The 72,089-nt window shown below is 32.3% G+C and overlaps 2 protein-coding genes and 1 long non-coding RNA gene across 4 annotated transcripts in view; all 3 read left to right on the top strand.

Annotated features, from left to right (window-relative positions):
* LOC122270828 (N-acetyltaurine hydrolase) overlaps positions 1-14,341 on the top strand; it is a 16,059-nt gene extending 1,718 nt beyond the window's left edge. Inside the window, exons 1-8 of one of the 2 annotated variants that reach the window (XM_087153614.1) lie at positions 250-430; positions 4,887-4,938; positions 5,543-5,711; positions 7,729-7,919; positions 9,017-9,172; positions 11,833-11,997; positions 13,108-13,325; positions 14,121-14,341. In XM_087153614.1, the coding sequence (XP_087009740.1) occupies positions 4,917-4,938; positions 5,543-5,711; positions 7,729-7,919; positions 9,017-9,172; positions 11,833-11,997; positions 13,108-13,325; positions 14,121-14,255 (1,056 nt within the window). In that variant the 5' untranslated portion in view covers positions 250-430; positions 4,887-4,916 and the 3' untranslated portion in view covers positions 14,256-14,341. Of the gene's footprint in view, positions 1-249; positions 431-4,886; positions 4,939-5,542; positions 5,712-7,728; positions 7,920-9,016; positions 9,173-11,832; positions 11,998-13,107; positions 13,326-14,120 lie in introns of those variants that run through there. The other variant, XM_087153615.1, reaches the window with a different exon arrangement.
* A 10,901-nt stretch (positions 14,342-25,242) lies between these two features.
* LOC107447593 (hexokinase-2) lies at positions 25,243-52,312 on the top strand. The gene is made up of 10 exons (XM_043049763.3): positions 25,243-25,402; positions 30,113-30,281; positions 31,586-31,725; positions 34,332-34,547; positions 38,463-38,562; positions 40,254-40,446; positions 42,159-42,314; positions 45,360-45,499; positions 46,270-46,406; positions 49,612-52,312. The coding sequence occupies exons 1-10, from the start codon at positions 25,382-25,384 to the stop codon at positions 49,690-49,692; spliced, it is 1,353 nt and encodes a 450-aa protein (XP_042905697.1). The 5' UTR covers positions 25,243-25,381; the 3' UTR covers positions 49,693-52,312.
* An 8,025-nt stretch (positions 52,313-60,337) lies between these two features.
* Positions 60,338-71,188, top strand: LOC147802139 (uncharacterized). The gene is made up of 2 exons (XR_015429997.1): positions 60,338-61,341; positions 70,917-71,188. It is a non-coding gene; the product is annotated as an uncharacterized LOC147802139 (long non-coding RNA).
* Positions 71,189-72,089: the final 901 nt, after the last annotated feature.

The following is a 72,089-nucleotide window of genomic DNA, read 5'->3' as shown; positions in this document are numbered from 1 at the left end:
CTTTTCTTTCAGCTATCATTTCAGAGAAAGCTCTATTTCGACTTATTTTATTCGTTTTCAGCTTGATTGAAAATTATTAAAAATGAAACAATGGAAAACGTTTATTCCTCTTATTAAAATTATTTCGCCGATCCTAAGTCTGAAAATAAATATCTGAATAAATACAATAAATCAAAGAATCGCTGCTCTGGGCAGTAGCAGCTGTTTCTCTTTTCGTTTCTTGCTAATCTTTATAAATAAATTTCTTTATCAAATCGAGAGAGATAGAGACGGGAAAAAAAGGGAAAGAAACGAAAAGTAGAAAAAAAAAGAAAAAAAAAGAAATGACGCTCATCTAGGACTTAAGTTCTAAGTTCACTGTGAGTAAAAAGTTTCTTTGGTTTAGAAGAATTGCTAGTCAAACGTGAAAGAAAGAGTGACATACAGACAGGTAAGAAAATGTAAATATTTTTGTTCTATCGTCTGACGCAAGAGAAGGTTTCAAACGATACTTTTTTTTTTTTCTTTCCAAAGAATGCATCTCTCCTTTTGACCTTGTGAGAAACAAGTTCGTTTAACCTAGATTTTGAGGGCAACTGTTGTAACCTTGATAGTTATTAGTCTAATTCCAGATTTTATTCCCAAACGCTTTGATTAGCTTTAAAAACTGCTTCAAATATCTTTTGAAAATATTAGAACCGGTACCGGTTGCATTTTTTTAAGAAAAAAAAATAGTAATATGGAAATGCAAGGAAAACTTTTCGTTAAATGTTAATATTCTTTTAAAGAATTTTCCTAGTTTAAATTTGAGATTAAAATTTCTTGGATTATTATTATTATTTATTTATTTACATTTTTAAATATCTCTATTTAAATAACCGGTACCAGCTGAATCTCATCACTGCATGTAATCATAGTAACCACCCAGCGCAGAATTCTTATCACAAATTTAAATGTTTGAAGGCGGTTTTTATAGGAAATGAATAGGGTACTTGCATTTGCAAGAAGAAGATCACAAATACCCACACATGTGACCTATAACGTCAGCGCCAGCTGATCGTTTATAAACAACATGGCGTGTTAAAGTTGAGCTAAGTTTCACCTCATAAGTTAGAATGTTAATTAAGATGAAGTTAATTAAATATAGAGTAGTATCGCACGTCAAAATATGATTCTTTCTCATCTACATCTTTTACTTAACTTGGATTTATTATTTGTTTATGACTTTTATTGTAATCATGATTCATGTTTGCTTTATGTGCTTGGTAATTTCGATGCATAATTAGTTTGTTTATGTTCTGCATAGCTTAGTGCCTGTTTTTGTGTTAAGGAAGAAATATATAGTGAAAGAATTGAAATCATTGTGAAGGAATATAGAATGAGTACCTTAAGTGAATTGATGCTTTTCGAGTTTGGCTTACTCGAAATAGAGTGGAAAGAACAGTTGCTTACGCAAACAAATGCCATATTTCAACAACCAATCAGTATCGCGATACCCACACTACGTCACTCGCAAGTATCCCATTGCAAGATCTCGAATTTCTTATCACAACGTAACACCTTCTTTTAATAGGAAAAAAATCAATTTATACCTCAATCAATCAATTTATCAATCAATTATCACAGTATACCATTAATGTGTGTATTTTTAAGCATTTTTTTTTTTTAAATTTCTACATATTTTAAGTAAGCAGAGCTCGAAAACTCGCTTAACTTGAAATAAATCTTAGAAAATATTTATCCGAAGAAACAAGATAAAAACTGATCATAAAACTTTATATTTTTAATGTCAGTGCTGATATGAAGTTTGTCTAAAATAGGTGATAGAATAATATCGCATGGGACACTTGCCCTCTTAAGCTGAAAATAATTGAGCGTCCATCATTTTCAGGGACTTCAAATGATGTTATAAAAAATTCTTAATTTCCTTTATTTCTGAATAAATTTTTTATTTTGCTGTTTTCAATATTTCAGTGATTGTCTTACTGAAATTTATACCTTACTGTTTAATCATAAGGCTTTGAAAATAAATCTCAAGTCATGCTTTTTTTTTTCAAATATTTTTTTTTTTTAAATTTGAAGAAACTTTAAATTTATTCGAGATCGACATAAAAAGTTCCGACTGTCTCATTATCAGACGCTTGTTCCATGTATATAAAGGGTTGCAAAAATCATCTAAAATCGGTTTATCATCAACTGCCCTACGGTCAACATTTAATCAGTGGTAGATGTACTTCGCCAAAAGCAGAGAGCGTCATATCAACAACTGACGGAGTTCGTACGAGGCCGTGTCATACTCGTCAGTATGGGTGTGGGTGAATTTTCGTATCGAGAAATCGCAGATCGTACGCTGTGTAATGCCTCAACAATGTTAATGTGCAATGCGCTGTGCAATGTTAACTCCCTAGCCTTGTAATTTTGAACCCAATCCAGAAGACAAATAAACTCCTGGATCAGTACCCCCAGAGATCTGATTTGTTATGGGAACATAGAGGACTTTGAGACTTGACCGATTTAACCCTGCATCAGTCACCATTTACTATACGGGGAGTCATCAGCCGGCGGGGATCGAACCCACGAACTCTTAGACATGGGCCCAGTGTTAGAACAATCTTGGAGCACCGAGCCGTGATGGCTCAGGTGATAGAGCCTTCGAATGAGGGGAGCCGGGTTCGAATCCCAGCAATGGCTAGTCGGTACGAATTCCGCATCCGTCTTGCACCGATGACAGTGTTGACGTAAAATATCCTCAGTAGTAGGTGGACCATGTGTAAGAGTCCCCTTGCCGTGAGGCTAACCGTGAGAAGTTTTCGTGGTTTTCCTCTGACGAATCTTGCTGCAATCTGGAGTACAATGATGGTTGAGTACGCGTCAGGCGTTACAGATAGGCTCCTGCAGTGTATTATCCAGCATCATACTGCGTCTGGCATTATAGTGTGTGGAGTATAATCCCATTTAGTATAATCCCATTTATGGTACCCGGCACCTCCACTGTATTAAGGGCCGAGATAGCCTGGTCGGTAGGGCGCTGGGCCCATATCCAAGAGGTCGTGGGTTCGATCCTCGCCGGCCGAAGACTCCCCGTGTAGTAAATGGTGACTGATGCACGTTAAATCTGTCGAGTCTCAAAGTCCTCCATGTTCCCACAACAAATCAATACCTCTGGGGGTACTGATCCAGGAGTTTCCTTGTCTTCTGGATTGGTTCAAAATTACAAGGCTACAGAGTTGAACGTAAGTAGTCGTAAACCCATGAAATTGGGTTGGCTGTTCAACGACGGTTATAAAATAAAATAAAAATCCCATTTATGGTGTGTGGAGTATAATCCTATTAAGTATAATCCCATTTAGTGCAAATATGTATACACTCTTCTGCCTGAGCAATTGGAACCTTAATTTTCGGGGGGCAGCTACATTTTATGAATCAAGCATTCAAATCCGCACAACTCGTTAGTAAGTCAAAAGGAAAAAAAAGGAACAAATAATTGTAAAAATGTTTTTATTATTACACTGAATTATCTTTAGATAAACTAGTTATACTTTCACGAGCAAAACTGTTTTGATTCGCTTTCTAAAGGACCCAAATTTTTGACTACTCTTCTGTCTGAGCAATTGAATTCTGAGTAAAAACAAATTTTTGTAAAAAAAATTTTTTTACATTGAATGAAGATTATTTTTTGTTTTCTTTTACATGAGAGTTTTCGACAGATCTTAGTGACTCTTCTATCGCTGATCCGCAATCAGTTTCTTTCTCCTAGTTACAGTTTTTCTTTTAAATGACATTTCAAGTCAGTTTTTTGCCGTTTGTACGAGTGTAAAAACGTTATATATAAACAGAGGTTACGTAAATGTTGCGACAAACCTCTGAGAGAGTTAGGGCAAATCATCAGAATTATAATTGCATGGGACTTATGTTTTATTTTATTTTACAACCGTCGTTGAACAGCCAACCCAATTTTTTGGGTTTATGACTGTTTAACTCCCTAGCCTTGTAATTTTGAACGCAATCCAGAGGAAACTCCTGTATCAAGTATTGGGAGAAATTTGTCTTAGTGAAGGACTTTTTGATGGAACTAACCCGCATTTGCGTTACATGGTGATGAAAAACTCCCACGGTTAGTATGACGGCAAGAGGACTCTAATCCATGATCCGTCTATCATTGAGGATATTTTACGTCAGCACTGGGGTCGATGTGAGCCGGGAGTGGAATTCGTTTAGAAATGTCGTCATACGCCGTTAGGAGTGCTTCCCTGTTATGATCCATTTCTTCGTATGATTCTGAACAGGTCATAATAGAGAAACGCCCTTATCAGCTTAACTCCCATTTACCCTATATTTTGTTATATATAACGTTTTTGAACTTGCACATTTTGACAAAAAAAAAATAGACTAAAAATGTCATTTAAGAAATTTTTATATTTAAGAACAAAGCTAATTTCAGATTTTGAAATCTCCACACCCGAATTAAGCGATATCAAGTATTTGTACAAAAAATGTGTTCCCCAGTGTTATCTTTCGATAAACTAGTTTTATAATTGTTGTGCGAAGATGTTTTTAATTCGTTTTATAAGGGCCCCAACTTTTGACCAATCAATTTCTTTAACAATTGGGACCCTATTTTTCGAGATTGTCCACGTTCTGAGGTTCAATGATCAATTTCGTTCTGATAATTTAAAGAAATTGCGTTGCCAGATTTCGTAACTTAAAATATCGTCTGCATTCAATCATTCTTATTTATAAGCTTAGAACCATTGAAATTGAGTTCTACAACTTGAAAACACAACCATTAGATCAAAGGTTTTTTTTTTCGCACTGTATATACCACATCAGGTAAGTTTATCCTGTTATTTTAATGAATGTTCGAAATTTCAATCAAAATAATATAACTGAAAGATTTTCTACTGCAGGTCACTTCAAGCTGAAAGGAAATTGAAATTATGCAGGGAAAAGCTGTTACAGGTAAATATTTTTTTCTACATCAAAGTAGTAGAGCAGTAGAGCTGGTTCTTACAAATACACTGGTGAAAGGAATTAAGAGAATTTGCAGAGTTGGACAATTATCTCTAGAACTACTGGACCGATTTTGATGAAATTTGATAATTACATACATTGATACAATAGAAACCAAATAATCATTCAACATACGTCATACATACGCATTATCGTGCGTAAACACTCGTTGGAGTCGGAAGGTATGAAATTGTCCCAGGAAATGATAAACTGCCTTATTTCAAGCATGAAATCAAGCTGCCATTTCTGCAAGAGGAGATCATACCCTATATTAACCCATTTTTTTCTGCAACCGCTGTTTCATACCTTCCGGCTCCAAAGAGTGTAACGCACGATCATGAGTGTGTATAACAATTGTTGAATGATTATTTGGTTTCTATTGTATCAATGTATGTACAGATCAAATTTCATTAAAATCGATCCAGTAGTTCTAGAAATAATCGACCAAGTCTGCAAATTCTCTTAATTTTTTACACCAGTCTATTTTTCTTTCTATTGAATAGGATGCGTCTTTTCATTGCTCATGTTTTGAACTATGCATTTATATTTTCAGTGCTGGGTCCAGTCAAACCCGAGAGCTTGGGTTTAACGTTAACCCACGAACATTTACTCCATGATTTGAAATTATCTGTGTTCAAGCAACCAGTACCTAATCGTATAGAACATGCTACAAACATTTCCTTGTTCAGCCTGGAGAATTTAGGCTATATCCGACAATATCCGTGAGTATTTAAGTATACAAGTGAGTATTTTTTTATTATTAAATACTACAATACTATTCCACTGCTTTGAATGACCATGCTAAAAATTAGGCCATGCTAAAAATTAGAAAATCCCTTCATTTTGTCAACACCAACCTTCATGTTGAACTTTTAACCTCTGCAAGTGTCTTCTTCAATCCCCAAAAAGCTTCGGACATCTTATTTTGTTATTAGTAGCAATGAAGACACAGCTCGTTTTATTCTATTTAATCTGGACAAAGCTCAAATCGGACCCAGCAAAAAGAAAAAAAGCGCCTTTTCAATGTTCAACCCAAAATTAATAATCAAACGAGGAATTCCGTATTCATTTTTATTTACATTTTTAAACACTATGCATAATCATTACTTGGCAAAGCGCAGAACGCACCTTTCTAAATCAGACATCATTTGGCGCTCTTAACCACAATCAAATATCGTCAATTAACAATAGCCCCTACCTCTCTCTCCTTCTCCAGCAATCCCATTTTTGAGCAATTTGATTCTTATATAGTTCTTTCACTAGGAGTTAGCACTTGGCTCCATCTCCTCGGACACATAGTTCATTTCAGCGCGGGAGTAAAGAAGAGAAACATCTCCACGCTTGAAATTGAAACAACCCTTAATACGCGAAAAGCGCAGTGGCTTATTTTTCAGTCACTTACTTCGCTTTCTCATCTGCTATTATATCTTTAGTTTCTCAAGCTAATTAAATATATTTTAAATTTAAAAACTGCTGTTTTCCCAGCAAAATGTCTCAAAAAGGACAAACTATTTACTCAAAAGAGAGAAATATCATAAAAAAATGGCGCGAAATATCATCAAATTCATGAAATATTTCATGTTAAAAAAATGCAGAGTTTACGAAATAAATATTTTTGCCATAGGATCGCCAAATAGCAACCTTTTTCAGGATTGCTCACAACCTTCTCACAAAAAAAGCGAAATAGTATCGTCGGATGCCACGTGCGATGAAGGTGGAGCCAAGTGCCAACTCTTGGCGAACGAGCTATACTTAACCTTGATCGTGTTCATGAGTTTTGATTTAAATATATTCAGTTATGAATGGGAGACGCAAAAAAATGAATGAAAATCTCAATGGAAAAAGTTGATCAGATATCAATCACATCTTTATAAAACAAGGTATTTCATCAGTTACAACAAAAAGAGTTTCTATTTGAAATTATATAACTACAGACATCGTAGCGTTACTCAATGGACTTATTCTACTTAAAAATAAATAGAATGGGTTTCCTTTCTATTTTAAATATACCATTGGACATTTCTTTGAGGGAAAGATAGAGAGAAGAGTCTTCAAATTTGGTATTTGTTTAGATTTTGAACTGATTTGTGTCAAATATTTACAAATCAGCTTTAAGTTCATTCGTATTCATATTTTGTTGCGTTACTAGTCATTCATTGAATTCGTTTATTCGTGATCGCAACGCTCGAATGCGCCATCTGGGTAGAAGACCGGTTCCATGGCTTGACCATCCCCTTTTCCATCGCCTCCTCTTCTCAGTTGTATAGGAATATACTACGATATTTTTCCCTTTCTTAACATTTTTTTTCATATTTAATTGTCAGAAACATTTTTAAAAATTTCCAAGACAATTTCTTTTTGATCTATGTTCAATGCAGTTTTCAGTTCCATGTAGTTTTTTAACTTAAAAGTTTTTATTCTATTTCAAAATCAAGACAGAAACTACCATACTTCCTTCACCTATGACTCTCCACACGCTAATGCTGAAAGCACGCGAAGTGTTGCCTTAGGTAGAGAGTCTTGCTCTACGCCACATATAGCTCATTTCGATCACCAATAGATAGATGAAGGCGCAACATGGGCAGCATTACTTTGAAAGTTTTTACAGAACTTACAGGCAATAAACAAGGTTGATTAATAGTGGATAAAGTATGGCATATAAACTTGATGTAACCCACTATTTAACCCTTTTTTTAATGAGTATTATAGTTGAACACTATATGTTGAATGTCATTCCAGTTATTGCTACGACTTTAACATCGAATTCAACAGCGTTGGTGACGCCATCAAAGAGGAGATGGACTACTTCAAGTGCAATGGAGGGGGCACAATTGTCGACAATTGTTCCATCGGATTGAGGGCAAATGGTCAGGCAGATTATTTGGAAGAACTGTCTCAATCGACTGGGGTCAAGATTGTAGCTGGATCAGGTGATCGTTACCTTTATAGTTTTTAGATTAAATTTTAGCTATTTAAATTTTTAATTATGAACTATCTATTCATATTATTAACAAGTTGAATGCCATGGAGGTCACCGGTGACCGGCGATGGCAAGATTATTAGAAACACATAATTCGAGTAAATTTTTAATATTATTATCGTTACTAAAATGGTTTGAAGAAATTAATGCAATGTAGAACACACAAAAATAGTTTTATTTATATATACAGAATGCCAACTTGCTCCGTATAGCGAATAAATATTTTCAAGTGGTAGTTTGTGATTCAACTGTCAATTGTGATTCTGTTTAATAAATTCAATTTAGTATATTTTTATTCACCACTATTTCTAAACAATTCGTAAACCACTTTTTTCTGATATTTCATGCTAAACCTTTTAAAAACTAGCAAAATATGTCTAATATTTGCAAAATTAATTTGTAGTTGTTTTTTGGCCAGACGGGCAAGCCATGTAAAATTAGCATAGCATTCAACGTGTGAATCGAAAATGAGACTTATTTAAATTAAACTTATCTTCAGCAGGTTTTTATTTATTTTATTTAATACTTAACTGGGCAACACACCCAGATGCATGTTAAAAAAAAAAAAAAAAAAAAAAAAAAAAAAAAAAAACTAACTTTTTTAATCTTTTACCCAATCAAATATGGAAAAAAGATCTGGGACTCGTTAGCGCCATCTACATAAATTTATAGTTAATTTAATATAGTAAAAGTATTTTTAAATATTTTTTGTTTCATATTTATTATTTTATTTTCGAAAGATGGAATAGAAAGAAACGTTTGATTTTAATTTACAAAAGTTAAAGTTTAAAATTTTTTCGTTCTACTTCGTAAAAAAAAAATTTACATTTTCCTACTATTTTTAATAAATAATTTAAGCATTAATTTGATCGAAAAATATTTTCCATATTATATAATTTTAATAAGTTAATTTAAATTAAATGAAAGTAAAAATAATTGTTAATTACATATTTTTTTATTACCCTTAAAAACATACCCTTAAGGTATGTTTTTAAGGCCATTTTTATGCCGTCAACATCCCGGATGATAATTTTTTCGGTTGTATAGGTTTCTATGTGTCTAGTTCCCAGTCTCAGTCCACTCTTCATATGAGTGTCGAGACCTTGTGCGAGAAATTGAGGCAAGATCTGCTGGTGGGGATGGACGGGACAGACATTAAATGCGGCTGCATCGGGGAGGTTGGATGTTCATGGCCCATCACAGGTATTCCTCTTTTAACAATTAATCATGGATGGTTGACCGTCTTAGCAACCCGGAAGTCTTACGACGAATTTTAACCCCTAGCGCCATCTAGGGGTTAAAATTCGTCGTAAGATTTCCGGGTTGCTACTTGTAGCGTATCTACCACTACAAAAATACAATTCCAATTCACTAGTATATATGCTAGTGAATGTTATTTCTATTCTATGTCGGGGTATCTTCTCATGGATGACATTGTCGATAACTTCCTTTCCCACATTGGTGACCCGGACGTGATCTCCCGCTTCAATCTGAACATCACTACTTTGATGAATGGTCCACAGCCTTTTGTGCAGCTTTAGTGCGACGTAAATGAGCTACAACAACAAAATTATATTTAAAAAAACTTTGCTGTTGTTGTTGTAGTTCATTTACGTCACACTAGACCTGCACAAAAGGCTATTGGCGGTGATCTGGGAAACATCCCTGAGGATGCTCCGAAAACATGCCACCACAAGTTTGATCCTCTGCAGAGGGCACCCTCACTTCGATAGCCCGACGACATGCATGCGAATTCACGGACTTTACGATAGAACAGTTTAACGAGTACCCATACCGCACACCCACGGTCACTACGCAGACTGATCCAAGTGGTTACCCACCCGCACACTGACTGACGCCAGTAATGCTTAACTTCAGTGATCTTCTGGGAAACGTGTCTTAACGACCAGTCCACTGCGGGACATAATAATATACTTCTCTTTTTCAAAAGAAAGTAACGGTGCAAATTAACAGAACACACCGAAGTATGTCCCGGCGGGCGAGTCCATCCCTGCATGTTTTATTTGTCCCATAGTGGACAGTTCGTAAGACACGGTTCCCAGTAGGTCACCGAGATCATGCATTTCTGGCAGCGGTTAGTGAGAGGGCGGGTGACAACTTTGATCAGCCCGTGCAGGGACCGAGGGTGTGCCGTATCGGTCCTCGTTGAACTGTTGTACCGTAAAGTACTCAACTGCAACAGGTTAAAAGATGTTTTTCCAAACTTATGGATAATTTAAGTATTTTCTTAACAATCCCACAATCAGTATTGAACGTTTTTTTTAACAAAATGAAAACAAAGAAAACCTGTCTACCTGATCTACAAAGACACAAGTTGTTGTTGTAGTTCCTTTACGTCGCACTAGAGCTGCACAATGAGCTATGGGCGACGGTCTGGGAAACATACTTGAGAATGATCCGAAGACATGCCATCACAATTTTGATCCTCTGCAGAGGGGGTGGCACCCCCGCTTCGGTGGCCCATCGACCTGCACGCGAAGTCGGGCACTTTACGGTAGAACAGTTTAACGAGGACCCATATCGCACACCCTCGATCCCTACGCAGACTGATCCAAGTGGTCTCCCACCCGCACACTGATCGCAGCCAGTGATGCTTGACTTCGGTGATCTTCTGGGAACCGTGTCTTAACGATCAGTCCGCTGCGGGACTACAAAGACACAAAGAGATAGTTCTTTAGCACTAATTTCTATTGAAAATAAAACAGCAGAAGCAATTGATTATGAAGAGTGTGTAAAACTGTTTGCGCACGTTTTTATACACTCTTAGAAAAAAAAACATTTTAATGTTCATGCTTATCAATGTCATAAAATATTACATTCATTAAAAATATTACTTTTAACAGATATGTATATTTAGATAATTGAAGTGGTAATCTCATTAATTATACTGGCGGCTTTTAGTCTGATCATCTCGAAAATGCTTTTATTCTATTCAGCGTAAAACAATACATTGTTAACAATACCTTACATTCCTGTCGGGAAAAAAAATCGCCCCCTCCCTCAAATCACTCCCGTTTCCCTCAAAAAGGAAGAAGCTTGCATCATTCATAATAAGATAACAAAATTTTTTATGAAACATTATCTCGGGTATTAATTTTTCCGAAGATATAGTCTCCTTTTACTGGAATATAAACGAAATGATAATGAAAATTATATATTGAGTCGGACATATAGTTTGTCTAAAGTAAGAACTCCCTTAGCCATTCGTCTGGACCCAGGGCGGTGAGTATGGTAACGAAGTATAACTATTTCAAGTAGGGGTGTGGGGTCACTGTTTAGGGGTTTTTTGACTCGGGTCGGCTAGATAAAGGGAATTTGCTTTCTTCGGTCTTTTGTGTTAGCCCTAAAGCAGTGTTTCCTAAAATTATGACTTTTGTGTCCCCTTTCTAAATTTTTCGTAACGCTGTGTAATAAAAAAAATGAATGTATTTTTTTTAAAAGTATGTTTATTTTTACAATAAAAAAAATTGTACCAAAGTTAAAAATTACAACTGGCTGTTGACACTACTAATTATTAACTGTTAACTCTGCAAAAAATAACCAATAGAAAAATACGCAATCATAAATTTCCACGACTAACTTTGTTTTTAAATAAAAATTTTTGAAATTTTCGTTTGTTGCAAAGCTACTTCGCATAAGAGCGCGTACCCCCGCTAAACTGTTCCCCTACCCCTGGGGGTACGCGTACCTTACTTTGGGAAACACTGCTCTAGAGTGAAGAGAAGCAGCCCTCCTTGAAATGCGCTATTTTTGTTTCCATAGCAACAGGCGGCCTCAGACTTCGCGGCGGGGGGAGGGGAGTTCTTACCGTAGACAAACTGTACATGCATTCTATATTTCAGATTTCGAGAAAAAGTCGTTAGTGTCTACGGCAATTGTACAAGAGGAAACCGGAGCCCCCGTCATCATACATCCCGGAAGAGATTCTCGTTGTCCGGAAGAGATTTTCCGCGTATTTCAAGAGGCTGGCGGAAGAGTTTCTAACACAGTCATGTCACACCTAGACCGTGAGTCACTCTTATTTGTTTATGAATAAAATCAATAAATATCTTTTCTTTTTCTTTGCTCTGAGAAATGTATTTCTAGGGAAGTAAAGGGATACCATTCATACATTATCGAATGGAAACAGGAAAAATAAAAAGTAATGCTTTCCATTAAAAACATTGAAACGTACCATTTACTAACACAATTAAAACGATTATTTATTGGAAATAAGATTCCGATTAAAATATATTTGAATAATCCTCATGTGATGAAAACGAAACATGTATTTTTTAAGACCAAACAAAATATACACACATATGAATATTTGTTTAAAACATAAAAATACCTTATGACATCTAACCTTGGCAAACTAATGCACACATGTTAAATATTTTGACTATAATTTTTTTTTCTGCTTTAAGCTTAATTGTTTTAATGTTTGAGTATTTTAATGGATGGCTTTTGTTAAACATTGTTTATTCTTAATAATTAATAATGTCTTATTTTTATGTAAAACTAATATGTGACCATAAGTAATAATCCCAGATAGCGAAATAAGGTTTATTTTTACTCAGCCAAAACCTTTTAATGTAAACCTAAATAGGTTTTTTTGCGGTTTACGTGTAAACCTTCTAACCTTAAAACGAGATCTGTGGCAGTCTGCTCTATTCTACGCACATCGCCCTAATCTGAAAAGTTAGAAAACAACCTTCTATATAAAAACCTTAAATCGAGGTTGACTTGGGGGTTTTCAGGCGTGAAAAGAATCCTTTAATAAAGCTAACCTCAACGTGAAAATAATCTTAAATCTAGGTAATTATATGGTTCTTTTCGCAAAGTCTTGCATGCTCAGCAAAAATCCACCTTGTCACGAAATTTTAATGGACAATGCCATTTGATCCTTTGAGTGTGACGTCAGATAAAACATCATTATGGACCTAAATGAAAAAATTAATTTAGAAAACCTCCAAAAAATAATTTTTAACTTTTAGGATGAAGGGTTTGAAACTGCAACATTTTTGCTTTATTGAAAAAAGGTTTTCAGTACAAACATTTTGGTGAGAGTTAAAAGAAAGGTTGCCATGAGGTTATATACTTTCTGGGTAGTAATAGAAAGGTGTGTTTCCATACAGGTACCCTTTTAACGAAGGAGAGTCTTTTGGAGTTTGCATCTCTCGGAAGCTATTGTGAATTCGATCTCTTTGGAATTGAAGTGTCTCTCTATCAACTGGACGAACTCATCCCCATGCCCAGTGATGCCCAGCGGATGGAGTCACTGAGATGCCTCATTCAGGAAGGTTACGGAGACAAAATAGTTGTCGCTCATGACATACACACAAAACACAGATTGGTAAGTCACGCCGTTTAGAATCAAGTCTATGGTGATAGAGTGCTTTTTTACTTTATTACCCATTGGCAAAATGGGTGTTGTTTTGAGTTTGATGGCTTGCGCACCTTATTTGGACGTCATCACACTTTTCAACTGTCTTCAAGAGTTATAGTAAACAGTGCGCATGCGTCGTCGTCATTGCATGCGTTGCTATGGCGACCCCTGCTATTTTTTTTCTTCACTAGCGGCCATTTTTAATGTATTTACATGATAACAATTTAAAGTATTTTTATATTCTTTTTATTATTAACGTATAATTGCTGGCATGACTGTGATTTTAATATAAATACGAATGATGAAGAAAGAAAAGTATTTTGTGAAACACGTACATAGAACATGAAAATCAATCCGACGACAAACATCCATTGAGACAGTTTTTGCAACCCATGATTTGAAATGTTTAGGCGTTTAGTGGAAAAAGCATTTGACCAATGTGAAACTAGTGATCGTAATAAAGCGATCACAACTTTTTTTTACATATTTTTTTATTTTTGAACTGAATATGCAAATAATTACAAGTTATATCAGAGAAGTTCGGTGTATGGAAACATGAAATAGGGAAACAATAAATGTTTTGTTTAAATTTTCACACGTACAAAACCGCCTTGGCACCTTGGTTAATTTAATTGACATGAACCGACATGGAAATATCTCCCATCTGTGTATAAATTTTCAGTAAAAAGTACATTTTGTAATTATGTGTTCGATGGTGTTAAGATACGAATAATGACAGTTTTTTTTTAAATTTTATTTCAGATGAAATATGGTGGTCATGGATACTCTCACATCCTCCTCAATATTGTTCCCATAATGGAGAGCCGGGGGTTCCATCCAGAGGACATCCGCAAAATTCTTTACACGAACCCAGCTTCCTGGCTGACTTTCCACTAGACTTTCCACTCTTTAGTGGAAAGCGTCCTTCTCTAATAATTGTTTGACTCAGTACAAAATAAACAATGATCGAAAGTCTCTTAAAACTTCATATTAAAAAATCGTGAGATGGCTCCCAAAAACCGTTTTCATGTACCAATTGTGTGCTGCATGTCTCAAGAAGCCCTATAAAACGTCGGTGCTGGTATTACACTTTTGTCGAGGTAACTGGGCTATCACTTTCCCGATTGGCTGATCTAGAGTTCGCTGACACCACATTATTTCATTCAACACATGAGAAGTTTTAATTCTCCCCAGATAGCAAAATAAGGTTTATTTTCACTCAGCAAAAGCCTTTTAATGGAGACCTTAAAATGTTTGTAATGCGGTTTATGTGTAAAGCGTCTTACCTTAAAACGAAATCTGTGACAATCAGCTCTATTCTACGTACATTACCCTAATACAAAGCCTTGGAAAACAACCTTCTATATAAAAAAGAACCTTAAATTGAGATTGACTTAGGGCTTTCAAGAGTGAAAAAATCCTTGAATGAAGCTAGTCTCAAATTGAAAATAATCTTAAATCTAGGTAATTATAAGTCTTGTATGCTCAGCTAAAATCCACCTTGTCTTGCAATTTTAATGGACAACGCAGTTTGATCCTATCGTTAAGGTCTGGTTTCTTAGGACAAGCGCCTTATCTGGGCGTCAGCGGGACGTCAACATTCCGCTGACGCCAACAAAACACTGGTTTGTTAGCTCAAGGCCTGGTTTCTTAGAACTAGCGCCTTATCTGGGCGTCAGCGGAAAGTTGACGTAGAGCTGACGCCAAAAAAATACTTTTTTGTTAGCTCAGCGTGAGCAATTGGTCCAACGCAGACATATCTCTCATTGCGCATGCGTTAAATAACGTAAACAAATATTTATTTTGAATTTGTATTGATTTTGTGATTGTCGACCAGTGTTTTAGAGAACAAATAATGACTTTGTCCAAGAAAAAACACATTATAGCTGAGCTAAATGAAGAGTGCTATGTTAAATGAAGAAGCAATGTTTAATGTCAAAATCTTGGCTGATTTCAATGTGCTGTTGGATGTTGTCCGCCTTTGCTTCAGTGCTTAACGTCACGTTGTAATCCAACTGCAGTTAAGTTATACGGCAATTGTAGTTCAAGATGAGCGTTCGATGACGTATACTGTCAAACTCACAAATGGACCAATCAGAGGTTAGCGCTGATTTCCAGCTGACGGCGTCCTGTCCTAAGAAACCAGGCCTTAAGTGTGACGTCAGCTAAAACGTCATTATGAACCTAAGTGACATGCTTTTTTAAAAAAGCTTTAAAAATTAGTTTTTTAATCCTTTGAGAATGACAGGCTGAAACTGCAATTTTTTTTGCTTTAATAAAAAAAGGTTTTTAGTACAAACATTTTCGCGACAATGAAAAGAACATTCCGACACAAGATAGCCGTCAGGTTATATGCTTTCTGGAACAACTCTACTCAACACGTCTGTGTCACCAATTTTGATGATATTGGACACTCTGCTTGCATTGATTTTTTTCAACGGCGGGCACTCAACTACTTGTTCATTGCGTCGGAAGATGCCGGAGCTGTTGCTCATTTAACGTTACCCAGTGGGCACTTGTGAACCTAAATCATGGAGGCGAGCAACATTACCATCGTCATAGTGTCCCAGATACTCGTTCATAGGGTAGGCCATATTCACACTACAGAGAACAGCACACACAAAGAAACATCCATGCCCTGAGCGAGATTCGAACCAGCAACCATTCCCTTCGGAATAACGCTGACCGCTCGGCCAGCCCACTTATATTGACTAAAATATTGTGGTGTCCACTCTAGAAGTCGATAAAAATGATAGTTTAAGTCATCTCGGCGGAAGTTTCAAAGAGCTAAGTGCTATCATAAATCCATCACCTGTTTTTTTTTTCCAACTACTACAAGTGTGTGTATGGGTGGTTATACTAATAAGGCTAGGCATTATGCCAACGGTGTTAAGCCTTATTAGTATAACCACCCATGAAAGTGAGTGAAGAAAATAGAAAATTGTTTTTTTTACCAGTTTGTTTCTGATCCTACCCTCTCTACGATGAAAAATATTTCTTGCCTATACCTATAACTAAGATTAATATGTCTGTTAGAATGAATATAAATAAAATTAATAATAATTCTTATAGAAATATTAATCCTCTGTTGAGTAACAGTGGTCTAAATTATCCAGACAAAATGGAATGTCGATGTTATACAACTCAAAAGGTGACAAAGCTTTCCGCAAACTTCATGTTAATTGCCTTATTTAATAAGATCTTTGGGGTAAGCAATACATAAATCAGGGAAATGAAATAAGCGTGAATTCAAACACAATACTTAATGTTGAGTTCATTATTTTACAGAATTGTACTGCCTTAGAAAATGAGTATATATATAGTATCCAATATTTTGCTTAACTGTAATGTCAGACCCTTCGTTACTTTTAAATAAAATATCGTTGCTGAAAAATTAAGTTAATAATATCAATTGCTGCATGCGTGAAATTAAAAGAATTAAGAATAGTGGATATAGTAAATTATTAGTTGAATGGTACCGGAAATAAAAGAGATAGGATAAAATTAATAATAGAATTTATAGAATAGCATAGAATTATATTTGGATATTGAATATTGTCAGTCATTGATAGTAATATAATTATTAATTTTTAAGTAAATAAGGAAGACAATAAATTAAGGCCGAAATATATAATTTAAAAGAAATTATTAAAGTTAAAGGGAGACGTGATCTCGTAAGAAATGCGGTTGTACACTTTTTGAGTAGTCATACTGTTGAATGTATGTATCGCAGCAGCTAAAAGGAATTTTTGCTCACTTACAATTCAATACAATATATTTAATTTTTTTTAAAATTATTATTATCTTTGAAAATAAAATGCATTTAGTTATATTCAAATGTTTTGTTGTTTTTATATTCTCTACACACTTAGTGCAATGTTACAATTGCTCAATTATTTAAACTTTTTCTTCTGACTATTGTCAACTCTTATTTACCCTTAATTTATGACTAATTAACAGTTGGCTTATTCTATGCGAAACTTTTTACTTTTTCTGGGAGTTTTTCTTCATTTAAGCGTAAATATACTGAAAGAAAGCTTTAAATGGTCATTCCCGCCTAATATTAAATTTCCTGTTCGGTGAGGGAAAAAAAACCCTTTATCCTCGCCTTCGTTGTCTTGCCGCCTTTTTAAAGAGTAAGTCACTGAAAATATTTTGACTTCATTTTTTACAAAATCATCATAGACTGTAGCTTTTTCTTCGTTTATTTTAAGGAGACCTCTCTTTCAACTTAAACTGTCAGTTTTTTCAAACTCTCTGCTTCGTGAATTTTAATTGGCTATAGCTTGTCTGGATATTTTCTGAATCAACGACTTTTTCAATATTGTTCTACTTTTATTTTCTTCTCTCACCAAAAAAGTTGTAATGGCCGATTTTCGTGCGACGGATGTGTTGTCGTAAATCGAAAGTAACTGCTGTTCTGGTGAAAATTCATATAGTATGACGACATTTGTTATTGTTTATTTAATGGATCTATTGAGTAATTAATTAATCTATTACAAGCTGGCAGACTTTTTCGTTTGAGTTGAATTGTGTATTACATCTGTTGCTGTTAATTAGAATAAATGCTATTTATGGGTGCTTATTTCTGCCCGTGTGAATATTAGTATTACTTTTTCCTGGTGGCAATGGTTCTCTGAACTAATGATCACTGATTTCTATACTAACTAGATTGCTAGTAAGGAACAATCAGAACAAGTGAAGTGAACATTACTCAGTAAATCCGAGTTAAGGGTTAGCTTCTACTTTTAACATTGAAGTCTATGAGATTGACCGCCATCTTGAGAAATTATTTTAAAATAACCAAAACCGTTCTAAATATAAATGAAACGATCTTTACTTCTGTGTTATCATGCCAAGTGCATTCAAGACTTTGACTTCGATTGTTATCTCTTCTATGGTATTCAATAGAAGAAAACGAAACTATTTTTAGGCTGCGCCGTTAAATTGGCAAAGGTTATGATTTGTTAAAAATTGAGTCGTTGTTGTAATGCAAAAAAAAAAAAAAAGAAGAAGAAAAACTATGTATATTGATTATTTTATTTATGATATATTTTTAGTAAAAAGGCAATTTATCAAAATAGTTCCACAGACAGTGAAGTTACTTTATTATTGCAAAATATAATTAATTAAGTAATTAAATTATATAATTGCGTATATACATTCCCTATAGTTGATATGGTGAAAAAGTAGTTTGTTAGTTATATAAATTAGTTAATATACATACACATAATAGACACTTCCTTTCAATAATAGAAAAGACACTTTCAATTTTTGTCTTCTTTTTTTTTTTAAATTTCGCAAATAAAATGCTTAAGGGATTATTTTGTAACTTTCGAGGTGTTCAGATTAGATCATGCGATTTTTCATACTTAGAGATCTAAATAGATAGGGAAGTACACAAAATAAATAGATATATTACACTTTTTATTCAGGAAATTAAAATATAGTAAATGATTACGCGCTGATTAATTTGAGACTTTAACGGATTTCATGAGAAAGGTTTACTTATTTCCTTGATTTTAAAAAGTTCTTTTCCGAAGTCATGCAGAGAAGAAAATACTCGTTCATTTACATCTTGCTTTATTGGATAAGTTTTCACCGTTTCCAAACTGTGCAAAGCATCAGAAAAAGCAACTGTTTTCACTGGAGACTCACTATCATCGGCTTCTGTGTCAGAGTAGTTATTCATTGTTTCCTATAAATCTACTTCATAAAATTCGTTAAATCGCGCAATTACGGTAAATAAGGGCTCGTTGAACCGGGGTTCAACTGTATTTCCAAATAACAATACATATGATACTCTCTTTTTCTTTTTTCACGTTCACAATCTCGCTGTTATTGACCTCAAATAAATAATGGATTAAGAAAAAATAATGGGTTATTACTTGGGCGTAGCAGGGTCGAATATCTGAAGGGGACGAAATTAAATTATATAGTGACAGTAGTTCTAAATTTCACACATAAGAAGAAAAGTTCCTCAATGAGCTACATACCGGCAAAAAGAATAGATATTTTTTGTATCTTTAGTTGGGAGTTCTTGTTTTCTTAACTTTAAGGAATTTAAGTCAAAAATAATTCACGAAAATGTTCTTTATTTGTCTAAAATATTGAGCGAGACTTTTGGAGATTTCCAATTATTGAGGGGGGACATATTTCCATCGTCTTCTCCGGCAACGACATCCAAAGGTTATTATTATTGCGTAATGCAATAGGACGCGCACTGCAGAGTTCAATTTTTATTGTAGACATTTATCTGCAATTCCTTATGTTTTCATTGATTATCCAATTAATGCCCAAACACAAGTATTGAGATTGTGTAAATTGTGCATTTACAAAAAAAGAGTTGGGAGTACAAACACTCTATAACAAGAAAATCGACGCACCAAGAAGCAATCATCCGATTGCTTTGAAATTTCGTATGCATGAATGTTTTGAACAGATATGGCTGGAATGATGCCGACTGGGGACGTATAGTCTTTAGCGACCAATCCCGCTTCCAACTGTGTCCTCACGATCATCGAAGACGTGTTTGGAGACGCAGAGGGGCGATCCTGCCTTCACTATTGCACGCCACTCCGGCCCTCAACAAGGCATTATGGTCTGGGGTGCCATTTCCTTTGACATCCCGACCCTTTTGGTCGTCATTAGAGGTACACTTACTGCACAGCGGTACGTCGACGACATCCTAAGACCTGTTTTGCTACCGTTCCTTTTGCAGCGCCCTGGACTGGTTTTTCAGCAGGACAATGCCAGACCACATACGGCACGTGTTGCTATGAACTGTCTGCAAGCTTGTCAAACTCTTCCTTGGCCTGCCAGATCTCTCTCCCATCGAGCATGTCTGGGATATGATGGGAATGCGATTGGCATCTGGCACGGAATGTTGATGACCTCGTTCGACAATTGGATCGAATTTGGCAGGAAATACCGCAAGAGACCATCTGGGAGTTTTATCGGTATATGCCACGCCGTGTGGCAGCTTGTATCCAGGCTAGAGGCGGGTCAACACCTTATTGAACTTGTTACTGTAACTCTGCAATAAATTATTCAATTGTTCCGAAATTTTAATCATTTACTATTCTGTACGTTGTCTTCCTAACCACCAATTTTCGTTTCAATCGGACAATTCCTTCTTGGTGCGTCGATTTTTTTGTTATAGAGTGTAAGTTCCCGTCGTTTTCTATCAAAAATTAGCAGTTTATTGTGAAAAATTGATACTTTACCTTTTATTTAAAGTATTCTCCATTACTAGACACTCTCCCCCCCCCCCCCCCATCTTTCTGGGAGCATTCAGATACCTTTTTATCTTTCGATGATATCCCCAAATCGACCCATTCCTTGGTTTCTTCAAATGATATAAATTTCTACTCGGGCAGATCATGTGCCATCGACCGGAATAGGTGATAAACTGAAGGGCAAGTTCTGGCGAATACGGCGGGTGGGGACTTCCTTTTGAAGCGTTTCTGAATAACAAAATCAATATTTCATGTAAAATCGTCGTTCAATGTCTCTTGGCTTCATTTGGTATGGAGCCCAACTTCCTTGTCTTCGGATCATTCCCAACGATTTCAAACAATATAAAATTGCTTGCTGAGTCACTTGTAATGTAAAGGTTCTTTTTGCTTTATGGGTGAATCTTTTTCCAATAATTCTTCCCAATTCCGTGTCTTCGTACAATTTCGGCCTTTCACTCACGACAACTTCTCTCACCTAACCCCTTGGGGACGGGTGATTCATAAAAACATTCGTACAAAATCAGAATCAGGATGTAAATAAATAAAAAAAACAGTAACTTAAGTGTGGCCGTTGCTAATTTGTCAGACTTATTTTGCTTTTACTTTAATTATTGTTAGTCTAATCATATACACCGAAGAGCCATTACATTATGACCACCCTCCATCTATAACAATGGGCTCGCCCAGGTTTTCATGGTTTTTCGCCCAGGAACAATGTTTTCATGGGGCACATTAGGACCCATAATCCTCATAGAACAATCCCTGACGTCTGTAAGCTACTTGAACATAGTTCACCCATTCATGGCGACAGTTTTTCCTGCGGGGGATGGTGTTTGCCAACAGGATAATGCACCATGTCATAAGGGTCGAATCGTCATGGATTGGTTCGAGGAACACTCCAGGGACTTTCAAGTCATGTCTTGGCCCGCAAATTCACCTGACCTTAATCCATTAGAGCATTTGTGGTCCTACTTGGAAAACCAAATTCGTGCTGCCACGCTACCCCCTCGCAATGTGAGGGAATTGCAGGACCAGTTGGTGAGCGCTTGGTACCAAATACCTAAGACTACCTATCAGCACCTTGTGGAATCAAGGCCACGGCGGGTGCTAGCAGTTTTGAGAGCTAAAGGTAGTCCTACATGTTATTAGCAGGGTGGTCATAATGTAATGGCTCTTCGGTGTATATAATCAATGTTAGTTCAAAGTATAACTGAATAATTTTATTTTGAACTAAAGTAATGGTGAATTTAATAAATCAAGAAATTATAACCCCTCCCACAAATAAGCTGCTAAAGAACCACTTTGGTTACCAATTTTATCTTTTTACCCTGATTGATACAGTTTTATGCTGGCACATATTTCTGACAGTCGACGCGAAAGGGTTAAAGCAGCCTTACCATATGCTTCTCTAAGCAACCGAGGCACCTCCGCTGCAGATTTCTTTAAATTAAGAAGTAAATCAAAAGTTCCAGCAAATGACGCTTATTTGGCGCAAAACTTGACATTTTTGCACGAAAACAATTACGTAATGCAACTACGGAATCACCAAAACTTTAAGGTTGTTACTAGATGAGCAAACTTACAAAAAGAAGTTTTACTCCAGTCAATTTTTACACAACCTTATTGCAGTGCCATCTCGTGACGAACGGCGGGAACTAATTTGTACAACCAACCAATAGTAGAGAATGTGTCCGTAAACCAAGTGGATATTTCTTTCTGTTTCATACCTATCTAGCTTTAAAAAGGTATTGTTTTTTGTGACTTTGACTTTAGATTCAAATGTAAACATTTTTATTATGTCAAGGTAAACAATATTGTCCTGTTTTTTTAAAAAGTTTATAATGAATCTCTTTTGCTACCACTTTTTACTTTTTTTAATATTAAAAAAAATTTACCGTCTGCCTGGCACAACCGGTTTAATTTGTAGTCTTTTTTTTTTTTTTTTCAATTTTAACTTTGACATTGTACTTCATAAATTCGGGACAATTTTTGAATGTTATAAAGATACATTAAATAATTGCACGGTAACTCAAATATTTTATAAATAAATATTTGAGTTGGTCAATATTTGAGTAGCTGGTTGGCCACCCCTGGTATACATAATGAATGAATCAGCGAATTTTCAAATAAATTTGCATCCACGTCAAACATTCTACTTTCTTTGAAAAATAAAAGGAAACTTTTGTGTACGCACTTGCGTATAGTGAACAAAGAATATATAGAATGTATATATGAATAGAATATATATATGAATATATAGAATATATATATATGAATGTCCGTTCATATATATATTATGCCGCAATCTGGAAATATGGTCCCAATAGTTTGGATAGCGATTGGAAATTTGTATCTTTTAAAGCTTATTTAACTTTCGGCGTAGTTTGCCCTCGAAAACTTTTTAAGCGAATTTAAAAATTTTAACTCACAACTATAACATCTGTAACCTGAAATTAATTCCATGAAAAAGATAATTTTTAATAAATTATGGAATTATGAGGTAAAGAAATTCTTATATCATTTTAAAAAATACAATTTTAATATTGTAAAATACAAATTTTGAACAAAATTGGACGAATAGTTCTTTAGAAGTCGAGTTTTTAATATGCGTTTTTGAGTAATGAGATTATGATTGAATTCTGGTACGTTAAGAACCGATCATTAGATGAAAAGTTATTCAGATTCTTTCTTTCTTTCTTTTTTTGCGAACTATAAATTACAGAATCCATTTAGTTTTACAATTTATGCATGTGATAAAAATAACAAATTACCTGCAATCCTGATTACAAAGTAACAACACTTTTCCATGTTCATTTAATTCATTAATTTTTCAAGATTCGTATTTTAGCTTTTATGGCCCCTTTTTGCCTATATAAAGCTACCAAACAATCAAAGAGAGCAGTAATTTTAAACTTAGCAAAAAAACTTCCTTTTTTTTTTTTTTGCTAAAACAAGTCCGTAGCAGTGCTTGTTAGAAAAAACGAATTTAAAACTGAAACTTATAGTTGGCGAGTGACGAAATCGTGTCAAGTAATCTGCAGCATTGCCGCCAACAAACAAGAAAAGCTTCGTTGAGCTTTTTATTCGAGATTAGCTCAAAATGATATTTAAAAAAGTTAGACGCAGCTATAAATGCGTGTTTAAGAAAATTCAATACTGTTCGAAAAGGGTGTTTAGAAAAATTGGGCACAACTCAATATGCATATTTAAGAAAATGGACACAACTCAAAATGATTTTTTTTTAAGAAATTAAACGCAGCTATAAATGTGTGGTTAAGAAATTTGGATACAGTTCAAAATGCGCGTTTAAGAAAATTAGATTTAACTCAAAACGCGTGCTTAAGAAAATTGAACACAGCTCAAAATGCGTGTATAGGAAAGTGGACACTGCTCAAACTGCGTATTTCAACAAAGAAAAAATTTGGCAAATTAAGTTTTTATATTATCAGTTATCCTCTTCTTAGGATTCATCATTTTATAGCCAGTAGTTTAATTGACGTTGAGCTGCGAAACATATATGTTTAAGAAAATGAACGCAGCTCAAAATACGCTTTTAAAAAAAGACGCAGACGGAAATGAATGTTTAAGAAAATGGACACAGCAAAATATGCTCCCGTTTAGTTGTTAACCCAAATTTAATTAGTAAACAAGGAACTGCAGGCTTACATTTCTTTACTTATTTAAACACTGAAACCATAATCATTTTTAAAAATAAAAATTCTTACAACAAGAATGTTAGTACATATTATCAATTTATTGAATCAGTAACAACCTTGTAAAAAAAATTTTTGATATACTAGTTTCTTTTAAAAAAAATGTACCAGATGATTTAGGAAAATGAACGATATCACATTACCAATTTATTTGTTTGTCAATAGTTTTATTCTTTAGAAAAAGAACAATTTTAATAAGAGAAGTTTCAAAAATATAAACAAATACCGTATTCATTTTCTTAAACACGCTTTTTTTTATTTGTGTCCATTTTCTTAAACTCGCAGTTTGAGCTGTATCCAGTATAAAAAGCTAATCGACAAGAAATATTTCCCTTACTTTTTAAATTCAATCGGTAGCCATTTGAAAACCTTAAAAGAAGATTTTCGTATAGTAGTTTCACGGGTCCTTAGAAAACAATAAAAAATTAGGTACTATTATGTTGGTTAATTTACTTTCCCTTGCGTGAGGTTTTTTTACATAATATTTTTTTCATTATTGATTAATATTTTTACGGGAAAGGTTTGCATTTTCATTGTTTTGTTTCCTTGAAAAAAAAAAAGCTTTTCGGTATTTATATCTGTTTATCAAAAACTGTTTTTAAAAAAAGTTTTAAAAATCATTGTTTGTTCTTTTAGGATGAAAGGTTTGAAATTGCTATATTTTTACTTTATTGGAAAAAGGTTTTTAGCTCGAACATTTTTGTGACACTAAAAAGAATATTCTGACGCAAGGTTGCTGTAAGGTTAATTGCTTTCTGGGAAGGGCCAGTTAAGAGAACAGTCAGCTGCTAAAATCCAGATAGTATAAAATTAATAACTTTCAATTGAGTTTCATTTTCACTAATATATTTGCTCTATAAGATAAGACTCAAAACTATGTAACCTTGATTTATTGTCTAATTTCCAAAAAAATGAATTGTAGGTGGCAACAAGAAGCTTCAAAACTACTTTCACTTTCATACAGGACAGCTTAAAGGACATTGGGAAACATTCTACCTTCCTTTAAAGTGTGTGGACATTAGTCCTTCGTCTTCACATTATTCTCTGTTCAATTCATCATAGTTTTAAAACCATGACAGAATGCCGTAAAAAGGTTAGTTTTATTTAATTAAATTTTTATTGACTATCTCTTTACTTTATGACACCTGAGTGTTTGTCTGCTGTATTTTTCTGATGAAATAGTTTTCGCAGTTGCATACTAAATTTCGACATGGTCTTCGTAAAAAGAGAAAAAATTTTCTTTCGCTTACTACGCCAAGCCAATATTTTCCCATTTATAATATATTGATAAAATATTTGATGTAGACTTAAAATTTCTATTTACACTTAGCTTTTTATTTAGATATGTAAGTTTATATTCAAATGTATAAGATCAATTAATGTTTCCCGATTTAAAATTTATTGATTGTTTAAATTAGAGACATAGAAAGGTTTATTTGTATTATTCTGAATTAAAAGATTTGTAAGTAACTTAAATATTTTCGCCTAACCAAGATTTTCCTATTTATTATATATTGATAATATATTTAGTGTGAAAGCATTGAAAATTTTTATTTACATTTACTATACAAATTATAGATTTCTAAGTTTACATTTATTGTTTCTCCATTTATAATCTATTCATAAAGTGTTCGAGTTAAAAACATTGAAATTTTAAATAATTCTTGCAATTCTGTTAATTTAAATTTAAAATTTATAAAGTTGACATTTATTCTTTATTTTAAAATATTATTTCTTTTTCTCACTTAAGTTATAAAGCTTATTTTTGAAGTTATTTGAAGAACAAAAATGTGATATTCACCTACATAACTTTTCTTTTATGTATCTTATCATTTCACAGCTGTGTGTCTTTAAAATGTTATCCTTTAAATAATTATTTTCGCACCTCTTATCTAAAGTGATCTTTTGATAGCTTTTGGAAGCTTTTAATAGCTTTTAGAACACCACTTAATAATCTTATCTTTATCATCTGTAGCAGATATTTTTGACTTATCTGTTTTATTTTCTAGAATTGTTTATTTTGTGCAGAAGTATTCAATTCTTTTAGTTAATAAGCGAGATCTTAAATTTAATTTAATTTATAATTACTATAACAATATATTTTGATCTCTATTATTTTGTAATACCAGGGGTCTGTCTAGGCTTTTATGAAAGGTATCTATTTTGAGAAAATTTAGACATAATTTGTGAAAATTAAAAATTAATAAAAAATCAACACAAAAATATGGTAAAGTAAGATCAAAAATTGTCATTACAAATAAAAATCATTTGTGTCTGATAAATTTTTATATATTTTCTCCTATATATTCAAAAATAATTTTGCTATTGTAAAATATTGGGCTAAAAATTGCATCCAAATTTAAAAATCCATCAAAGTCAATTGTTAAATTTCAACTTTAATTAAAAAAAGAAGAAAAAGAAACATTCTTATAACAGTACTTGCACTAAAAGTTATTTTTATTATAAGAACATTTCTCATTGGCTCATTTAAAAAAAAGTTTCACAGAGAAAAAGATGTTTCATAAAAAAAATAAAGGTCTGTTAGAATAAATTTAGCTCAATGCTCAAATGTTTAGAATAATGTTCGAATTTAATGGGTAACTATCCTTAACTTTGTTTTTATTTAACGCCCTATAATCAATGCAAACTCTTGGGGTACCGTCTTACTTTTTTACAACTACGATCTGATTGGAATATTCCGAAGACTCAGTAATCTACCAACCATTTTGTTACTAGATCATCAACAATTTTACCTTCAGGGAAAGGCAATCTACAATGTCTATGAACTATTGGTGTTTCATTTTTTTAAAATTGACATTTGAATATTACTGGTTCTAGTTTTATTATGTTTATAATTGGAAACCATGTCTAGAAGAAGTTTCTTTTGTGTTTGAGTAGCATTTAATCCAAATTCTAACTCAAAATAATCTTAAATGGAAATTTTAGAAATCAAAAATTTGGTAATTTGTACAATGTCACACCCGTCATATTAGAAAGAAAATTCCTGCATGTTAATAATATTAAAACTACTCATAAAAAAAACATGTATTAAGTTCCCACCTGAATGTCTTTAAGAGAAAAAAATTGGTATAACGATAAAGCATTTCGATGTTCACGGGATTTTATCCCAAAAGAGTCACACCCGTCACAAGATTAAAATTATTTTTTTTTACAGCAGAAAATTGAAAATTCTTGCAGTTTTATTTTAACTCAATTATTCAAGCAAATGCAACGTTAAACATGATTAAAAACTTTGTTGGTATTTATTAACTATTTAATTTCCTGAAATGCAGATTTAACGTCAAAAAACTGTGTCTGAATGTCACACCCGTCACAATGGGATGGCCCTAGATGGATTTAGTTTCATAAACTAAACTTTTCGTTAACAAAACACCATCTGTATTTATTTTTATTTTTGCCTGAGTTAAAATATCTATACCAATTATGACATATCATTTTTAACAATGCAAAATTTAGCAATAAATTGTTGATCATCCCTATGGCAGAATTTTTTCTAGCTATCTGCGACAAAACTCTCTAATACTACCTAATGTCTTTCTGCAAGATACTTTCAATAATAACAAACATATGTCTTACTAAAGGCCTGTTTGCACGGTCCAATTTCTTGAATCCGAGAAATTGGACGGATTTCTCTGTCCAAGAAATTGGATGATTCGTTGACACTATCCAAGTTCTTGAATGTTGCTGATTCGTTGAAAGAAAAACTTGCGCATGCGCATTGTTCATATTCAACATTTTAAAATAATACTTACATAAGTTTAAAATTACTAAATAAATTCATAATAACACAAATAAATCGCAACAGATCAATTTATTTGAACTAAAATATATGAAAACAGACAAGAAGATAACATAATTTGCTGCCTGATTGACGTCACAAAACCTATGACGCTGATCGGTTAAGGGAGAAAAAACTTGGATGGAAAGTAGAACATGCTCTACTATCGTCCAAGAAATTGGACCAAGTTCTTGGATGTTTGTTTACACGATCAAAGCTCAAAGCAAAACAAGTTTCCATCAATATCAATCAATCTCTGTCCAAGAAATTGGATCGTCTAAACAGGCCTTAATTTGAAATAACAAAAGCGCTGCATTTACAAAAGGAAAAAAATATACTGTAATTTTTTTAAATTGAACATATAATAATTTTTAATTCGAATATTATGGGTGATATTCTCGCACTTTGTTGGGGGGAGGACACAAATTATTTCCTTTTTCGCATTTTGTAAATAATCGTCACAATAAAACAAGTCATTAATAATCACAAAATCCATTGTAGTAGTTGTAAAAAACAGATCGCCAGCGAAATCGCGCGAATCGGACTAATCAATTGCGTGTTTCAATTCGAGATTAAGTTGTTGTAATAAATAATATTGAAATAAATAATGTCGTAATAAAAATATCGGATTTAAAAACTGTGGAGAAATCAATAGCAGTAACTGCCAAAAATTCGATAGGATTATTGCTTTAAAAAGTAAATAATCGAATGCACGATTCGAATTTTTCATATTGTTTGAAATATATAGGGATATTTAAAAAACACGTGAAAATCAATATCAGTAACTGCCGAAAATATACAATTGGAACATTGCATCGGTTTACGATACTGTCAGTGTAAATTGAGCGCGTCAAAAAGTGATTATCTAAATGTTCAAATATTGCAAATACATTTATGTAGTAAAGGAAAGTAAAATTTTTTTCTTTTCAAAAGAAAAATCGTTCTGCAAGAACTTTGCAATTTTCTGGGACAATGTCGCAGCGATTCTGCCACGAGTGGACCATCAATCGTAAATTCATAAAAAGTATCTATTGGTTTAGCATATCCATTACGAAACATTGCTGGTGTAGCATTAAAAGAAGGCGAACTTATTTTGTGATATGTTTCTCTTAAATTTGTTTTTACAGCTCTGATATCAATAAAAGCATCAAATGAAGTATTAATGTACACGGTTTTATATATTGTAGAATGTAAATGGGTAGTCAGTGTTTTCTGAACTGTTAGAATTAAGTTTCTTTACATTTGGATGCAATATTACAAAATTATTACATATAAAATTTTTACATCTTAAACCTTGTTTATCAGGACATGTACGTGAAATATGTCCAGCCACACTGCATTAAAAACAAGTTTTCTGTTTATCAAATTTAGAATCATTTTGAGCGTCATGTTTCAATAAACTATTGCGTGCTTATCTAGGAAATTCAGAAGAGATTTGAGAATTAGCACGTGAAATGTAAAATTTTTTGACAAAAATCACTGCTTAATTAGAATCTGGTAAAATTTATTTTACAATATAAATCAAACACTATGTAAAATCTTTAATATTTTTAATAACTTAATCTTCTTTAAAGTAGAATATTGTTTTTTTTTTTTTTGGCTGAATAAGTCAAAATCATGAATGCTGTCTATGATAAATTTTACTATAATTCCTAAAAATAACTTCTGAATTCATAAATTACAATAAATATCCTTTAAAATGTTACCAAATACAAGGATATTGCTTAAACTTTATGAAAATTCAATACTAGTTACAGTTGGCATAGATTTCAACTAATGTCTTTGAAAATATTTTTGCATTTTGTTGAGTTTATGTGTATATAAATAAACTTTAAATTATAGCAGGAAATAATTTTTATTGCTGCACATATCCTGATTATGATTTTTTTTTTTTTTTTGAGAAGTGATTAAAAATATTTTTTGAGTGCTTAAAAGGTGCTTTTTTTTGTTGAAAAAAATCTGGTTTGTATAAATCTATTTTGAAGTGTGGTGTCATTTTTCTAGAGTTTGGTTGATGCAGTTTTAAAAGAGTTTACTTTGTCCAATGATGTTCTTTTAAAAGTATCTGCCTTACTTTTGCAAGAGTTCAACAATGGTTTGGGAGCCAACACTCATGCCTCTGCATCCGTTAAAATGTTTCCTACTTTCGTAAGAGATGTGCCTAATGGATCAGGTAAATAAAACACTTTCCTTAACCGTTAATTATTCTTCCCTTTCAAACAACAGGTTCCAATTTTTAATTGTTAAAATTAGAGGTGTGATTTATCAAGAAAAAAAAAACCCTTCCAGTTTGAAAAACTTTGGTTAGACAATAAAATTTTTCGGCAGCATTGCCCAAAAAGTGTACAATGAAACCTAAAGGTTTCGAGAAAAGTTCACAGAGGCTTCAAGTGTCGGGACTTTTTTTTAACCAGTTAAGATTTTTGAAAACTGTGATTATAATTATATCTTATAAATAATTCATTGTTTATTTAATAGTCTTTTGGTTAAGAAATTTTAGTAAAATGCCAATGGGAAGAGAATTGCGAAATTTAAAAAAAAATTAAGTTTATTCTAATAATAATTCAAGAATAAATTATGAAAATTATAAATTTTATTTATATTTATCTTCACACTGTTTAATTCAAATTTTCTTGATAACCATCCTCCCCATTTATAAAAGTTATTTTGCAAACAATTTAATGGTAGTAGTAAACAGAAACAGTATTCAAACAGTAACAGTTAAAAACAGTAATTCTAGCCTATGAATTACCAGACCTACTAATTCAACTACCTGGCAATTTCTATTTTTAAAAGATGATCGATATTAGAAAAAATTCATTTTTCACTTTTGTATTTTTATTGCTTTTATGAATGACTCAATTATCTCTATGGTTTAATAATTTATGAAATTGGGGGGAGAGGTTATGCTAAAAGGTGGATAATATGAAATTTAGTTGGTGGAAAAAACTGAGAACCGCCGCTATAAGATAAAATGAGACATTTACCTTGTTTTTTGTGCTCACCATTCATAGTTATATATTTTATGGTATTAATTGATTTTTTGCACTATTTTTTTCCTGTATTTCCATATGCAGATTGCAAATAAACATTTTCATGCTCATTTTTATATTTAATGCTTTTTATTTTCAATCAGTTTTATTTATACATAAAAAAAATGAAGCTTTTTTTGTGAATTATTTTTAAAATTCAAGGGATTCAAATATATATGTATATATATATTATTTTAACCAGAAACTGATTATTCTAGTTGTATATATCCCTTTTTTTATATGTCCCATTGAAATGTACATTTTGTATATCCATATTTAGTTACTTATATTCTGTTGAAATATACCTTTTTTCATTTGAAGCAAGTTATTGAATGGCACATTTTAATAGCCAACAATGCTATGAAAAATGGCCAAAAACATTTATTAGTAATTTGGAATTTGTATTTCTTTTTTGGAGTAATATATATGTATGTTTCCTTTTCAGAGCAAGGTAAATTTTTGGCACTGGACTTGGGTGGTACCAATTTCCGGGTATTGTGTATCGACTTAGATGGTGAACAGTTCAATATGATGAATGAAATATATGAAATTCCACAATCTATCATGCTGGGGTCTGGGGAACAAGTATGTACTTTTATTTCTAAATGTAATTTTATTTCATAGGGGCCTTTGTTTGTTATTTCAAATTAGAAAATTTTTTGAGGTGATTTTAAAATGCTAAATACTTTTTTTTTTAGAAAAAAGAAAGACCTGGAGCTCGGTAATACAAATCGTTGAGTTTTTTTGTTTTTTTTTTCTTTCCCCGACAGGTCTCAGTGAGAAAAATTTGACCGTGAAGGCATATTATTATTCAGAAAATTGCTTTTTTTCATATTAATATTTATATAAATCATAATTTAATAAGTTTAATTTTACTTGTTTATTTTAAATAAATTGATTTTGTTAATTGATAAATGCCTTACTAAAAATATGATTTTGTGCATTTTAACACTTTTTTTTTAACATGTTAAAAAGGCTTTTGGGCTAATATCTATTCAATTTGTAAGTAGGATACAATACCCAGGGCTGATTGTGCTCCGGTAGTTTCTGGAGATCAAAGGTCCAGGTATTTAAAAAAATCATTGATCACAGAAGTTTCCGGAAATCAAATTTTCAAAGGGGGAACTTAAAAACACAGTTTATTTTATTTGTTTGTAAGGGAGAGCCAGACAGATACTTTATAAGCTCATATTCATGATTAATTTTAATTTTTTATCAGTAAATCGTTGTTATTATCATAAACTCAAGAAAGAAAGACATATTTGTAAATTTTAATTACTTCTCCAAGTATGTGTAAATGGTATAGATATGTGTTAAATTTTAAATATTTTTAAATAAACTAAGAAATATTGAGAAAAAGGAAAAAAACCTTGTTTAAATTTTTTTCAATTAAACTGTTCTTTTTTTTAAAACTTTTTAACTCAATCATTTTCCGGAATTTCGACTTGGACTCACAATCACCCCTGAATACCATATAATTAATAACTAAGCATCATAAAAAATCACTCACTCATGTGATACCTCAATCTTTTTAACTTGCGATACATACTTATTTTTCCCAATTTTGAAGTATATGGTCTACGGTCATATTTCACACATGCATTACCCTTACTATTCTTTATTGGTTTATATCCTTTTTAAGAAATAATTTGTGAATACCGAGATGCTTTCTTCTCAACACTTTTCTAATAATTTGAATATAAATTCTCTGATTTATGTTAGCATCGATGATATCTTTATATAATACCCGAGCATTTATGACTGCTAAGTCAAAATATGAAGTGGGTAGCATTTTGAACAAGATTTCACTGAATATTTTCTTGCCATCTGATCTACCACATCTATGCAATATTTCATACAGTTGTAAAAGGTGATGATTTCCAGAGTCTTTTTCTCTGTATTTGCTGCATTCGTTTATTTTATATGGGGAACTGAAAAAGACTTCTTTTTTTTACGTTGGTATGATAAAGTTATCCCATTATTGTGCACTAAATCTGTTGTATTTTATTTTTTATGATCTTAATTATTTAAAAACCTTTTTATAATTAATCTTTATGTATCTATTTTTCAATTTTTAAGTTTACAAAAATAAAATTTTAAATGCAATAACTACTGCATTTATAATTTTTACCTACACATAAAAAAGTAATGGATTACACACACATCTTATTCAATTAAAGCAAATTAAACAAAATTTTGATGCTAAATATAATATAATTAGTATAATATGTTATGAAAACACAACAATATGATTTGCAATACATAAATTTTACAAATCTTTTACAGTACGGATATCCCAAAACACCGCACTGCACACATGCCCATACACACTCGTTGCATCACCCACATTTTCCCTCCCTGGACTAAAGCCGTAATCAGTGAAAAACAGCCGTAATCAGTGAAAAACTGGGTCCACTAATGTCATCTGTTAAGAAAATAGTGAATTAAGTATCCTAAAGTACAAACTAACTCAGCTCTGGATTCACAAAATAGAAATGTTAATTTTTCTCCTGCCAGAAATAAGTTCCGACATCACATACTGCACTTAGTAGTTGCCCGAACTAGATTTGGGCCACACCGGCAAGGAGTTAATATTGATCTGTCTCTAATATCTATTGCCCTGTTAGTAGGTAAGTGGAATAATATGCGGAATGATCTATATTACGAAAAATTCCATATAATGCAAGACCTCTTGTTTATAGGTTTACATTATAAACATCTTCTACAGTAATACCTGATAAGTTACATAATTTTGGTCTATATTTTATTAATCCTGCAGTGGACTGATCGTTAAGACACAGAAGTCACTCGGATCAGTCTGCGTAGGGACCGAGGGTGCGCGGTATTGACTCTTGTTAAACTGTTCTACCGTAAAGTGCTCGACTTCGCTTGCAGGTTGTCTGGCTACCGAATCGGGGGTGCCATCCCCTCTGCTGAGGTTCGAAATTGTGATGGCATGTCTTCGGATCATCCTCAGGGATGTTTCCCAGACCGTCGCCAATAGCCCATTGTGCAGCTCTAGTGCGACGTAAATGAACTACAACTACATTTTATTATATTTTTAAATTATTTAAGTTTGATGTGTATTCTTTTAATTGTAAAGCGATATCTTTTATGAAATAAATACTTTGTAAATAATGTTTTTTTTTTTTTTTTTTAAAGAAAAACTAAGAATTATTTTTTATTTTCAGCTGTTTGATCATATTGCAGAATGTATGTCCCATTACATAGAGCAGTTGGGTTTGACTCACAGAACACTACCCCTTGGATTCACATTCAGCTTTCCTTGCGTACAGAAAGGTTTGACCAGCGCAATTCTCGTTGGCTGGACCAAAGGATTTAATTGCGCTGGTGTAAAGGGGGAAGATGTGGTGCAATTACTAAGAGAAGCTGTCAAAAGGCGAAGGGTAATTTTTCTTCTCTCTCTTCAATATACGGTGGTTGCCACATGTTTAAATCGTATCAGTTCTTTTCATTTTGTGAACTGGACTTAAGAAAATTTGTTCCCAATTATACTTTATTCACTGAGAGGAAACTGTTACATAAACAGTGTTGCCACGCCACCCTGTGGCAGATTTTTTTTTTCCGATCTTTCTACGAAAATTCTCTTTAGGTGCTAATACCTTTCTGTAAGACTTTTATAATAAGTAGCAAATATATATAGATATATCACTAATTTCAAGTATCAGAAAAGCTTCCTGTTTACAAAAAAAGAAAAAGAAATTTAAGAAAAAGCCTTTATATTATATAGAAAAGTATATAAATTTTTTAATTATGAATGTTAAACAAAAAAATTTTTTTTATATATACATATCTAGGGTCTTACCAGGCCAAATTTATTACCGTTTAGCGGTACCTTCACAAATTCATCTTTAGAAAAAACAGTAGCTTCACAAAATACTTTTTCTTAAAATTTTATTTTTGCATCCCGTAAGAAACGATAAATCCATATTTTTGTGTTTATTTTTTAATATAATTTTTAATTTTCACAAATTATGTCTAAATTTTTACAAAATAGGCACCTCTCAGAAAACCTAAACAGACCCCTGCGTATAAAAGAATCCATATTCTGATATTATTGGCGATATTTTGTTGTAAAAAAATATTCATGCAGTTAACTTTTTTTTTAAATTTTATCGATTTGGAATTTACTTTTAATAATATTAATCAGTCATTGCGGCATTTTTTTTTCATTCTCAAATTAAAGTAAAAAGAAAAAATCGTGAACATTTCTTTCATTTCTGATATGCGAGAAAGGCATTTTTTTGAAAATAATTCTGCAGAAATGGGGGGGGGGGAGTTCTGCAGAAGAAAAAAATCTATCCAAAAATTCTGCAGATTAAAAAATAACTTCCTTTCTTCCCAAATAAGAAATCTTTCTGCAAGAACTCTGTAATGTTCCGTGACAATGTCTACATGATTCTGCCACAGGCCCACTCCATAAGGAGGAGAGGCAAAATCTAAAAAATACAGAGAATTTAAAAATTACCTAAAGTAACAGGGAAAATGCAAGAAATTTTGAGTTTTTCTTTACAAACTGAGAAAATATAGGATATTTTGTTATTTTCTTTTCTTAAAAAAAATAACCACTCAAAACATGATCTATTTGATATATAAGGATGATATTTCATCTATAGTAAACTATTTAATTTATTTGTTTATTTGCATTATTTGTTTTAAATATGTTCAGCTGTGCCTTTTTTCTCTAAGTTTCTCCAGTAATTAAATTTAGTATAGTTGGAACAATGTTGCTTATGCAAAAGCACAGTGATTGTGTTTTTCCTCTTAATATATTATATATAAGATGAGCAGGGAATTTTTTTTTTCCAGATTAGAATGGCAATCCTGATAAATTTATTATAAAACGTTTACATACATTCATATTTACTGCATTTACATTTGCCATTTTAATTAATTAAAAGCTTTATTTTTTAAATTTATTTTAACATATTTGCATATTTTACTAGCAACATTTTTAAAATTAATGAGTTAACATGGTTTGATAGTTTTATAAAAAGATTTTTTAGATTCTAATATTTCCTTTTCGCTCCCCTTAAGTTCATTTAAATTATCAAGTGCTTTTTGGGAAGATTGATTTGCCTTATTGAATGATTTGATATTAAATAATTGTTATTCTATTTTTTTATTTTTATTTTTTTAAACTCATTAGCATGACATGTGATTGCAGTCAGAGGAAATTATCCAAAATTTCTTAAACTTTTTGGTTTGATAGTTCACTACCAAACAAAACTTTTTTTTTTCTCAATGAGAAGTGTTTTTCGTAAACTTAATTTTATATTTATTTTTGTATGCAGAAAATAAATTAAAATTTAAAGAGAGAAAAAAATTATGCCTTATTTTTTTTCCATCCACACAGGAAAGGAAAAACATTTTAGTTATGTGCAATATTCTCTTATTTTGAAACAAAATTTCACATGCCTGTCTTTTTTTTGCATTTTGCAAGTCATCATTGCATTAAAAAAAAAAAAAAAAGGAGGAAACTGAATTTTAAAATCTGTTGCAATCATTGGATTAAAGAAGAAAAAAAAATCCAAGACAAAACCATGTAGATTAAAGACGGAATTACATGAATCTAACATGTTTAAAAGGATGTCACAGTAATGAAATGTACATTTTGAGATTCCTATGTAGGTTTATTACTTTTTTACAAATTTGGGAGACAATAAGAAACATATCATTCAATCAAAAACAATCATCTAAGAAAAATAGAAATAGCACACATAAGTAACTTATACTGTTTGAATCAAATTGAAGGAACATTTTTACATTATTGATTAACATTGGTTTGAGGTTGTAAAATCTTATTCTATATAAAATTTATTTAATAAATTTAATTTTGCAGAATTTAGACTTATAACAGCCCCAAACGTTTCTCTGAAGTTAGACATTATATAATCTAGATTATGTATATGTAAGAGATAGCAAAAACTCAGTTTGTCCCTGTACTGTAAGCTTTAACCGTGCCTCTGCTTGTATTAGAAACCATTCAGCAAGTATTCGTACACCTTAGTATAATCTTGTGCTTAGCCTAAGCATTAGTTTCTGACTGCATTATGTGCTTCAGCATGTGCTTAGACTGGAGAACGGTATCTTGAGTACAGACCTGAGTTGCTTTTCTCATGTTATTAATAACTTTAAGTTCGTTGTAGTTAAGCAGATTTTATTAGGTTATTGAAGTAAAATACTATATTCTAAATTAACTAGAAAGAAAATTGCTTCTATTCGTATTTCACTTCATTTTGTAGGGAAAAAGCAAAATATACGATTGGAATAGATTAAAACAAATGTAATAAAGATAAATGCACAGTGTTGAATATAAAAATAATTATTAATTTACAATAAAAAAATTATGTTAAGTATTAGAGCACAGTACAATTAATTATGCAATTTTTTGTCTGCAATAAAAAATCAAAAGTGCATCTTGGGAATTTTTTTGTAAATCAAAATGAGAAAAGGTTCTTCACATTTGTGTCAGATAACCTGTTTTGATACAGTTTACTTTTATTATTTATTTAATTTTCTATTACTACTAGTATGAATTTTTCTAAGAAACTATACTAGGTAGACATTTACTTACTGTGGTTAAAAATTTCAAATGATGTAGCCCTTCATTTAACAGGCTATAACTTATAGAAAACTGATATTAATTTGTTAAAAGTTATTATTTCAAAATTTTCAGTTTTTTATCTTGAAAAAGACAATTTGTTTGCTTTAAAATATCAAGTTTAAAAGTTTGGTTATCTAGTTGACCTTACCATAGGATTTCCCTAAAGTTATGCTTAGCTCTTATGAATCAGTGTAAAAAGAAATAGAAATCAATTGTGAATTAATACTCTAGAAGGAAAAAAAAGGGTTGCTGTTAAGGGTATTTTACATTTAATTTAAATTCTCGATAAGCTGAACTGTAAGAATATATTGTCAAAAAATATAAATTTTTTATTCACAATAGTCCGTGAATCCATTGTTTTGAAACTTTCAGAATTCCTCGAATTAGCTGAAAAATCACATGTCATTAAACGGTTTTCCATTTGGGTTCTTTTACTCTATTTATAATTTATTAACTCTCGTCTTTCAATTTTCCTAAGAAGTGTAACTCACACTTGTAACTTTGTTCGTAGGAAACTCAATGCAATTTGTTATTTATATGCTTTCTAAACTTGTAAAAATATGAAGCAAAGTTTTTGATTATTTTAAAATCTTATTTATTTCCTTTTTATTATTTTACCAATGATCTTATACTGGAAATACCTATTTTATTTTTTCTTTCTGTTATACCTCTAATTAAAAGTTTTTATTTTTAGAATGTGGATATTGATGTTGTTGCTGTTGTAAATGACACAACCGGGACCTTGATGTCTTGTGCTCATACAAACAGAGATTGTCGTGTTGGTTTGATTGTTGGTAAGATTGTTAAATCATATTTTATAAATTGCTAAAGAGACCCCTATTTTCTGTCACTCACCACCCCTTATGACTGTTTTGCAATAATTGTTTCGTCACATAAAACAGTTTTTACTATGTAAATTTAAATTATTCACTTAAAATATTAGTAAAAAGAACAATTCTATTTGCTTATGTCCCAATGTCCAAAAATTTTTCTTGTTAATATGATCGAGAAAATAGTTCTTTGTCGGAAACTTGTTACTTTATCTTGTAATGATCATGTAAAGTCTTTGAAAATTATTTTGCATTTTGTTAATCATGGTGCATAGCGTTTTTCAAAAGTAGTTATTTTTGATTTTTCATTTTTAAGACCCCTTAACCCTTTCACGACGCAAAGCGCGAAAGCTCGCTTACCGCTGAGGCCGACAGTCTCTCTAGCGTGTGTCTCCCCAGGGCCGGAGGGTTTTTTGATGTTAAGCCTAATTCCATGAAATTACCGAAATATCAGCGCGTTGTTTAATATTGTTCTGTAGAGTATTTAAGTGACATATGCTTTATATATATTTCCATGGATACTTTATTTACTCAAGTTATTTCTTGTTTAAATGTATATTTTACACATTTTATTTTCATTATAGTGTCACTATCACTACTATCCGAATCTGTTTCAGAATCAATATCTGAAATATTTTGCATAATTTCCTCTATTTCCAGCTCAGTCAAAATTTTTCGACGCTTCGACATTCTAACGGTAAAAAGAAAAAAAATTCAAGCCTACAAGATCTAATTATCCACTAAAAACTAATCCGAAAGTCGAAAGTAGCGAGAGAAAAAAAAACTCCCTTACTTACTGTAAATAATTATCACGTGCTAATTTAAAGAGCCCTCATAAAACATTCCCCCTCCCCTCCACTCCTTCCCCTAAAAACCACGTGAATGTACTTTCATCTTGAGTAGAAGGTCAAATCTACATGTATCTGAAACCATATGGACATACAATGCCATCTTTTGGAAGAAATTTCATTTTTTAAAACGTTCCGAAATGCTGGCACAAATAAGTGACGGTCGGGGGTGAACGAGAAAACTCTCTGACACGCGGGTGTGTCGGCCGGGAAGTGAGCGCGTTTCTTGCTGACACATATATGTGACAGTCGGCTCGAAAGGGTTAAAGATGCTTTTTTCATTTGGGTGTTTTTAAAAAGTGCTTAATTTTCCCTTTTCAAAAGTGAATTTTTTGTTCACAATTCATTCAACCGGAATCTGTTTTGACGTATCGTCTGTCCATATCGTATGAAAGCGCCAATCATTTTATTGTTTATAATCATGAGATTATTGCACTTTTATGTGCAAATCTGCTGCATTTTGCAAGATATTTTCAATGTCGGGCTTCATTTTCCACCCTCTGATATGGAACCGAAAGAAAACTCTTTATTTTTTTATAATGGCTTATAATTAAAAATAAAAGCGTTCTTTGTCAGAAACTAGTTATTTTATCATGATCATGTAAAGTCTTTGTGAATTATTTCGCATTTTGTTAATGTATATAGTGCTTAAAAAGTACTTATTTTTTGTTGTAAGATTTGGCTGCGCACCTAGTTAATGTATTTTGAGTGCTTAAAAAGTACTTATTGTTTGCTGACATATAAATAAAACAATCTGATTTAAATCGATCTCTATCTTAGAGGAGTAATTATGCTTCTTTTTGACAGGTACTGGTACTAACGCCTGTTATATGGAGAGATTAGAAAATGTTGAAACATGGACTGGTGGTCACAACAGCCCTGAACAAGTCATTATAAACACAGAATGGGGTGCGTTCGGTGACAACAGGTGTTTGGATTTCCTCCGAACAGAATATGACAGACAAATAGATGAATGTTCTCTAAACAAAGGAAAACAGCTGTGAGTTACTTTTTAATTTGTGATACTCATATTTTCTTTTTTCTTTCCAGCTTGTGATACAGTTACATAGCTGCTAACCCTTTTTTCTGCTCTGACTCAAATCTTCTGTATTATGAAAATATATAAAAATTTTGTGCTTCCTTAAAATTACTTAAATATGCACATACATGCTAGAGAATAAGATATACCTTGCTTGCAAACTAAGGCATTTTATTTTTATGTAAATAACTTATAAAATAAAATAACACAAAATATCAGATGTTAAGCATTTAATAGTACTATAACTGTTTTGGTGATTCTTTGAATATGGAATGAAAACTGAAAGCACTGAATTCTAAGTATTAAGGCAACCCTGTAAAATATTGAGGGGGCTTGTACCACTGCCCCCCCCCCCACCCCTGCCAACACCACCCATGAGAAGTATTAAGGCAACCCTGTAAAATATTGAGGGGACTTGTACCACTCCCCCCCCATACCTGCCAACACCACCCGTAAGAAGTTTAAAGTATTAATATAATTAAAAAAAAAATTTGGGGGGGGGGTGTTTAATTAAGTCAAAGAGTATAACATTTGTGTAAGTGAAATTGTACTGCATATTTACATGTAAATTGATTGAAAAAGTTTCAATTCCATGAGAATATCACGAGAATGAATTTAATTGCTTCCACAATATTTTATATAAAAATTTATCATAATTGTATGTCGTTAAAATTAATCGCAATTTGAAATACTGGAAGAGTTTTAGAGAAGTTAGAAAAAAGAAATGTTCACAGACTTTAAAGTTAGCAGGGAATTTTGAGTTTTTCCTTACTGATTGGGAAAATACAGGAAATTTTATTTCTTATTTTAAAAGTGGTGACCACTTGAAGCTTAATCTTATGGGATGATATTTCAGCTGTACTAAACTATTTTATTTACTATATCATTATTTATTTTAAGCATGTTAATCTGTATCTTATTTCTTTAAGTTTTTCCAGCAATTAAAACTGGTATAGCTAGACTAATACAGGTCACTCAATAGCACAGTGATTGTGTGTTTATCCCTTAATATATTATGTATAATATGTGCAGGGAATATTTTTTCCAGACTTGAGTGACAACCCTGCTAGCAGATTTCCGCATTTATCTTTAAGAAAAATCTCGTTTTTAGAAAAATCCATAATACAGAAAGGGTTATGCTCCAGGGATTTTTCTCTAACTGCGATCTTGAAATCCAAGGCCCAGAAGTTTCAAAGAAATCATCGATCACATTTATGTATAGATTTTATTTAAGAATATTAGAACTAGAATTTATTCTTGGCATCTTTCATTTGTAAATATTTTTTCTGGTAGAATAATACATGTGATTAAAGATAAAAGTAAACCTATACATCATTTTTCGTTTGAATTATGCCACATATAATTTATTTTGAATTTCATGTTGTGAAAATATCAATGATTTAAATTTATAAAGACAATAATTTTTTGAAATTCGGCATTAATGATTTTACTCAAAATTATCAGGATTTTTGAGTTGGGCTCGCAATCACCCTTGATAATATGAAAGGTTGACATTCTTCTTTGTCTAAAAAAAATTGTTCAATTTAAAATAAAAAGCTGATAAGTAAATGCAAACCTATTTGCAACGCCACAATACATTTAATGATGGAAATATTTTGATGGAATGTAAGTTTCTATTTTATGTACAGTATTAAATTTTTTTTTTCTTCCAGGTTTGAAAAAATGATATCAGGAATGTACATGGGAGAGATAGTGAGAAGAGTTGTTGTGAAATTAGCAAAAGATGGTCTCATGTTTAAAGGAAAACTCTCTGAAAAATTTCAGACACCCTATGCATTCAAAACAAAATATGTCTCCAATGTAGAAAGGTGAGTCATCTTTTCTATCAAATGTTTCTAATACTAGCCATGGTTTTTATGATAATTTAGTTACCTTTGTAACACAATTATTATAATTTTCATAAGTTATTTTATCGGATTGATTTGAAAATAACATTTATCTAACTAACCCATTTCTTATAAATACGAAGAGACTGTTAGAACGATAACTGTTGGCAAATTTTTGATTAAAAATTATGATTTTTCTTTCACTGTTTTTTTAGTTGATTAGTTATCAAATCTGACTTGATACTAATATGTCTCACTAAATATGTTGTCTTAAGATGTCATAGTTATCAATGCTTTTTTTCTTTTTTGAATAGACTGATAGCAAAATACTTTGGCAACCACTTTTTGTTAATTTTAAAATAAATCAAGCATAAGAACACACAATTTCGAAAAAAGTTGGAAGAAATTCTAAATCAGAAATTTAGAATTTTCAAGTTATATAATACCCTTCTTGAGATGAGGGAAACAAAAATTAATTTATTATGAAATTTTAATTTCTGAGTTTTTGTTATGTTATTTAAGTTATAAAATGTTACTTAAACATTCTGGTAATATTCAACATAATGCATGGTATTGGGCTTAGTCGATTTTCATTAATTTTCTTATAAATTCGACATTTTATATCAATAGTGTCTTTAGCAGTTGTTGCTTCCACGTTTTTAAAATTTAAATGATTACTATGACTTCATAACATATCGCGAATTCTGAATCACTCATTTAAATATTTGCTTGTCGACCAATTCAAATTTCGTGTATGCCACAGTGAATCTGTGTAGTATTTTTAATACATTTTTAAGAGTTTAATTAAGCTGAACTCTTAAGTAAACTTGTCACTTGTTAAGAATTGCGGGAAGTGTGGGGATTTCTGTTCCATATGGATTAATAACTTCAATATCCTGGGGTCGATCAAGGATTAATTTTTTTGGTCCATTTTTGTGAAAAATCAAATTTAGTTTTCTAAATTTTTTAATTAATGAAGAACATTCAGTTTTAGCAGCCACCATTTAGCATTCATGGATGCTTATCTCTTTTTTCCACGAGGTACAAAAGTTTTTTGATGTTTTAGAAACGCTATTGTGACCCACGAATTTTGAATTAGAGTTTATCATTTCATTTCTGGTCGTTTTTTCTCTTCAGTTTTGTGGAATAATTTTTTTTGCAATAAATTTCTTATCATATTAAAACAAAACAATATATAATTTTGTTAAGGGGCCGTTTTATAGAATTTGAATGTTAGGAAGAGTCCACAAAACTGCCCCTGTTTCCATCTGGTTTGACCCCGCTACCTGTTCCAAAAATTTATTTTTATAATAAATGGACAGATATATTGCATTATTTATATTTTTAATTATGATATAATTTTAATTGTGCTCTATCCTTGAACCTTAATGGCTCAGGGTTTAAAGCGTTCGCCTTCTAATGAGGTGAACAGTTTTTGAATCTGACAATGGCTGGTCTATCCAAATTCTGCATCTGGCTTGCATCGCTCGCAGTACAGATGTAAATTATTCTCAGTGGTAAACAGATCACGAATTAGTCTCCTAGCCATCAGGCTAACTATGGGAAGTTTTGTGGTTTTGTCCTCTATGTAACAGGTATTGGTTAGTTCCATCAATAAGTCCTCCACAAGGGCAAATTTCTCCCAATATACTTGATCCAGGAGTTCCCTTGTCTTCTGGTTTGGGTTCAAAATTATGAGACTGCGGAGATTAACATTAGCAGTTGTAGCCCCAAAAATTGGGTCGGCTGTCCAACGAGGGTTATAAAATTTTAAAAAATAAAATCCTTTATTCTTATTTCGTGTTATTCTATTTACTACATGTAGAAAAGCGGAAGAATAATTGTAACTTGAACATCCGAAAGCAAAAACTCTCTTAACTGCAGGCGCTGTAGATTATCACTCTATCTGCAGATTTCAAATTAATACAAAATAATAATTATTATAAACAATTAGCTGGATTATGTTTTTTTTTTTTTTTTTTTTTTGATGAAGATAAAAGTTGCTGAATAAAATAGAGAATAAACTGATAAAAAATGATCAAGTAAAGGTTTATATATTTTTTTTCAATCCTCATTGATGAATAAGAAATCATTTCGTTTGAAATCTGACACTCGAAACAATTCATCAGGCAGGTGCAATCAAAGAGTTGCAGTGCTTTGATATTGCAGTTCCAGAAAATGTAAGTTTGCCGATAAAGCTTTTATTATGGTCTCTGGGACAATTTTATTCTCTAAAATATATTAATAAGAGCTAGAAATATACTTATAATTTTTAAAAAGAGAAAAATATTTTTAAAAATAGGTTTAATTTTTACCTAAATTTTAAAGTTATAGACCTTACAGTTTTGAATTTGAGATAATCTGATAATCTAGTTGGATATACTAATTTGATTTTATATCTAAGATAATCAGATTTGGTATTTAGAAGCTTTTACTATAGATTTATTTCATTCTCTTTAAGTATTGTGCAATTCAAAAATGTATCTGCAAGACAGGGTTAATTAACCCTTTCATTCTTACATAGAAAAATGAAAACATGTATCTTTTTTTTTGTTCCTGAAGCATATAAATGGCAGCACTTTTATAGAATTTTTACTCATTGAGTGTTTTTTGGTTTTATTTTTCAAAAAGGGGTCAACACTTGATTTATTTCTAAAGTTTTCTTAATGATTTGTATTTTGTTTTTATTTGGTTATTCTAACTGTAACTTAATCTTTATTTTTCTTATATGTGAGCGTATCATTATTAAGTCTTACTCTATGTACTTCTAAATTGTGATTGTTTGTCATTCATTTTTCTTTGCATTTACATTTCAATTTTTCTAATAGCTTTTTCTTATTTGGTTTTCCTTATGGGGCCTCGGGGGGGCACTGTCAGTTTCTGGTTTCACCACTGACAACAGAAAGGCTCTTGATTAAGTGCTGTCCTGCTAATACACATATCTTAAAAGTTTTTGTCGTTTACTGCTAGAATTGTATTTCTAAATTCTTGTATCATTATTTCAAGTTATTTATCTATCTTACTTAGTGATCCAAGGGGTAAAAACAATGAAACTCAGACTGTCCTCCAAAAAATGGGAATAAGTGATGCAAGCGATGAAGATTGTGAAATATTAAAAGCTGTCTGCGTGTCCATATCTTCTAGAGCTGCCCATCTAGTCTCTGCTGGTATGTATGCGTTCTGTTATTTTCTTTTTCATATTCTGTAATTGTTCTTTTCATTCGTAAGATCCCAGACTGATCCTAAAAGCACTGTTCCCAGTAGAACACCGAAGTCAAGCATCAGTGAGCGGGTGGGTGACCACATTAATGAGTACTGAGGGTGTGCGGTATCAATCCGGATAAAACTGTTCTATCGTAAAGTGCTCGACTTTGCATGCAGGTCATCGAGTTACAAAAGCAGGGGAGCCATCCCCTCTGCAGAGGATCAAAATTGTGATGGCATGTCTTCGGATCATCCTCAGTGATGTTTCCCAGACTGTGTCTTATAGCCCATTGTACAGCTCTAGTGCGATGTGAATAAAGTACCTGCCTACTTGGACATTTTGATTTTTTTTTTTAGGATCAGGGGGTAAAATTTAACTCTTGAAACCGCTGTCCTAATTGATAAAACGAACTGTTTTTACAACTGCATACTTGATTAGAAGTTAGATTCCTTCGGCAATTTTTTTTTCTCTTTTATTTTGTCTTGCATTCCTATATTTATATAACTTTTTATTTAAAATATTTCATTAAAACTGTTAAATATGTCTATCATACTTATTTTACTTTCACTTGAAATCTCCGGAATTCTTGCTGAGGAAGCTCTCAAATCTTAATATTTCCAGGTTGGCGCGTCTGAACATTTAATTTACTTTTTCTAAAATGTTAATGATGTCTTGATTAATTTTGAAGTTATTTTTCCAAAAAAAAAAGCAATTCTATGTATTTACTTACAGCTGTGTCAACAATCTTGAATAAAATCAGGCGAAATCACACAACTGTTGGTGTTGACGGATCAGTCTACCGGTATCATCCTCATTTTAAAGAGCTTATGGAAAAGAAAATTGATGAATTAACTGATCCTTCATTTAAAGTAAGTTTCACTACTTACAACTTAGTTGCATTGTTTTTTCTTTCTTCTTATTCTTCCTCTTAACCTCCTTTCTTCAATTTTTTTAGTGCATTAAAATAATTATTTTATTTCAACACTAATTACATGAAACATAGATTTTTATACATTTTTCATGAAAATTTGCTTTGGTAAACTGCTTTTTAGCAGGGTTTGTAGATTTAAGTTAATTTATTTTTGTAAAACCAATGCTTTAAAAAACCATTTTTAAAGATTTACAAAGTATTATAATATGATTTTTTAAATGTTTTATTGATTTTATATAGTTTTAAAATTTATTGTAAATATGTTGCAGCAAAATTACATTAGTTCTTAAATTAATAAAGAATTACTCAAAATTTTAATTTCTTATTTTTTTTCAAATTCATATATAAAGCAAAGTAAAAATTTAAATCACTTTTACTACTTTATGTGTAAGTTTCACAACTTTCCTAGAACATTTGATATAAATTTTACCAATGTGAATTAGTTTAGACTTTTTTTTTTCCCCATGCAAGTCTTCTTGTAATCATAAATCCTCTCATTTCCTAGTTTCAAAACATATTTTTCAAAATCACATTTTGTCTTTATGTTGCTAATATAATTATGAATATTAATGTACCGACAGTGAGTAATAAATTTATTTTCCTAAGCAAAGCTGTTTAAAAATACTTCAGGTACTTTGTTTTCAGTTTCTTTTTTAGTGTTTTAGTGATTTTATATATAGAGGCCATTATAGACATAGCATTTGTAGATTTTGATTGCTCATAACTTAAATAAAGATAATCAAATGGTTTTAATATTTTTTATAGAGATAACGCTTCACTTGTTTTCAAACGTTTTGACTTCCATTAATTTAAAAATATATATATATATATAAAACAAAAGCTGACTGTTGTAGACTAAATTTCTTTAATGATTCTAAGGAGAGAAAAAACAAGAAATAGAAAATTCAAAGAAATTCCCCTTTCTAATGAACTGAAACTTAATCCTTTGAACTCTTCTGATCCTGAATCTTTTCTGTTTACAGAAAAGCAAAGAAATGTAAACTCAAATCTGAAGTATTGTGATCAAAAATCTTAAGTGGTTCGAATGCAGGATGATAAAAAGTTATAACATTTACTGTCTATTATTAATTATCAATGAAGTTTTATCACTGTAATAATTAATTATGATTATCTATGAATTTACAAAACTCCTTAATACAAAAGATATGTTATGAAACATAATGACTTTGTTTCCATTTTGGGGATATGAATGTTAAATTTTATATCCATGTAGAGCTTTGCTATTGATATATTTTTACTAAAATAAATGCCTTAAAATTAATCTATATGCTGTTTTGTATTTTATATAATTTATTAAATCTGTATTTGTAGAATGATATTAAAATTTATGAATTTAAGATTTCAAAAACTATCATTCATCAATAGATATAAAGCAAATTGAACATTTAAAGCCATTTTGAAATTAAACATAAGTATAAATCTGTTTTTCTTGTAGTCTGTTATTTCTTTGAATTCTACTTATCTCTTAAATGACGGATTATCACCGCTCATAGATCATTAGAAATTATGTTAGGATTGAAGTTTCACTGAATTAGCCCTGTACCATACATCATTGGCAATTATTCAATAATATTAAATTAATGATAGCCAGATTTATTGTTTTGACAGTAACATACGTAATAAATTCACTTTCGTAAATATGAAATTGAATGTGCAGTGTGGGGAGAGCTGTTATCGACAATGTCAACCTTCATCTATGAAAAGGTACCCCGCCATATAATCGACTTAACATGTCTTATATACTAGTGAATTGGAATTGTATTTTTGTAGTGGTAGATGCACTATAATACTCCCCTACCAGAATTTTATCTGTGATTGAATTTGATGAGCGGTATACCCCTAGTTGATACTTGCAGTTTTGTAAGAAGCCGGCAGAGCTGTATTAAGATCAGCGTGTTTTCGATAGCTGATTGTGAGAGCTGTATTAAGTTCACGGTCGTGGTTGCCATTTGCAGTCTAATCAGGGTTGGGTTTTTGCCGACAAAAACTGGTTTTTGACATGACAGTGGTAAAAACCGTGCTTTTACCGGGAAAAAACCGTCAAAAACCTACTGTTTTCTTTAATTTATGGCATATAGCGGACAATATGTTATTTTCACTTAATTGCCTTTATAAATGAATGTTGTAAATGATTGCTATTGATTTTGCAACTATATACATGTATTCTTATAGAAGGATATACATTCATACAGAAATATTGTAACATACTTATTGAAAATAGTGATACTTAACTTTTATCATTATAGCTTGATTTGCAAAGGATTCAAAATTTTGCGCTTCTTAATTGTTAGAAATAAACAAAAAAAACTTGAAACTATTAATAAATTCAAGAACTAAAAAGAAGAATTTAAAATTTGGCATTTCTTAAATATTAGAAATAAGCTAAACAAAACTTTCAAAACTTGTAACTACTAACAAATTCTAAGTCAGGAATGAGTAGACATTCTTCAGTAATGTATTATGCCAAACAAAATGATGCTTGGAAATGTTGAAAATTTTGTTTAGTATCCTAATATTTTACTTCAAATAGTATGATTTGATATAATCATGTTGGGAAAATGCAAAAATCTGTTCTTAAATATCTTTTAGCAACTTTTTTTCTAATTTTATTTCCCAAAAATGAATTAATTTTAAATCATAAGCAGTTGAACTCAAATTAAAATACAGTTTTAACAAAACTATGGGTTTTTGACAGTTTTCGACATTTTTGACAGAGGGGTTTTTGACATGACGGTAAAAACCATGGTAAAAACCGTCATGTGTCAAAAACTTGCCAACCCTGAGTCTAATGTAAACAGACCTTCGTTGTGTGTGATAGAGACTGAGTGGCAGCAGTGCAATATGGTGGATAATGTTGCACTCACAAGTAACAAGTCTACTGTTCAATGTGGACCATCCATCGAAGTGGGAGTTTATGTCAAGGTAGGCGTGTTCATATCACTTCCGAAGGTCACCAATGAGGGGAGTGAGATATAGTCAATGTCAACTTTCATATGCGAAAAGGTACCTTAACTAGTATTGTGTTATCATGTCTTGTATACTAGTGAATTGGAATTTTATTTTTGTAATGATAGATGCACTACATGCAGTTTATACTTAAAGTGTGTTTTGTTTTTTTCCAGTTTGAGTTGATGTTGTCTGAAGACGGGAGCGGTCGTGGTGCTGCCTTGGTAGCCGCAGTTGCCGTGAGAAGTGCGAAATAAATCATTATCTATGTACTTATAGTACTATTGTAATTCATGCCAAATGACTTGAGAAAAAATAGCTGTTCCTTTTTATTGAAACTAGAATTGGTATCTCCTGAACGTCAATTCAATCAAATGTGATATTATTTTTAAAATTAAGTTATATATGTGTGTGTGTGAATTGGGAGAAAAAATTTTTTTTCTCCCTTCAGTAGGGATTATGGTTTGCATTTTGCCTGAAAGAAATTTCTTTCTTTCAGGACACTGGAAGAAACTAAAAGAGATGAATATAAAAATAAACAAGAGTACCCGCAATATGAAACAAAAACCCAATTTGGATATTCATCAATTTTATTTTAATTTAAAATATCCAAAAATAGTGATAAAAGGCAGAATTGCATACTGAATCGAACACTTACCAAAGAAATATATTTGTAGTATGAGGTATTTTCCTCCTATAATTATGTTCAAAGTTTAGTGAAGGGTTATTATTTATTTATGAGGTGATATAAAAAAATATCTTTATAAATTTTAAAAAAGTATTCCTTTTTGGTCACACAGTCAAATCTTACGCACCCCTAGCTGCTCTGTAAGATTGTTGACGTGTGGCATGGGTGTTATTTATGCCACTGTTAGATGTATTAAATTTAAATTAGAAAGCTTTTTTTTCTTTTTGGTAGTGTTTGCGTTTAGTAAGTGATTTGTTGACCTGGTAGTATTAATAAAATTTTTATTACTTTATGTTTACAGTTCTTTTAGGTTTTACTATGCTCATGAAATTATAGTTATTTTAATTTTTTATAAAATTCATTAAATTTTTTTGTTCCTACTGTTATTTTTTACTTTATTATAAAATATGTTAAATAGCTTAAAAATTGATGCAAATATTTAATTTGATTATAAACTCAATCAGATAGTTAATTTTGAAAAAGTTTAATTTCTTTCACGTAGTTTGAAAGAAACAGATTTCTTCCCAGGCTGGTTTTTTTCACTGTGGAAGAAATTTGCAAATGCAGATTGATATGCATCTGATTTCATATTTTAATTAAATTACATTTATGTAAATCTCCCCCCCCCCCTTTTTACAAATTATCGTCCAGATACGTGTTGCCATTTGGGTGCTTTTATGCATTTACACATAGCATTTTATGATCTTTTGTATAGAATCAGTATTTTTTTTTTAAATTATTGGTCACTCTGTAGTTAAGTTTGGCAAAAAAACTTATTACTAGAGTAAGTGTTTTTTGGCAGGGGCCCGGTGCTGAAACATCTTTGCTACTCCATCTCTAAAGGTCCAACTTGATTTCCGCTAAGATTCTGCTAAATTTACTACATATTTACGGGCGCTTTTTAGTTCCAGATTTTAATTTGAAACTTTTATTATTAAAAAAGAGCATAATTTATTGTTGAAAGGAATATAGTAGTTTAATTATGAAGGCAAATGTTAGATATTCAGGGATGATTGTGCTCTGGAAAAAAATCCGGATTTTTCGCTAACTGCGATCTGGAAATCCAAGGTCCAGAAGTTTCAAGAAATCATCGATCACATTTATGTATTAAATTCTTGTATATTTTATTTAAAAATATTAGCACTTGAATTTATGCTTGGCATCTCTTTCATTTGTAAATATTTTTTCTGGTAGAATAATGTGTTTAGAGATGAAAGTAAACTTATACAAAATTATTAATTTAAATTATTCTGCATATGATTTATTTTGAATTTCGTGTTGTGAAAATATCAATGATTTAAAGTAATAAAGACATAAATTTTTTTTGAACGTGTCATTAATAATTTTACTAAAGAATTTTTCAGGCTTTTTTAGTTGGGCGCACAATTACCCCTGGATATTACTAGGTCATAATTGTTAAAGGTTAAAATTAAAATAAATACCGCATGACCCAATTTGAAACAAAATGTATCAGCGAGGCACGAAAGATTTCTTTATTTGTAGAATCATTCAGAAGCACAAAAATCTTTCAGTGCCTGAAAAAATTTAAGATCTTAAAAAAACTATGAGCATGGAAAAATTTAAAGCTCCAACTCCAGGAAAAATATTGGAAAAAGTCCGGGTCTTTGGTTTTTAGATATCTTTTTTTTTATATAAGCTCTTTTTTTTTTTAATTTGTAGTATATAATTTTATATTGAATATATTTTCATTGTTGTGTTTGAAGACCCTTTCAATTCAAGCAAATACATAATTTTTAGTCTTTTCAAAAGTGCAATTTTTCAAGCAATAATCAGTTACTTGAAAAATTAAATACATTTTATTGTGTTAAAAGTTCTGATTTCTCATCTTTATTTGCACAAGCATTTAAATCAATAATGATTATTTTATATCTATTTTTATTGATCTCATTCAAATAAATCAAAATTATTTATCTGAATATGTTTTAGTGTATTAAAAGTTTTATATCTTGTTGCTCTGTTATTATTGACTTGTTAGTAGAAAATGATTGATTTTTATTCAACCCATCTTCATGAATGTTTGTAAATTATTAATTTTAGAAAATTTATAATATTCCTTAAATTTATTGGAAGTTTTAAAAACTTGTAGAGGGAGACTTGAATTACATTACTTTTGAATGTGATATATACATATATAATGTGTATTCAATAAAGTATTTATGAAAGAAAAACTATCCTAATTTTTCTATCATGCATGCAGAAGTTAATATGAGAAATCATAGAGAGTCGTGAATTTCAATTTTGAACTACAAAATTTGCTATGAAATGTCATGATTTTAACTATTTTTTTAAAAGGGAATTTACCCCCCCCCCCCCCCCCAATTTCATGGTGTTCTGAATTTGTAACAAAATCCCCACTCACAGTCATATTTTCATTAAAATATAAAATGTTTCTTCATTTCTTCGGGCTACCGAAGCGGGGGTGCCATCCCCTCTGCGGAGGATCGAAATTGTGATGGCATGTCTTTGGATCATCCTCGGAGATATTTCCCAGACCGTCGCCAATAGCCCATTGTGCACCTCTAGTGCGACGTAAGTGAACTACAACAACTAGTGCGAATTAAATAAAATACCTACCTAACCTTTTTTTTTCACTTCACTGCATATAAAAAAAGTTGTTTTTCAGAGAAATTGGAGACATATGTTAAGATTTAAGAACATTTTTGTCCTAGAGAGTTAGAAGTCAACTAAGTTCACAAATTGGCTGAAGTTTATACTTTTTGAAATTTTTTTTTTTTAGTACTTAGTGGATCCGCATTTTGTGACCAAAATTTTTACTGATAAATATTTTTTTCGCGGAAAAATCCAGTATTTAACATAAATTGTTTTGGTTTAAGATAGAAAATTTCTGATGGCATATATTTGAAAACCAAAGAAAATTTTCCACCAATTCTAAAGCTGCATTGTGTCCGTGGGCTAGTAAATCAAAGAATTGATTGTATGGGAATAATGACTATAGAATTAAAATAAAAAAGTTAAAAAGCAAAACGAAATTTTAAAGATATGTATGGTTGGTTGGTGTCATATCCTCTATTGAATCATATTTCATGGTGTACTTGAATAGTTTGTTATTTCTATGGCATTAGAAGAATACAAATCCTCTTCTGTGGGGTAGTTTAAGAGGTGAAGGCCTGCAGCGACTGCAGGGCAGTTAAAAACATGATATGGTGTCAGTTCCACATTAAGACAGTTGCCACAGTTTTGATATTTTCTAATACAACCTAGGTATGTATGCTATGCTGGTAAAAACAGCACTTCATCAGGAGACACACTGTCTGCTAACACATTGGAGCTTTTCTGTAGTCAGTGGTTAAACCAAAAACTGACTGTGCCCCTTGGGGCCCCATAATGGAAAAGCTAAATAAGAAAATCCAATACATCAAAAATCCACTTTAAATCAATTTCCTAACATTGATTGGTTGTAGAATTGGAATCTCCTAGGATTTCAACGGAGAGAATAATTAATAGAAGGTTTAAAATTTATTTTAAAAAAATCCATCTCCTGAGGGGAATTCCCTCTCCCTTTTAAATAATCATGTTTCCTAAGCCTTATGACTTTTTAATTTTTTGCCTATCTTCTTAAATTTTTACTCAATATAAATTCTAACAACCCTCATTGTGAGTTTTTCTTGTCTTCCCCATCGATATATATCCACACACCCTGGACTACTTTCCAAATAAACAAAACTTATTATACAGAGAATGAAAGAACATTCATGCCTTGCCAGGGACTCGAACCCAGACCTTTCTGATGCAAGGCCAGTTCTCTGACCCCTACACAGGCGTTTCGGCAACAAAGAATCTGTATTGAAGCAAAATCTTTGCTACCATTATAATAATTTTTCCCAAAAAACGTTTTAAGATGGCAGCCTTAGTGTTGCCTAACTAAAATTAGCGAACTATATTTTCCATTCCTCAAAAGGTTAAGGTAACAAAATACGTAACTCGAGAGAACTTTAGTACAAAAATCACACCTTTTCCAATTTTAGAACTAAACATAATAACTTAAATTGCAAACGCGCACCGATAATTGAAATACCTCGTGTCAACCAAACAATATTAAATAAATGAAATAATTTTCTCATCGATGCTATATTTTAACAGGCTTCGTGTGGTCCTTAGAGGGATTTTAAAATGTGGTATTAATTTTCTAATGAAAAAGTTATATATTTGTTTAGATTGGCTTTTGCTTCGCAAAACTTCTACGATCGAGATTTCCTGTTTAGATTTATAAGGTCATTGTGGTGAGAACAATCTTATTGAAATACATTTTATTTCCTTAGTTTTGCTACCACTTTTTAAATTCTTAATCCTATTTTATTAAGACTCTATCATTAGAAATGCATTATAATTACGGTTTTTTATTTTACTTAAATGGAATACCTCTATTCATGTTTGTTATTGTACATACTAGGGGTGCACAACCTGCGGCCAGCGGACGCAATCTGAAGAAAATTTTTAAAAAGTAATTCAAATTATTATTTTTTTTTTTTTTTGTTTTTTTTTTTTTTTTTCTTAAAATTTATCCGGAAAACTGAAGTGTAAGTTTTTGACGCACCCAATCTCAATTGCTATTTTTCATTGGATAATTCTACGGATTTACGCATAGTTTTGAAAATCTCAATATCTTTAATACTTCATTATTACGATACAAGTTTCGAAGTTAAGTTAGCACTTTTGACGCTCTTCGTGTAGTTTTCGAAATCGCGATTTATGTAAGTTATGAAACGCTTTATTTACGCTAACTTTATATCAAATCTAAATGACTTTTGATCCTTTTTTTCGGCACTTATTGTGTGGCATTCTCGTAGTAGACATTTTCTCGTGGTTTTTAAAATTTCGGTACTTGAGCACGATATAATTACGAATTATGAGTAAAGAATCACTCATTTAGATAACCATTTTTTGACGTGATTATTATTATTTTTTTTTTTTGCCGATTTTATTGCAAGTCAAATCATTTTTCAATCGTTATTTTGGTAATATTTGCTACAGATCTCTATAATGTTTTGAAAGTCCTGATATTTTTTATACGCTATTGCGACACTTTAATTTCGAATCCCGCATTTAAATACATCACATTTTGACGAATTTTATTTACACCAATTTCATTGTAAATATAAAGGTATTGTTTTTTTGGTACTTATTACTACGCTTTTCCCGGCGATTTAAAAAAAATTCTAATATTTTTTATACTATAATTTGACAGCACGCGAGTTTTGAATCGCGCCTTAAAATAATTATTTTTCACTTGCTCTGTTTGTGCCGTTTGCATTAATCATGCATTAAAATAATTAATTACATTTTGCGTGCTCTGTTTGTGATAATTTTAACATAAATACGAAAAGGTTTTTCGAACGTGATTTATTTTTTCTTTCCCGTTATTGCTGCATTTTTACTTGATTTTAAATATCCTGATATTTTAACACAATATTACAACTTGTGAAACTCGATTCTATTTAAGAAAAAAAAGTAATTACGTATCTCAGCAAAATCGACACCTTCCCGAAGAGAATAAAAAAAAAAACGAGATGTGTAGATTTATATTAAACTCGGTCCCTTTTGCAATAAAATAATTCGAAACACATGCCTATTATTTTAGTTCCATGAACACGAGCAAATTTTACAACACACGTCCAACCTATTCTTTTTGTCACATAATTTAAAAACCACATATCGTGATTCGTATTTGCGCATTTTAAAAATCATACGTTTTGATTCTTCTCGCAATTTAAATGTGACACATCGTAATTCGTATTTAGTGATCTTAAAATTGCACATCGCATTAACATTAATGAGATTTAAAAATCATCCATCGTAATTCGTATTCACGAGATTAAAAATCATATATCGTGATAGTGTTTTGGCTTTTAAAAAATCCTACACTCTTAACTCTTCTCGCAATTCAAAAATCGTACACCGCGATTCATATTCACGCGATTTAAAGATCACAAGTCGCGATTCATATTCACGCGATTTAAAAATCACAGGTCACGATTCATATTCACGCGATTTAAAAATCACAGGTCACGATTCATATTTACGCATTTTAAAAATCGTACGTTGTGAGACTTCTCGCAATTTAAAAATCACACATCTCGGTTCGAATACGCGTGATTTGAAAACCACGAATCACGTTTTCTGTTTACGAAATTTGAAAATCGAACATAACAATTTAAATATAACACATCGCTATTTCATAGCTGCCAACATAGATAGCAAAAAATCCAGTAGCTTTTGCGAAAATTAATTTCATGATAATTGTTATTTAAGTTAATAAAAAGTTTTACACATAGGGAATATTACGGATTTTTATAGACACCAAAAAAGGAAAACTGCAATATTTTCCTGTCTTGATTGGCATTAAATATGCTTGAAATTTTGTGCATTATGTTTATTCGTAATTTTGAAGAGTAATAGGCATTTAATTTATAAAAAAAATTAAGATTTTTTTAATTTATTTAAAAAGGGAATAAAAATAAACGTTTTAGAACAAAAGGGAAAAGGTTTTAAACTGATCTTTGACTATTTTTAAACTATTTTTGTAAATGAGGCTCACTTCATCATATATTAGTAATACTTATTTAAATATTATTAATATTAAATACAATTAAATATTTTAGAGAATTTTCTAAAATGTACAAAACCAGGAGAATTTTTATTACACCAGTAGACCTGGAGAAACTAGCAAAATCCAGTAGAGTTAGCAGCTATGTTATATGTATTCATGTGATTTAAAAATCAGGTAAGGAAGAACACCATCTGGGACTTATTCCAAAATTGATTAAATTATTTGCCCTAAATTTAATACTACCCACAACGACAGCTTCTGTCGAAAGACTGTTTTCCAGAATGAATTTGGCATGAACAAAATTACAGAGCAGTCTTAAAACAAAATCATTAAATTTTTATTCAATGGCTCAAAAAAGTTGTTATATGATCCATTCCAAACAATTTTCTACCTATGTGGACCATTTTATATAATTTATGATTATATCTTGGAAAATGATTTGTACATCATTAAATTTTAACTGTAAAAAAATTTAATCAAGATAAGTTTCTTAAAGTAATGTAAATTTTAATTAATTGTTAAGTGTCACGTTAAAAAAATAATCATCATGAAGAGTTGTAAACAAATATCTTAATATTTTTTTTTTTTTTTTTGTTATAAAGGAAAACAGTTCCTACATTGTCTCTTTCTTTTCCTTCCCTCTCTCAGCCCCTGCCTCTTATAATTAATTTTAAAAAATGTTTTAAAGTATAATCCCTACTAAATGCTAATTTCGCAGTTTCTAATTTCAAACATTTAAAGGTATTTAATTTTATGCAAACAAATTACAAAGTTAACACGTTGAATGCCACGTTAATTTTACATGGCTTGTCCGTCTGGCCAAACGGTAAATAACTACAAACAATCTAAACATGATAATATTAGACAGATTTCGCTAGTTTTATTAAAAGGTTTAACAATACATATCTGAAAAAAAATGATGAATTATATAAGCCTACGTATTGTTTAGAAATAGTAGTGGATAAAAATCTACTAAACTGAATTTATTAAACCAAAAATTACAATTAATAAACTTGAAAATATTTATTCGCTGTCCGGAGCAAGTTGGCATCTCTGTGTATATAAATAAAACTATTTTTGTGTGTTCTATATTGCATTAATTTCTTCAAACCATTTTAGTAATCAGGGCTGATTGTGCTCCGGATTTTTCGCTAACCGTGATCCGGAAGTTTCCGGAGATCGAAGGTTCAAACGTTTAAGAAAATCATTGATCACAAAAGTTTCCGGAAATCAAATTTTCAAAGGTAGAACTTGAAAACACAGTTTATTTTATTTGTTTGTAAGGGAAAGCCTGATACTTTATCAGCTAATATTCAAGATTAATATTCATTTTTTATCAGTAAATAGTTACTATAATAAACTCAAGAAAGAAAGACATATTTGTAAATTTCAATTACTTCTCCAGGTCATCATAGGTATGTGTAAATGGTATAAGTATGTGTAAAATTTTAAATATATTTTAAGTAAACTAAGAAATATTGAGAAAAGGGAAAAAAAACTTGTTTAAATGTTTTTCGATTTAAACTTTTTTTTTTTACTCAAGAAATTTTCCGGAATTTTGACTTGGGCTCACAATCACCCCTGAGTAATGATAATAGTATAAAAAAATAAAAAATTTACTCGAAATATGTGATTCTAATAATCTTGACTACGCCGCTTTCTGGTGACCACCATGGCTCTACGAACAAACTCAGTGCCGATCACTGGTGACCCCCCATGGCATTCAACGTGTTAACCGACAAAAAGAATTTAGTGCCTGGAACTACCTACAATAGCTATCAATATGTTTGTCGAAATAATTGGGCATGCGACCCTTCACTCGAAAAGGTTGTGCACCCCTAGTATATACCATGGGTCGTCAAACTTTTTTGATCATCGACCCCTATATAATTTTTTGAAATCTTCATCGACCCCCATAAAAGTAATTTTCTGTTAATTAATAACGTTGTTGTATTGCTATTTACAACTAACTGGAAATTAAATTAAACTTATTTCATACAAAATTGTTATTCTTAAGTACAGTTAAAGACACACATCAGATTGAAATAATAATATTTTCAAAAATTTTGTAATTTTCGTTAAAAAAAATTACAAAGTGTGCTAAAGTTTTGTCGCGAGCTGTATTAATCCATATTATTAATGCTTACCTTTTTTTTTACATGTATTGATAATTAAAATTGATATCTAAACTAAGCGAATGGTTTTATCGAAACAATAACTACTTATTCATAACTATAAAAGTTTTTAAAATGACACTGCAAATATTTAACACAGTTTGCAAAGATAGCTGAAACTGCGCATGATATTTGCGTTTGTAACGTCAATGCTCGTCACACGTGACATTTGGACAAGCGCACATATGCATATGACTTATAAACCAGAAGTGCTGAGTTCGTGCCACTGCGAGCTGGTACATAAATACCTGTTTCACCCGAATGAATTTATTGAAATTACATACATTTGCTGACTTGTGTGCTCAATATATAGGCTTATAAGTCATTGTCAAGTAGAAAATACAGATAGAACAATTCAGAGAAAGACATCACAAAGAATACATCCAGGGTAACGGCGGGATTCGAACCCGCTACCTCCACGCTTAACAGAGCGTTTGGACCGGCGATACCGCTCGGCCAGGGAGGCCCCTCCCGAATGAATGTACGTTTATTAATTTATGTTCTATAAATAAACTGATATTAAGTCAATTATAAAAAAATTCATAAATTTTACATACTCAATGAGGTATGTGTGATTTCCTATTAAGAACTGTTTTTCTTCGACCCCCGCTTTTGTTAAATAGACACCTGCTGGGGGTCTAAATAGACCACTTTGGCGACCTCTGGTATATACCATACTTTCAAACTTATAATCTTTCCGAAAACGATTTTCCCCTGTGGAAAATGTCATTGTAAACATACATACCTCTTAACTTTTACTCTCTTTAAAGAAGCTTTTCCCGTAGTGATACTAAAATGTAATTCCTATTGACGTTACAAGCAGGCGTTTATATTTAACCTACTTATCGGAGCACGGCAGGATAAAAGTCCAGGGATGCCAATTGCTCCGCTTTCTACAAACTGTTTAATAAATTGGTAGAGAATTAAAAAATAAACTTGTGGAGTAATGATAATTGCACCCAATCTTTAAAAGTGTCACAGTGGCAGAATAGCCTAGTTGATAGATCGTTGGACTCATGTTCAAGAGGTCGTGAGTTCGATCCCTGCCGCCCGAATGGTGTGCGTTAAATCTGTCAGGTATCAAAGTCCTCCAAGTTTCTACAACAAATCAATACCTTTGTGTATACAGAATTGCAGATTGATCGTTCTCTGGTTCAGATCCAAATTGCGATCTGTGGATGGATTAATGTAGGTATGAATAGGCCCAACCTATAAACGGACTGTGACGTGTGTGTGGCTGAATACATATTCTTAGCCACATATTGGGCCACTAAAGTACAAGAAACGCTCCCTGCATCTTAAGATACTTTCACGAAGCAGGCTTGCTGGTACAGGCAAGTCGAATTCTAAACAAAAGTGTCACCACGAGGTCAAGTTGTATTTCTTATAAAACTTTCAATTTTTTTTTTATATAGTAATGAAAAAATTACTTAAAATGAAAAATACTTAACTAAGAATAATTTAAATTTCGTTATCACTAAAACTCTTTTTTTACAAGGCGGAGAAATTCGGCATCGCTGTGTGAAGAAAATCTTTCATATGTGTTAAATTATTTTAACGTAACGGTGGACATAATCATTTTAAATCAGATCTATTGAGCCGTGATAGCTCAGGGGATAGAGCGTTTACCTTCCAATAAGATGAACCTAGTTCGAATGTCAGCGATCGCTGGTCGATACGAATTCCGCATCTGGCTTGCACCGACCACAGAGCTGATCAACGGATCCTGGGTTTGAGTCCCCTTGCTATCAAGCTAACCGCGGTAGGTTTTCGAAGTTTTCCTCTCCATGTAACACAAATGCGGGTTATTTCCGTCAAAAAGTCCTCCACGAAGGCAAATTTCTCTCAATACTTGATCAAGGAGTTCCCTTGCCTTCTGGATTGAATTCAAAATTACAAGGTTACGAAGTTGAACATTAGTAGTCGATTGTATTTTATATATATGTGGAATACAGATCCAATCTACGAAGCATTCATCCTATCACGTGATTGAAACCAAGGACATTAATAGACATACGTCTACATTCTTTTGTTCTTTTACAAGTACACCATTATTGTTAGAATGACTGGCTCGAGGAGGATGCCAGTGGAAATTGTAGCTTACTTGCCTATTATTGTTAATATATATTTTTATTAAGTTTAGCACAGCTTCTTTATTTTTGAGAAACCCTCGCTTCACCCCCTTTATCCTACAAATGGGGGCTCGTCCACGGGAATGTGGATCGCGATTTGAGCAATAACCGGATCTGTCGCGAAGGACAGAATTGACCCAGAAACTTTCATGAAACTTTCGAATCATCCTGAAATTATTGGATTATTTTGTGAAGCAGAAGTGCAGTCATCTTTTCCGTGGAAGTGCAGTGTGAAATCCTTGGATACGAAAAGGGATACGAATCTGGTTTGAATCAACGAAACATTGGATTACCATTGGACACTGAGAGTCTCTTCAAACAAGGTAGGAAATTTTCAATTTTAAAAATGTATAAAAATTCAAAGAAAGAAGACCTAGTAAAAGTATTAGAGGAAATAGGAGGCATCGCAGACAGCAGCGATAATATCGTTAAATTAAAAGAAAAAATTGAATGTTCCGAAATATTTAAGAATGATTCTGAATTTGTCAAAAATTTGATAACTAACGCCGTAGAAGAAAGAGTAAAAATAGCAGACAGGGAACTAAAACAAAGCGAAATTCAGATTGAGTTAGAAAAACTAAAATTAGAAAGACTCGAGAAAGAAATGCTTTTATTAGAGGCGAAAAACAAAGCATTTGAAATTGACCCTCCCAAAACAATAAATGATACACCTCAAACAAACATTGAGAATCTAATTCATAGCATTAAAACTCTATCTCTTCCAGTTCCATCGAAACCTGAAAACTTTATTCAATTTTTTTCATCGTTGGAAAGAGCTTTTAATACGAAAAACATAAATGAGAGGCTTAAAGCTGAAATCTTAATTAATATGCTAGGTGAAAAAGCAAACAGCATCTTGTTATACATTGAAGAAGAGGAATTAAAAAATTACGAAAAACTTAAATCATTAATTCTAAGAGAAAACCAAATAACCCCTCAACAGTGTCTATTTAATTTTCGCCACCAAAGAAAAAATTTTGATGAATCACACATTCAATTTGCAACACGAATTCGTTCAACTTTTGAGTATTATTTACGTCTGAGAGAAGTAAATGACTTTAAAACATTATGTGATTTAATCATTTCGGATAAAATATATGAAACACTAGACAGAGACACATCCGCCCATATTGGCGTAAGACAGGCTAATGGTTGGTTCAAGCCTCTCGAATTAGCACAAGAATGCGATATTTACTTTACGGCAAAAAGAAAATCGCAAAATGAACAGCAGTCAACATTCAACCACACAGAAAATCAACATCGATATAGGAGCACTTTTCATTCTCCTAAAAACACTCATCAAGAAAGATATAGGGCAAACACTTTTAAACGAACAGATAAATTGCCAGACACTAGAAACTGCTACATTTGCGGTGCGAATTCACATTTCGCAAAAAACTGCGACAGGAAGTTTAAAGAAACTCAAAACCAAACTAATCCTTCACAAATTAATCCAAATCAGATTAATCAAATCGAAAGTAAAAACTCAATCAATGAACAATGTGTAAATAATTTGGAATTTATTGAATTAAACGTTAATGAACGAAAAATTAACTGTTTAGTAGATTCGGGTTCACGCATTTGTGTTATAAATAGCAAATATGTAAATTTGAAAGATCGTATCCCAGAAAGTTCAATTGAATTAAAAAGTTGTTTTGGAGAGATAATTAAAGCGAAAACTTATTCTCTTACAATTTCACTCCCAAGTCAAAACATCATTAAACGTGAATTATGCATCCCGTTCGCAGTAACCGATAAACTTAGTATGAATTGCGTCATAATTCCTCAAGTAAAAGCTCTTCTTTTCGAGTGTCAAATTTCAGATTCGCCAGATGTTAAATTCAAAACAACTTCGAACACTTCGAATAAAAAAATAAATGATCAAAATGCTTATGCAGGAGATTTATTGCAAAAGGAAAATTCTCAATCTCAATGTTTACTTTTAAACAAGAAAAACGATCTGTGTTTAAATGATTCCTTGTCTTTTGATAATTCCTTATTATGTGATACTTTGCATGATGATAACAACTTTTTATTTGAATTTCATGATGATATTTTTAATTGTTTTCAATTGAATATAAATGATATAAATACTATGCACTTAAATCATATCAAAAATGAGCATGTTAAACAGGGTGTATTTAATCTTATCCAAAACTATAAGCCTCACAAAGTGAAAACAAGTAATTTAGAAATGAATATAATTTTAACAGACGATACACCAATTTACTGTAAACCTCGTCGATTACCATATGTTGAAAAACAAATAGTTGATTCCCAAATAAAGGAATGGTTATCAAAAGGTATTATTAAACCTAGTAATTCAGATTTTGCTTCCCCTATTGTTTTGTGTAAGAAGAAAAATGGTACTATGCGTCTTTGCGTGGATTATCGTAAGTTAAACAAAAAGACAATTAAGGACAGATTCCCCCTTCCTGTCTTAGATGATATTTTAGATAGTATAAGCGAGGCAAAAATTCATTCTCTACTGGATCTTAAAAACGCATTTTTTCACTTACAAATAAATGAAGATAGTCAAAAATACACATCATTTGTCACCACCAATGGTCAGTATGAATTTACCAAAGTGCCCTTCGGTTTAGCTAATAGCCCTGCCGAATTTCAACGATTTATTAATCACATATTCAGAGATCTAATTAATGAAGGCATTATGGTAATATACATGGACGATATAGACGTAATAGCGAAGGATGAAATTGAAGGTCTAGAGCGTTTAACAAAAATCTTTAAGATAGCCTCAGAATATGGCTTGGAGATAAATTTCGAAAAATGTCAATTTCTAAAAACTAAAGTTAATTTTTTGGGACACATAATCGAAAACGGTACTATTACACCTTCAATGGAAAAAACGAAAGCAGTTACAAATTTCCCTGAACCTAAGAATATCAAGCAAATTCAGAGTTTCTTAGGCCTTACAAGTTATTTCCGTAAATTTATTCAAGGATATGCATATATTGCAAAACCATTAAGCGACTTATTGCGTAAAGACACTAATTTTATTTTTGGACCAGAACAAAAAATCGCTTTTCAAAAATTGAAAGAAAAATTATCAACAAACCCAGTTCTCAATTTGTTTAGACAGGGTGCTAGAACAGAATTGCATACAGATGCATCTAAACTTGGTTACGGAGCAATCCTATTGCAAGAGGGCGATGATGGAAAATTCCACCCAGTTCATTACATGAGTCGGAAAACCTCAGTACAGGAAGAAAAATATTCCAGTTACGAGTTAGAGGTCTTAGCTATCATAACAGCTTTACAGAAATTTCGCATTTATTTATTAGGACAAAAATTCAAAATTGTTACCGATTGTTCGGCATTCCAAAAAACTATGGAGAAAAAAGAAATTACCCCTAAAATAGCTCGTTGGGCATTATTTCTAGAAGAATTTGAATACGAAATAATTCATCGCTCAGGGACACACATGCGTCACGTTGATGCTGCGGCGGCACCGCCAAATGGGCAGTAACGCTTAAGATAAGACCGCCATTTGGCGGAGGACTTGACTGTGGCAACCCTGGTATGCAGGGAAAAAAACATTTCTTCCCTCGCAGTCTGCTTTACATATGGCTTAGTGAATGTCGCTGGCAATGTGCCGTACTCTACCATTTTTGTATTTATTATTAATTAACTAATTATTATGTAACCTTCTTTAAATATTAAATTAAGCTTAAATATTATGGCTAGCTGGTGATTATACATTATTTTATTTAAAACGTATTTTCTTCTTTTTAGGCACGTTGTACCCCACGTGCCTCATTGGTGACCCTTAATTCTGTTCTCGCTTCTTCTGATTTTTTTATTCGATCTGTTATAATCTTTCTTTAAACGCAACAGCTATGCCTAATTTTTATAAAAATACATTATATAATGAAATTTAATCGCTATCCTCTGTTTATTTTCTTTCTATTTACTAATTATGTGCACATGGATACACACGAGGATTATCGTTTCATTGCGGAAATTTACAGGTATGTGATCGATTATTTTTTCCTATCTGCGATTGGTCTGTAATTGCGTTATGCTATTTCTATTTTATTATTAATATTTATTGCTTTAATTTTTGGTTATCTATGCATTATTAAAATTTCGCCTAACCTGTTTGGTTTCAATCCGACAACGGATTATTAAGCTACTTTTAAATTTCTATTATGATTCAATGATATTATTTAAAGCATTATAAATTTCACTCGACAGTAAGGCATAATTTAAGTGTTTTCGATTATCAATTTATGTTTATATTTATTAAAAAATGCCCGGATCGGAAGACCAGACAAATACCGACTCTAACGTACCGACTACAGAGTCTCAAGTGTCGCATGTTGCGGTTAAAATTCCGCCGTTGTGGAAAAATAATGTTAAACTTTGGTTTATTCAAGTAGAAAGTAATTTCGCCCTCGCTAAAATTACCAGTGATATCACTAAGTACAATCATCTCATCTCTTCGATTGATCCTGAAACGTTATCGGCTGTTTCCGACATTTTATTTAACCCTCCCGCATTAGATAAGTACTCGGCCTTAAAAGCCAGAATAATAACAGAATTTTCAGATTCAGAGCATGAACAAATCCGCAGACTAATTTCCGAACTTCATTTAGGAGATGACAAACCGTCTCACCTGCTACGAAAAATGAGAGAATTGGGAGGGAACCGTATTACAGATGAATTTCTGAAAACATTGTGGCTGCAAAGATTGCCATCCGAAATGCAAGCGATATTATCTATCAGCTCCGAATCACTCGATAATTTGGCGAAAATGGCCGACAAAATTTCGGAAGTGCGCACAACCCCAAATAATCACGTGTTTGCTGTGGAGCGATCTTCTCCTGCATACCCCCCCAACCCCAACAATATTTCCTCTCCATTAGGAGAGCTTGGGGCATTACGTAGCGAAATCGCTGCTTTGAGTAAACAGGTTGAGCGACTATCTCGCGAAAAAACAAGATATCCATTTTCCAGGAATCCTATCCCTAGGGAGCGCAGTTTTTCCCGTAGCACATCTCGCAATCGAACCACTGGTTATTGTTTTTACCATGCGCGATTTAAAAACAATGCTCGAAAGTGTCGAGAACCTTGCTCTTTTCCTCGAGAATCAACGAATCAGGAAAACTTACAATAGCGACTGTCGATCAAGACTTGTTGACAGTCGCTCGCTCATGCCGTTTACATGTTTTCGATAATAAATCAAATTTAAAATTCTTAATAGATTCGGGTTCAGATGTTTCATGCATACCACCAACGTCTAAAGCTAAAAATATGAAACCTGACTCCTTACAATTATTTGCAGCGAATAACTCTAAAATTTTTACTTATGGCACAAAATTATTGCATGTAAATTTAGGACTTAGGCGACATTTTTCTTGGAAATTTCTAATCGCTGATGTACCGGTGCCCATTATAGGAGCAGACTTTTTAAGAAATTTCGATCTTTTAATCGATTTGAAACGCGGCAGACTTATTGATAATGTTACAAAATTATCCAGCACTGGTTCAATTTCTAATCGTGTCAATTACTATTCGGTAAAGCTTATTGCTGAGGATTCACCATATCTCAATATCCTTAAAGAATTTCCGGACCTATTAAAAGTGAAAGCTAATTTAAGTAATATTAAGCATAGCACGGTCCACTATATTGAGACGAATGGACCTCCCGTACACAGCAAACCACGACGATTAAGCCCTAAATTATACGAAGAGGTAAAAAAGGAATTTCAATTCATGATTGAGCAGGGTATTTGCCGACCATCAAAATCGGCGTGGTCATCACCTCTTCATGTCGTTTCAAAAAGCTCTGGTGACATACGCCCAGTAGGCGATTATCGTCAATTAAATGCTCGTACAGAGCCGGATCGTTATCCTATCCCTCATTTGCAAGATTTTAATAATACGCTGAGCGGAAGGAAAATTTATTCAAAAATCGATATCGTTCGTGCTTATCATCACATTCCGGTACACCCAGACCATATTCCGAAAACTGCGGTCTGCACACCATTCGGTCTTTTCGAATTTCCGTTTTTAAATTTTGGCCTTTGTGGTGCTGCACAAACCTTCCAAAGGTTTATGAATGAGGTTTTAGGCGACTTAAAATTTTGTTACGTGTACCTGGACGATATTTTGATATTTAGTGTAACAGATGACGAGCATAAAGCTCACTTACGTATTGTTTTTGAAAGATTAAATTCGTATGGTCTAACAATAAATGTTGCTAAATGTGTTTTTGGCGTTACCGAAATCTCTTTTTTAGGACACTTAATTAATGAAAATGGAACTAAACCCCTACCGAACAAAGTAGAGCCGATCCTTAATTTTCCACTTCCGAAAACAATTAAAGATCTTCAGAGGTTTCTAGGTTTTTTAAATTTTTACCGCAGATTTTTACCTAATGTAGCCCAAAATCAGGTACATTTAACATCTTACTTAAAGGGAGCAAAGAAAAACGATAAAACGAAGCTTGTTTTGTCAACAGCGGCGCAAGACGAATTTAAAAATTGCAAAATATTAGTTGCGAACGCAGTTCTTTTAGCTCACCCAACGAAAGACGCGCCATTAATTTTACAAGTTGACGCGTCAGATTTTGCAATAGGCGGGGCACTGTCGCAACTAGTTAACGAAAATTTACAACCCCTCGCATTTTTTTCTAGAAAACTTTCGCAAACAGAAAGAAATTACAGCGCCTATGACCGAGAGCTATTGGCCGCATACGCGGCGATTAAGCACTTTAGACATATGTTAGAAGCACGGAATTTTTCATTGCTAACCGATCATAAACCATTGACATTCGCACTCCGTCAGCGCCAGGATAAATATTCACCACGACAATCTAGACAATTAGATTTCATATCTCAGTTCACATCTGATATACGCCACATAAAAGGATCCGAGAATATTGCCGCTGATGTGCTTTCGCGAATCGAGAGTATAAGCATGCCCAGCTCTGTAGATTACGAAGGTCTCGCTAAAGCGCAGCAAACCGATTCGGAATTGAAAAATTTACTGGAAAATTCCGAAGTTTTGCAATTGAAAAAAATTACCTTACCACATTGTGATTTACCTATTTACTGCGACTTATCAACAGGTACAGCGCGTCCTTTTATATCACAACCTTTTCGCGAGAAAATATTTGTTTCTCTGCATAATTTGTCTCATCCCGGAATTCGTGCGACTTCTAATCTAATATGTTCTCGGTTTGTTTGGCCTTCCATCCGAAAAGATTGCGTGAACTGGGCTCGGCAATGTATTCCTTGCCAAAAGTCCAAGACAACGCGACACACTAAAACACCGTTAGGGAAATTTTCAGACCAGTCGCAGAGGTTCGATCACGTCCATCTCGACCTCGTTGGCCCTCTTCCTCCTTCTCAGGGTAATTACTATTGTTTAACAATGATAGATCGATATACAAGATGGCCTGAGGCGGTACCCATACCAGATATAACAGCTAATACCATAGCGCAGACTTTTTATAACCAATGGATAACGAGATTTGGATGTCCAACTGTTATTACAACAGACCAAGGGCGGCAATTCGAAAGCGGACTGTTTCGTGAACTTTCACAGCTGTTGGGAATAAAGAAAATTCGAACTTCTCCCTACCACCCACAATCCAATGGACTTATTGAAGGATTTCATCGTCCGTTAAAAGCAAGCTTAAAAGCCTACGACACTGACCAATGGGCATCCGCCCTTCCAACAATATTACTGGGTTTTCGCTCGGTGTTCAAGGAGGACATTGAAGCGACAACTGCTGAGCTCGTCTATGGAAAGAGCATACGCCTTCCAGGTGAATTCTTTGATCCCACTCCTGCAGAGCCTTCGCCCAAGCAACTCCTGGAGGATCTCAGACGACACTTTGCCAGCGTACGCCCGGTACCAACTTCCAGTCATGGTCAGCGAACAACGTTTATTCACCCAGGACTCAGAGTAACGTCTCATGTGTTTGTGCGTCATGACGGGGTCAGGAAACCCCTCCAAGCGCCATATGACGGACCGTTCGAAGTTCTTAAACGACATGAAAAAACTTTTGAGCTTCAGGTTAAAGGGAAAAGACAGACAATCTCGATTGACAGGCTCAAACCAGCATTTTTGGCTGAAACACCTAAAGTTTTAACAAGTTCCAGTGCTAAAATGGACAAACAAACAACCCGTTGTGGTCGGGTGGTGCAAACCCCCCGACGTTACGTCACCTTTCGCTGACACTGCAGGGGGAGTGTGCGGCGGCACCGCCAAATGGGCAGTAACGCTTAAGATAAGACCGCCATTTGGCGGAGGACTTGACTGTGGCAACCCTGGTATGCAGGGAAAAAAACATTTCTTCCCTCGCAGTCTGCTTTACATATGGCTTAGTGAATGTCGCTGGCAATGTGCCGTACTCTACCATTTTTGTATTTATTATTAATTAACTAATTATTATGTAACCTTCTTTAAATATTAAATTAAGCTTAAATATTATGGCTAGCTGGTGATTATACATTATTTTATTTAAAACGTATTTTCTTCTTTTTAGGCACGTTGTACCCCACGTGCCTCAATGCCTTAAGCCGTTATCCAATAATGATTATTGAAACCCCTGAAATAACACCTAAAATTTCAACAGCCCAAAAAGAGGACGAATTTATATCAACAATTAAGGAATTAATTAACTGTGGTAAAAAGGATAATTACTTTGTGAAAAATGATATTCTTTACAAAATTGTTAACGATAGAGATTTATTAGTGGTCCCTAAGACCATGCAAATAGAAATTGTAAAAAATGCTCATGAATTAGGTCATTATGGGGTAAACAAAACAGAAAATCTTGTTAAAGATAAATATTTTTTCCCAAACATCAGACAGTGCGTAGAAAATGTAATTAACAGTTGTGTTAAGTGTATTTTAGTAAACAGGAAAAAGGGAAAAGCAGAGGGTTTATTAAACCCAATTCCAAAAGGTGAAACTCCATTAGACACATATCACATTGACTTTATTGGTCCAATGCCATCCACCAATAAAAACTACAACCATATTTTTTCTGTGGTAGATGCATTCACAAAATACGTATGGCTCTATCCTGTAAAATCTACATCATCATTCGATGCCATTCAGAAATTAAACCTACAACAAACAAATTTTGGAAATCCTAATAGACTGATTAGCGATAAAGGTGCCGCGTTTACTTCTAAAGAATTTAGCGACTATTGTGCAAATGAAGACATTACTCATCTTACCATCACAACTGGAATCCCACGAGGAAACGGAATGATTGAAAGAATTCACGAGACACTTATTCCCATTTTAGCAAAACTATCCATAAACGATCCAGAGAAATGGTATAAATACGTACCATTAGTACAAAGAACATTAAACTCTACTACATCTAGAAGTACCAAATACTCGCCATTTGAACTGCTCACTGGCATTAAAATGAAACAAAAACAAGATGACAAGCTTTTGGAAATATTGAAGGAAGAACATGAAAACACCATAATGTGTAACAGACAAGAGATTCGTGACAACGCTAAAGTCAACATTTATAAGATTCAAGAAGAAAACAAGCGAACATATGACAAAAAGCGGAAGAAAGCTCACAAGTATGAGAAAGGGGATGTCGTTGCCATTCAACGAACGCAGTTCGGTACAGGACTCAAGTTGAGACCAAAATTCTACGGACCTTATGAAGTTACTAAGGTGAACAACAACGATAGATACAATGTCAGAAAACTTGGAACTCACGATGGTCCTAATATGACTTCTACTGCTGCAGACCATATGAAGATCTGGGGAAATTGAGGAACCATATGGACTGAAAAAAAAAAAAAACTAATAATTTTTTTTTGTTTCTTATAGCCAATTGTTTTGAAATATTTGCTTTTGTACTGTTCTTTTTTTTCTTGTGTATTTTCAGAAAATGTCTTTGGAACAAACATGTCTATTGGTGAGAAGGTGGTCACCGCGGTCGGTGAAGAGCAGGACGGCCGTGTGGAATACAGATCCAATCTACGAAGCATTCATCCTATCACGTGATTGAAACCAAGGACATTAATAGACATACGTCTACATTCTTTTGTTCTTTTACAAGTACACCATTATTGTTAGAATGACTGGCTCGAGGAGGATGCCAGTGGAAATTGTAGCTTACTTGCCTATTATTGTTAATATATATTTTTATTAAGTTTAGCACAGCTTCTTTATTTTTGAGAAACCCTCGCTTCACCCCCTTTATCCTACATATATATATAATTTTTGTATTTTATTTATATAAAGGTTAATAAGTTTTGTATTTTATTTATATAAAGGTTAATAAAATTTGTATTTTATTTATATGAAGGTTAATAAGTTTTGTATTTTACGTATATATATAATATTTGTATTTTATTTATATAAGGGTCTGTTGACCTTTTTAATGATCCATTGTACTTGGCGTATGGGCCTATTGGCCTAGGCCGCTGTATAATTTTCAAATTAGTAGTCGTAAACCCAAAACTTTAGGCAGGCTGTTCAACAATAATTATAAAATAAAATAAATTTATTAAAGCAATAATCGAGTTAGAACGCATAAAATTGGCTACCAGATTAATTGTAAAAATAAAATCTGAAAGAGTTGACAGGTATGAACAGGTTGTCATTCAGCCAAGACTTTAAACGCAACTAAATAAGTAGCTTTTTGCCTATATGTATGTTTAAACTTTTCAAGTGAAACAGAACTAAAACTCATTTAAAATCAAATATATTAAAATAATAATCAAGTAATGAAAATAAAAATTTTACTACCACGTTAACTATACAATTTTGTGCAACTGTATATTAGTTACATAAAATCTATAATTTTTATCTCTAATTATAACACGATCATTCATTTTTTTTTTTTTTTTTTAATTTTTAGTGTTAGCTAACATAAAAAAATACTTACTTGATAAATCCTTTGCATTCCTTTTTTTTTTATCAACCGGTTATCGCACAGCGTCATATATTGAGGACAGTTCCTTTTTTCAAAAACATTCCTTGTGATGGGATATTTTTTCAGCATTATCATTTATCTGGGTGAAATAAAATATTCTTAGATACTATAATTTATGAA

Source organism: Parasteatoda tepidariorum, chromosome 10 (genome assembly GCF_982258835.1).
Source record: "Parasteatoda tepidariorum strain Cologne lab strain chromosome 10, Ptep-v5.0, whole genome shotgun sequence".
Classification (NCBI taxonomy): Eukaryota; Metazoa; Arthropoda; class Arachnida; order Araneae; family Theridiidae; genus Parasteatoda; species Parasteatoda tepidariorum.
The sequence above is the reverse complement of the archived record's forward strand: the minus strand, read 5'-3'. Positions and strand labels throughout refer to the sequence as shown.

Coding starts and splice junctions, on each gene's coding strand:
- LOC107447593 (XM_043049763.3), top strand. CDS start 25,382: ATGACAGAATGCCGTAAAAAG. Junction 30,282..31,585: donor AGATGTGCCTAATGGATCAG/GTAAATAAAACA, acceptor TTTCCTTTTCAG/AGCAAGGTAAATTTTTGGCA. Junction 34,548..38,462: donor AAGCTGTCAAAAGGCGAAGG/GTAATTTTTCTT, acceptor TTTTATTTTTAG/AATGTGGATATTGATGTTGT.